Here is a 72089-nt window from a genome sequence, read left to right as displayed (position 1 = left end):
CTCTCAAGGTTTTTTCACAAATTCCTTGACGCCATGTTGCAGAGGATGGAGCATTACATGTCTTTTCCAGCCACCCATGCTGAACTGGTTCAAACCAAATCTGAATTCTACCAGATGGCTAGATTTCCCCATATCATCGGCTGCATTGATGGCACGCATATCCCCATTTGTCCCCCTACTGCCACGGAATACATCTACAGGAATAGGAAGTCCACACACACCATCAATGTCCAGGTGATCTGCAATGCAAAGTTTGTCATCACTGACCTTGTAGCGAAATTCCCTGGGAGTACCCACGACTCCTATATTTTCCAGAACAGCGGCATCTATGCACGGCTGTCTGCAGGGGAATTTGGCGAAGGATTCCTCTTAGGTAAGACAAAGTGTGCGACCCCACCCACACCTATTGCAGTAAGAATTACAAGTATGCATGTGAGTAATGTATTCCCATTTCCCTTTTAGGAGACAGTGCATATGCCCTACGTTCATTTATCCTCACTCCCTACCTCAACCCCTTCACACCCACCCAAAGGAGGTATAACCGGGCCCACAAAAGTACACGGAATGTGGTAGAACAGACCTTTGGCATCTGGAAGAGCAGATTTAGATGCCTTCTCAAGAGTGGAGATGCAAGGCAGTATACCCCCATCACCTGCTGCAAGATAATTGCTGCCTGTGCCATGTTGCACAACTTGGCTGTGAGGAAGGGTACTGAGGTGGAGTTGTCTGACTACGAGGATCATGACGACGACAATGCTGTGCCTGAAAGACAACCTGCTGGAGTGACAACACCAAGTGATGGCAGATACAGACGTGAGGAAATTACAAGCAACTATTTCTGAGTAAGTAATGAGACACAGAAAGGTAGTGTATGGCACCAAGTATGTTTATGTACCCACAACGTCAATCCACATAAGTGCAACAAATCAAAGTAAAGAAAAATGGGGACAACATGTCCTGGGTTACATCACCCACACCGGCCAAGTTATTTGCGCCCGCACTTTCTGTAGCCACAACGTAAATCCACATAAGAGCTACAAATCAAAGTAAAGAAAGATGGGGACAACATGTCCTGGGTTACATCACCCACATCGTTCAAGTTATTTGCGCCTGCGCTTCCCAGACCCACTGGGGTGTTGCTCACTGCTTCCCTCGTGACCTGCAGGCTCAGCTGGGCGCCTGCTGCTCCTACGTGGGTGAACCACAGCGCTTGACATGCTGCTGCGGCTGCTGCTATCATCTCCCTCAGCCACATCCAGGGCTGGATCCACTGCAGTGTTGGATATGATCATTGCCTTGAGGGCAGTGGTGATCCTAGCCATGCCCCTTGTGACCTCAGCCATGTTCTGAGTCAGGCTTTCCTGCATGTTAATGCCTCTGCGGCAGAGGAGTGATGTGGCAGTGGCTAGGCGATTCATTGCCCTATTGTTTACACGGGCGTCCCTGCGCCGTGTGTGGTCAAGGCTGTCCAATTTTGAGCACAGCGGGTTGATTGCAGTGCCCATTTGCTGCATTCCTGCAGCTAGGTCAGCATTGGTTTTCGATATCTCCTTGTTGCTTTCCACCATGTCTCTAATGCCCATCCCCATTTCTCCAATTTTTTCGTTTAGGACACGAAATTGGCGGTGGCAGGCCGGTATTGCTTTACCCTGCTGGCGTTGGATTTGCACCATACTCCCCTCCAGACCACGGAACACTGAGCCTTCTCCATGGACACCTGTACTGCTGGGCCTGCCTTGCTGTGACAGTGTTGGGGAGGTCTCAGGAGAGAATTGCAATGCAGGCGATTGCGAGAGGTGTGGGGAGTGGGGAAACTCGGGTGTGTGGAATGTGTCCTCATCCTGGGAGGTGACAGTTGTGTGTTCTTCCTCCAGCGAGGCATGGACTTGGCTTGGCCCTGGCACGTCACTCTGCTCCCTCGCTGGTGCAGTCCCTGCTGTAGCTGTGGCTTGACTGGCTGATGTTGCCCCTAGATATAAATAAGCGTATGTCAACTGAGAGCTACTGTGTCACAGTCAATTAAATAAATGCATTACACATTTTACTGTCATTATTCTGCATTACTTTCACTGCCTTGCTGATGTCTGGGCAGTTACACATGGTCTTATGTTAGCTGACTACATTTCCCATAATGCATTGCTCCTGTATGGTGCTAGCAGTACTGGACTGGGGTTGGCCTGTGCACAAAGGGTTAAGGGAGGCAAGTTGGTATGGGGTGTCATGCTGCGCATGCATCTTACCTTTTTTTTCCCAGCTCTAGCTGTGCTGTCCACATCTCCCAAGCCCACCACACTGTCTGGCTCGATGGTAGACGCCACCAACTCCGCCAGGTCAGTCAGGGGGGGGCGCTGGGTTCCTGCCTCCGCCAGTGACTCCAGCCTGCTTATGTAGCTCCGACATCTTTCTCTTGGTGAGACTCCTGATGTCGTAGAAGCGCTTTTTGAGGTCATCTAGGCTCCTGCTTGTCACTCCCACAGCGTTCACCCTTTCACCAATATCAAGCCACAGCTTGCGTTTTGCTGACTCAGCTACTGTGAGGGAGTGTCTGCCAAACAGTTGTTTGTGGTTTCTCACCACCTCCTCCACTAGTACTTGCAGCTCCATGTTGCTGAACTTTGATTTCCTTTTCCTTTCTGCCTTCTGGCTCTCACTGCTGCTGGCCATTTTCACTGTGGAAAAGTACAACTACTCACTCCCTGCAGCTTTGTGTCTGTGCTGTGCTCTGACTGCCTCTCCAGAACCTTCTAATTACTTGCAGCTGCCTGGTTAGCCACTTCCTGGTTGGGAGGGGGAGGGTGGTGGCACCTGATTGGCTGTTTTCATTAGTTTCACTTTTGCTTGCTTCCCGTTTCGGATTTTGCCGATTCGGTATTTACTGATTCGGTATTTACCGATTCAGTATTTACAATGCATTCCTAAGGGCCTTTCGGCCCATAGGGATGAATGGGAAATACCGATTTGGGAAATACCGATTTGGTAATTATCGAATCGGGAAATTCCGAAAGTCAGATACCGATTCGGTAAAAAATACCGATTTTTTACCTACATCTCATTTACTGATTTTTGAATACCGATTCAGTAGAATTCGGTATTTCAAAATCGGTAAATGACTTTTACCTACATCTGGCCCATTATTACATAGAACCTGGATGAACTAATCCCATTAAAAGCTCTTATAAATATGCCACCCGAGGGAAAAAAACTGGCTTTCACCAGAGTTGGGGCAACTAAAAAAAGAATGCAAAAAATGTGAAAGGAAATGGAGAGTTATATATGATGATATGAGCAAATAGACCTGCAAAGCATTGCTGGAAAAATATCATAAAGGCATCAGGAGAGCCCTTACATATGATCTTACAGAGAGGATTAAGCAATTGGCTAACTCTTCAAAAGAGATCTACAATATAGTGAATTCCTTTCAAAATCTTGACAGACCTAAAACCAGGCCTATTGCATCAATAGAATGATGTGAATCTCTAGCTAACCACTTTCTCTGTAAAGTGGAAGACATCTATGATACCCTATCAGGCTCACCGGATTATAGGTATAATATAGATAACAGGGAATGAGGCATCAACATTGAAATACCACTCGCTACTTTCAGGCAATTAACCATAGAGGATGTCACGGCTGGGGCAATCTCAATTAAATCGGGCTCTCCACTTGACCAAGCTGCAATTGACAACCTATTAAAGGGGGCACTCAAGAATTTTGTTCAGTGGAACATAAATGTGTGCAACAATGTGCACACACCTGAAATTGGGGACCTTAAAGTGATTGCTTGCACCAAGGGCTGCAAGTAGATATGTTTCTATTTTCAACGCCTGCATTGGTAATGCAATGATTTTGGAGACCACACACGTGATTTTTTTGGATATAATAATGAAACAGTGAACCATGAAACCTTTAGACTTTGATCTCACAGAGAAAACTTCCTGCCATTCCCATCCATGTTCTAAGCAGTTATGGAATACCTTATGATCCACTGCGTCAAATATGTCTGGTGCATCAAGAAGCATCAGAACCTGAGGTTGGTTTGCATTGAGTTATATGAGGAGATGTCTGACAATGCTGAGTCAATGCTACTGCAATGTCTGAAATAATATTGGGCCCGATTCACAGAACTAACTTAAGACAAAATCCTAAACTTACTACTTTTGGTATTCACAGAAGTTAGGATTCTGTCTTAAGACAGACTTAAGACAGACGGTCACCACCTACCGACACCATAAGAATGCAATTTTCTAAATAGCTTATTTTGATTTGGCAAAAAATTAGTGATTCAACCAAATAAGTCTCTTTGGTGTTCTTTCAAAAATTTACTTTGTGACGTTCAAAATTGTAAATATTGATTTGTGTATGTATGGTATGTGTGAGAGTGTGAAATTTGAATGTAAATGTTGATCAACCACATATGAATGTTATTTCCCCACTAATGTGTACTTTTATGAAAATGTCATTTTTATGAAGATTGTATTTTGTATTGTTCATCCTTGATATTTGTTTTGAACGTTTGGTGAACTTTAACCAACAAATTATTCTGAAAACTTCCATGAAAAATAAAAGTGATTTATTCTGACAATTTGTCCAAACGTGCACTTAGTTTAACTCTTTGCGCGTAGAAACTCAAGTTGTTCTTCAAATAGAAGTCGCAGTACTGGCTTTTGTGTTGTTGTTTAGTGATAAAGAGGCTTGGCCTTACTGTGGGAAGCCCACACCCAGTGTTGTTTTCTCTTGGGGATAGAACTTAGCGTTGGTCTCTATCTTTCAGGTGGGAGTCTATTGTCCCATTTGTTTCTGCCTTGCTGATCTCTGAGCTGGTATGGATGTTACTTCTGGTTAGCAGCAATTGTGCATATTGGATCAAAATCATAGACTTACTAAGTGGCTGTTCATCGGTGATGACGTCCACGTGTGCATATTTATTCCCCTTCCAGAGACTTCTAACATGCCAACTGTGTGGGGCAGAGGTTGGATTCATGAGGTCAATTTTGCCCTGTCTTTTCACGAGACAAAATTGCATGCAGAAATCCAGTATTACTTGCAGTATTACCCATGATTTTCTGCCGAGATATGCTCCACGTATTATTCAAATTAATTTAATAATACGTATATGTTTTATATATCGAATGGATTTGACTCTTGAAATATTTGTGTCAGTTCATCTATACTGCTCGCTAAATTAGTTGCCTTTATGGCATGTCTTGTCTTAATAAATTATTCGGGGGATGTTTACAAGGGCATTGCGTCACTGGAGCGTAACTTTTTATGAAGCTCCGGTGCCGTAATGCCCTGCTCCATATTTACAATGCAACGCAAAGCCACTTTGCGTGGCTTAACGCTGCATTGTAAATATCGTACCATTTCTCACAGTTTTCAGAGTCAAAGGGGCATGCAATAGGTGTTGCTGTGGGTGTTCCACACCCATTGCTTTTTGATTCTGCTCCAGATTTACCAGGATCTATCAATCTGAGGCAACGCCAAACACTAACGCCATTTAAAAGCAGGTACCTTAGTGGCGCAAGGAGGTGAAATACTTGTATTTCTAATTGATTGTTTATGTTCAGGAAGGTGTTCCTTCCTGCACATAAACAATCATCCCTGCTCTACAAGCACCATTGCACCATGGCGCAAGGGTGCCTGCGTTGACGCTAGGTAGCTTTTTTAGTGCTGGCGCAAGGGGAAATACAGGACTGCACCGTATTCTTGTGAATACAGTGCATTCCTGCATCTTTGAAATGACGCAGCACTGCACTGCTAAATTGCACGCAGCGCTGCGCATTTCTTTATAAATATGCCCTCTTGTTTTTTTTTTTTTTGCAGACCACTGTTGGTTAACCCTGGTTCCTGCTTGAATCTTTAGGTACACCCATGTATTTGTGATGCACATTCACTTACCTTGAGCATGGACATCATCAGAACAAAGCTTTTTTTTAACTTTTATTTATGACTTTCAATCTGTACATGTGTAGAAGACAAAACTGAAATAGGAAACCAGCATCACATTATTACGTTTGAGAGCATGCAGTGATTACAAAAATTACCACAACACATTACATAGAGCATTTTATGAAAGTTAAAGTGACATCTTATAACATGAAAGTGTGCTGTAGTCAACATAAAGGGAGTCATTAGAATATCATGGCTGATGATGAAGATTGTGGGGTAAGTGCTGGGTGGTCCCCATATAGCTCTTTGGTGAGATTCAGAGCAGGTGGTTAAATCTTGTAGCCAATGAGAATTTCTAGGAATAACATTGCATCTCCAGTTCATGGAGAATCTCCTCTTACCCAACAGGAGGGACAATGCAATAAATTTACAAAGAGGTTTAGCAACATTCTTGACTTAGCCCGGTGGGTAATTAAAGATAGATTAGTGGATGTCATCAATTGATTCTCATTGCCAAGTCTAAGCAAATATACAAATATTTTTGGGGGACATGTCCAAGTGATGTGAAGGAAGATAGCGTCAATAGTGCCACATCTTCTGCAGTTTGATTCATTGATGATTCTGAATCAGACCATAGATACATGTATATAATAAACACTGAGTATGATTTTCAGTTGAATTAGCTTGAATTTACCATTGGGGGAGATAGTTTTAATCTGCCAATTGCACATCTGAAATGTCTTGGCTAAGTTCTAATTCCCACCCACTACGCGCCAGGATTCCGGCTCCGACCCCGGGCCTTTGGGGAAACGCTGGAGTTGATTGCGGGTACCTTGAGGGGTGAAAGGCATGCGCTGGGATACCCGACTCGGTGGTTCGGCTCAACCGGCCCACCTCGAATACCGGGAGCACCCAAGGAGGAGTCCTGCGGCAGAGGTGCGGTGTAAAGTGTGCACCTGTGGAGTTCCCCCACCGGGGCTGCGGGCGGAGTCCGGAGTGCACTGCTGTGGAACTGGGTGGAAGCATTAAAGCAGCGTTATACTGGAGATACTGCCACAACGGGCTCTAAGAGAGAAGTGGAACACTGGGACCGAGTCAGCGAAGAGGAGTCGGGACTATGCGCCAAGGCTTGACTGGAAGCAACAAAGATCCTGGTGCAGACAAACGAGGAGGCTCTGCCGGCCCTGTACCCTGAAAAGTACTCTGAAAAGTGACTCAGGAAGCTTCTTTGAACCTGGGCACCAATGAGCAGCCGTGAGGAAAACGGATGGACATTGCCACTACCGACCGTGAGGGGAACAGCCTGACAAAACTACATCTCCCAGCGGCCCCTGCTCTCCCGTGACATGATGCTGCCAGAGCGCGGTAAAATCACTGCGGCCCTCCTGCAGCGCGGCCAGTCGAGGCAGAGCAGGGCCATCCCTCTAAGGCTTGGGAAACTGTGACTGGGTGGTACCAGACCTGGATATTCTACGTCAGTGGATCTTCATGGTCAAGAGCAGATGGACCGAGAGTAGCTGTGATCAAATTACCTGTAACATTTGGTAAGTGGATTTAAGGAATATCACCAAAAGTTGAAAAAAGAAGACATCTGCAGACTCTTATCAATTGTTACCCGATGTACTCTGGTTGGACGCATCAGAATTCATTGCTCTCAATTTTGAAGTACAGAGGATTCACTTACGGGATCATTTGGATCTTATATCCTTTATTAAAGGATACGAGCTTTTTGCCACTCATGTTGCCATTTTTTCATCAACTTTGGGTAGTCATCATCTTTGAAGCTGTCATTTTTCAACATAAGCCCTGAAGAAGTCCCCTGTTCGGACGAAACGCGTCGGCTGTATGGTGCTCCATTTATGCTCTTGAAATAAAAGAATTCCCACCCACCATTCTTGTTCTCATTAGGAAGTGCATGGAATTTATAGTATAATTGTAGATATGGGCGATGAGTTTAGCTGAACCAGGATTGGTCAACATCATTGTTAAAGGAAGCTATTCATGAGGTTCATCTGGGAATCAGGTAAATAATTCCTTTGAAGAGCTGTGGAGTCTATCAATGGTAAATAATTCATGGGGTTGGCTGTGTCTGATCCCACAAAGTCCACAAAGGTTAGGAACTTATTGTTGATAAAATGGTTCAAGTGTGTGTGTGTAAAGTCTTTGAACTGAGCTGTTTAGTCACCTTCAGATCATTAGCCATTGTACATTTTGGGTGTTGAATTAATAGGAGATGGGGTGAGTACATATCCATGTGTTCAGTCAGGATGACAAGACTAGTCTTTGCCCATCTCATTCAGCTGAATGTGTGCATCTCAGGATGGAGAGTCTTTCAGTAGTATAGCACCAGAAAAAGGAGTAGGGAGATCAGGCCAGTCTCCAGGTTGCGGTGTGGTGATTGTCAAGTGCCATGCAGCCAATAATGGGCAAATTGTGCCCTGGCCACTAAATAGTGTAGATCAAAACTGGGGACAATGAAGAATCCCAAGGTATCTGGCACTTCCAATTTGGACCACACAATTCTCAGCTGCTGGACGGCCCATGCCAGCCAAATAAGAAGGAATTTAAGCTGTTCAAAAAATATTTGTGTAAGTGGTATAGGGATATTTTGAAAAAGATAGACAAGTCTGGGAAGAACAACCATTTTAATGATAGCTTCTCTACCAGCCACAGTCAATGGGAGTTCCATTCAATCCTCTGTCTGTTACTCAGTGGTAGTCTTACACTTCCCATAATTTTTCTGAAGCAGCATGGTCCCATCCCAATGGTTTCTAATATTCAGGTATGCTCCATCTGCCACTGAAGAGGAAATGTCAAACTAAGCTGTTTTGTAAATCTTGTTAAGGGCATTAGAAGTGATTTGCCCGGGTTGATCGGTAGGTTAGACCATTCACCAAGCATGATATAATAGGGGTAGGGTTGGATCTTAAACTATAAGCAGAATATCATCCGAATACATGGATAGTACTATCTTGTGTGTGCCGAATTGAATTCACCGTTTGTGGTGGTATTGCCTGAGTATGTAGGTCAGAGAATCCACTGCATGTGCAATAATGATGGACGATATGGGACATCCCTGTCTAGTTCTTCTGCCAATTGGTACCAAGGCGGATATTAGATTGTATAGTTTGATTTTGGCTAGTCGACCTAAAGCAATAAGACCCATCTCAGCAGAGCCCTGCCCATTCCCATCCTCTCCAGCACCATTTGGAGAAACCGCCATTCAATGGAGTCAAATGCTTTAGCCGCGTCTAAGAAGATGGCAACCTCAGCAAAGTCAGGATCAATCTGTTGTGTGATGGTGAATAAAGTACAGAGGTTGTCGGAGCTGGATCTAACTGGAATGAAACCTGGCAGATCTGGGCATACCAGAAAGGGTAGTATGAGGAGCAGTCTATTGGTTATGACTTTGGCTGATATTTTGTTGTCCACATTTAGGAGTTTTAATGGGTAGTAGCAGTTCTAGGCTCATGGCGGCTCTGGGCAGGGAGCATAGGAAGGGGCCCCCGGAAGAGGGCCAGTGAAGGGGAGAGGGTCAGGGTGTTTGGAAGTGGAACAGAGCCGGAGGCTGCCAAATCCCTGACAGGGGCCGCCACGTAAATATGTATCCATCCCGAGGATTATTATATTAAGGATATATATTGGTGTGGTGGCCCCTGGGGTTTGGTGGCCCTGTGCAGGTGCACAGCTTGCACATGCCTAAGGCCGCATGGTGGAAGGAGTCACAGAGGTGTACCAGTTTGCTTGGGTTAAGAAAAGCGACCACTATGATTTCCCTAAGTGTTGCAGGAAGTCTGCTATAGTCAAAAGCCTCATTGTAGACCTCAAATAAAAAGGATGCTAGCGCTGTGGAATACTCTTTATAACATTCTGAAACCCATTCCCACTGGAAGTCGATTTGTTCTTCATAGCCTTTATAGCCCCATTTAATTTTTGCAGCATTATGATGGGGGTGTGGTGGCAGGAATAGCAGGGGACAAAAGTTCCAAGCCAGCCCAGGGCACACAGTTGGGGAGAGACAAAGAAGCACAGTAGTGTCTGTCCTACTTTGGTGCCAGAACACACGTCATTTAACCTTAATAATAACAACAATCTAGTTAAGGACTTTTTAGCTTTCCTTTTCAAATTTCTTCGTTTCCGGTAAGGGAGTTTATTTTGGTTTTGAAAAAACTACCTGCTGAGAATGATGGCAAAATAAAATGTGTCTAATGGAGCTTTTATAATAGAAGGCACATGTATGAAAACGCCCAAATTTGAGAACATTAACTGCTCTCGATCAGAAACCTGAAAATAGATATTGTTTAGTTGTTGTTTAACATTTAGACAGGTACACAATGGAAGAAAACTTAGATTAACATTTGAAGCTGAATGCTGAGCATGTGGCCTGCCATTTGTCGTCCTTTGAGAGAGAGAACGTAGTTTACAGGCAAAGTCAAATATTTTTGAAACTAGAGACCTATGTTTCTCCTTGTTTTCCTACTTCATCTAACTGTTCGGTCCTACACAAAATACCTTGGGTCATTTAACCTTGGCAGGGCCTGCCTGGCCATCAGGTCAGTAGAGGCTTTCCCCTGCCTTAATTAGTGATCCCTGCCTTCTCGGTAGGATTTTCTCTACCAAAATGGCATATGTTTGCATGACAGATGCCCTTTCATCACATCAGGATGCAAAGTAAAACGCCAAGAAATGTTGCCCTGCTCAGCATTCCGCTTTCTTTTGGAAAGTCAAGCTCATAATAGCTGGGAATTATTTCTGAAAAAGAATGTGGTGGGAGAAACAAAGGTTTGTTGGAGAGGTTGTGGCGTAATGGCCAGAGCTGCACCTCCTGAGCTGGGGATCCAGGGGCATATTATCACGCCCCTTATGGCCGCGTCATCGGCACTTTTCTGCCGATAACGCGGCGATATTTGCATCGCCCTATTATCAAGGTAGCGTTAAGTCAATTAACGTGGCTTAAAGCCACGTTAATTGACTTAACGCTGCCTTGGTAATAGGGCCCCTTTCACGATAAACTCATCTAGAAACAGGACGTGCAGTGGGTGTTGCGGTGGGCATTCCACCGCAACACCCATTCACTTCGACGCTGCCACCTATTATCAAGAGAGGCGATAATAGGTGGCAGCGCTGAATTTAAGAACAGGAAAGACCTGTTCTTAAGGTGGCAAATTGAGGAGAAATGCTTAATTTCTCCTTGTTTTTGCTTTTTCCATGTGTGCTGCCTTGTGCAGCACACATGGAAAAAGCAAAATGCCAAGGTTTGTTCATGTACAGGAAGGTGTCCCTTCCTGTACATAAACAAACCTCTTTTTAAAAATGCCAATTTGTAACTTACATGTTTGCTGCATGAAGCAGCACACATGTAAGTTACAAAATGGCATTTAAGCTTTGTTTATGTGCAGGAAGGAACACCTTCCTGTACATAAAAAAACCTTCCCTGCCTGCGCTGGCGTTAAGTTGTAAAACATATCCCTGGTAATATGGTGCAGCCTAGCGTTTCCGAAGTGGCGAAGAGAGGCGTTAAGCCAAGTTGGCTAAACCCTCTCTTTGCCACTTTGTTGGTAATATGCCCCCAGGTTCGGTTTTCCGTATGCTGTGATTCTAGACAAATTACTTCATCTCCGTGTCCTCACCTTAAATGAATGTGTCCTTAACTAGTGCTCATGAAAAGCGCCGATGTTGATAATTAAATGCTGGTGCTGAGCACCGGAAAACACTGGCTCAAATGAAGCACTTGTTTGCTGGTTGAATAAGACGATGATTTCAAGCAAGCTTCTCGTTGTGCTAAACTCTAAGGGGCGTATTTATAAGAGAAGGTGCATCGCTCTTGCACTACGCAACATGGTGCAAGAACGAGGCAAGTCAAAAACATGATTAATGAAGTCACGCAAGGCCACCTTACGTGGCCTCAGAAATCAGGAGTAACCCAACGCAGCGTAAATTGCTGTGCTGCATTACTTTGCCCTGGGAAGGCATTCTGCGGGTGTTCTCTGGGAATTCCCATTGATTTTGATGCATTCACGGATTTATCGAAAGAGGTAGACCTAGGAATGTGCTGAAAAGATACGTCTTCCCAGGGGAGGTATAATGAGGATAAATATCTTTATTTCTCATTGTTACTTCCTCTTTCTATGTGTGCTGCATTTTGCAGCACCAGGGCCGGACTGGGAACCAAAACCGGCCCTGGCAAAGTGCTCGGCCGGCCCCCACTCCCCACTCGGGGGTTGGGGGTGCCGCAGAGCGCTTTGCTACAGCCGTTTTTTGGCCGATTTTGTTGCAGGGCCGATTTTGCAGCTATGCTGCAAAAACGGCCCTATAACAAAATCGGCCCCCAGGGGATCAAAACCGGCCACCACCCTTGCGGCACACCGGGGGATGGCCAGTCCGGGCCTGTGCAGCACACAGAAAGAGGAACATGCCTCTGGGCATTGTTTTTGTGTAGGAAAGTGTCCCTTCTGGCAAAAAAATAATCCTCCTTACAATGCGACGCTAGCGTGCCTGAGTAGGTGCTTGGCAATCAATACGGCTCCAGGTCAGGGACAAAAGCAGGAATACGCCTTATTCTTTTAAATATGGTACATTTCTGCCCTTATCCTGTCACGCATCGCAGTAAGGTGACTTGCGCTGCATGACTTTCTAGTTAATATGGCCCCAAAATCCCTGGGGGCAGATTTATAAGCCCCTTGCGCCTCCGTTGCGTCACTTTTGTGATGCAGCAGCGGCGCAAAAGATGCGCCATGGTGCGGGGTATTAACAAGGTGATGCATCTGGGAGATGCGGCACGTTGTAAAGCCCTGCGCCATAAAGAGGCGTTTCGGGCGCAGGGGGGGCGTTCCGGCGCAGGAACGCCTCCGAAAAAGTGGCTGAGTGAAATCTACAAGATTTCCCTCAGTCACTTTTAGGCCAATGCTCCGTCAAAACCCTGCGCCTGCTTGAAGCGGGCGTAAGGCTTGAGGTAGCATTGAAAGAATAGGCCCTCCCAGAGCATTGCTGGAGCTGCATCGTGCTTGCGCTTCTACGGCACAGATGCGTGACGCATCTGTGCCGTTTTGGCCCCATGGTGCGCCGCATTGTAAATGTTGCAAAAAACACAGTTGATGGACAGAATGTAGAACAATGTCATACATTCACTACAGTACAAGGATCTGGGCCTAAATCCATCGTTTTTTTGCATTGTAAATGTGGCGCATCATGGGTGGCGGAGTTGCGGCGCACAATTACTAGCGCATCCCTGCTGATTTGCAGGGATGCGCCAGTAATTGTAAATCTGCCCCAGGGTGTGTGTCCTCGTGGCGCAGTTCCCATCTGTGCCATGATTTTTGGAGTTCTTAGAGGTGATTCAGTTTGCAGGGTGCGTTGCGCATGAAAATCTATTAACCACCGACCTCTATTAAACTTTTAACTACGCATCAAAAAGCAGCGGCTATGGGCTATAATGAAGACGTTTGCATCATTGCACTGGCCCGGGACTGGTTTCTTGGCCTTGACCTGCACTACATGACTATCTGCTTTTGGATACTTTGGCGCCGTGTATAGGAACAGCTTTTTCATGATCCCAGACGCCCCCGGCCCTTCTCAAGGCTGGTTGCTTCCCCGTGCCGGAGGGCGTGTAAGGACGATGCTGGAGACGTCAGGCTCGCTCCTGTCCTCGTGTGGAGAGCCAAACTCTGCGTCTGTAAAATCAAGACACTTACTTGCAGACAGCTGCAGGGGCGGCCGTTCTCACAGCCTAATTATCTGCAGCTGCAAAAAACAAAAACACCATGTCCCTGCAATTAGCAGACAGAACAAGTGACCTAAAAGGCTTTCCAATTAAAAAATAAGAAAGACGAGACAAACGCGACATTTAGCAAAAATAAAAGAGAGGAAGAAAATCAGGCCCTTCACATCCAGTGGGCAGCGATGAAAAAGATGGTGCTGACGTAACGTTGAAGGATTGTATAATGGACCCCAGCTGGGGGCCATTATATCATTGGTCGAGCCATGGTCACGTGACTAGCACATTTGTGCCTGCTAGGATACTGCGGCCCACGACAAGAGCTTTAACCTTAGGGAAAGTAAGGGAAAGTACCAGGAATAAGTCTGTTGACCTCCAGTCCTTCTAACCCACTGTCAAAGAACCATGGGGCATATTACCGAGGTGTGTTGCAAAATGCACAGCGCACATCACCGTATCGCCGGCTAAAGCCGGATTTCATCGTCTAATTAGCGCGCAATTATCAATGCGCATCAGGCAGGCGATTAGAAATCCGGCGATAGTCGGCGATATGGCACATTAGCGCATGAAAACAAATGTTGTTTTCATGCGCTAATGTGGGCCTTGATAATATGGGGGGGTGGATTCAGCTTTATGATCCACACCCCCATGTTAACAATGCCTAACACCTGGTCGGAGCAGGCGTTTGGAGACCTGCAATAAATTAGTTTATCGCAGGTTTTTGTCTCCCAACGCCTGCCTTGGTAATAGGGTGTTCCCACCTCCAACCACATTTTACATGTGGTTGGACGTGGGAACGCCCACTTTGCATGTCATTAGCGATGTTTATCGCCGACATGCAAAGTGGGCTCGGCCCAGGCTTTAAAGTGCCCTTGGTAATAGGGCTCTAGCTGTATCGCCGCTTTCTCGGCACAATTCGCCGAGAAAGCGGCGATACTAGCCCTTGGTAATATGCCCCCATTTTTTTTTTACTGTCTTTCGAATGGTCCTGTAGCTTTATATTTTAATGAATATTGTTGAAGGCTGAAGAGATTGGCAAGTGGGCACATGAGAAGCTGCAAGAAAGACACACTGTCGCTCTAATCTGGACTTGGCCGCAAACGGTCCCACATTGGTTTATTTCACTGTTTAATTTGAGCCGGTGGTTTCCGGTGCTCCGCACTGGCACTTAATTATCAACACCGTTTGCTACCGTCTGCCACAAGATGGTGCTGTCTGGCCAATTTAGAGATGATCGCAACAACAGTCAGTAATGTTTAATGTATATTGATTAAATAACTATTACCTGCCCTCCAGGACATTCTTATATCTTTGGGGGCCTGAAAAGTCAGATTGTCACACTCGCAGGAGTGTGATAGTTAGTAGTTATATTATTACTGTCATTGGCAGCATAGTAGGGACAATGTGTGCTGCAATCTGTAGTGGCCTCCTGACGAGAGCCCTGGCACTTATGTATTTACAAATTAAGCACTGGTTTAATTATACCTCTGGCCATGCCTGACCTCAGGGTGCATACTGCATAACCTCGTCCTGAAAAGCAAGCCAAAGGGCTCAGCACATCTGTCCCCATTTTGTATTGTCCTTACACCATTTTTGATGTTCTTCCTTGGGTTTGAGGACATGGTGTGACCATAAATAATCACGCCGTCTCTGACGGGGGTTTTGGTCTCAGCTCACGGTGATGCTGTGCTGAGGGTTCCTTGACCCCTGAATGAGGTGGTCAATTCTCCGACAGCTATCTTGGTACCTTGCTTGGATGTTCTGTCAGGTGTGTCAGTGTGGGTTGCTGCTGGTGTTGGAGATGAGCACTCCATCATCCTCCACCACTCACCCCACCAAGTTTTCCCCCATTCTTCCAATGTCCTCTGGCGACTCATGAGAGACAGCTATAGTGTACTGGACCTTATTGAACCAAGAACGTTTAGGGTCAACACCTCTGTTCCTCACTTGGCTGTGACCATCTTAGTTTTCACTGCTCCTACCAACCATGAGCCTCCTTCATAACATAGTTCTACCCTGTTCAATGGCAATGTAGAATTTCACAACAACTTCAGAGGCCTTGTGCTGTATAACGTTTCCGAAGGTGCCTGTTATGGGCAGTGGTGTGGGGCCTCCATAAGTATAGATCTTTGTCTTGTGGGACATAATTTGGGACAGGGTTTCTGAGTTCAAAATTGTATATGGTACATTGGTACACCATAGTCACAAATGCTACAGTGTCCTTCAATCATAGCATTTATCTTAGAATTTATAGAGCGCCCTAAATACCCGTGAGTGTCTTAAGGCGCTGGGGGGGTGGGCGCTACTACTGTTCGAAGAGCCAGGTTTTGAGAAGTCTCCTGAAGGTTAGAAGGTTGATGCGAATGCCTAGCAATTCTATGTCGCATCTGGAATGAGGATGTCTTGAACCCACTCTTTTGCCGGCACATGATATTGGGAAGATGTCTTCTTCATCCTCTCCTGATTCACATTCACCTATATTATGTTTGTGTTTGGTGATTGTTTTTGTCTATAACCTTTCGCACCTGGCAAATGGCAGCATTTGTTCTGAGGTTTCTTCGCCCTCACCCAGCTCCTGCACACTTACATAATACTGTTCTTCATTTGATGTTGCTGAGTCAACTGAACATCAAAATGTGTCAGTTTCCATCTAATCGCTGCTGGGGTGGAGTTATGTATGGCCCACCCAAACATTAAAACAGCATGAGTGGACCCTATGATAATTAACCCCATAGCTGCGGCGGCGATTTCGCTGCAGTGCGGCAGTTCCGCGAAATGGGCGGGACCGTGTCGGCCGTTGGACGTTCTCAGCACCAGCGAGGTAGTGCTCGCGACGCCCAATGGACGACGGCAGCAGGGAAGGGCTTAACATGTGGCATGTTCCTGTATGCTCTCTGGAACTCATAGTGGGCCCACTCTGTGTCTTCTCTTGGGTCAACCCCAATCCTGAGGGCTTTGTTGATTGTCTGCATGAAATGCTCTGTTTTTCCATCTGTCGGTGACCATCAGAGTATTATATTAAAAAGGAAGGACATTGAGTTGTTGATTGTACTCTTGAAAGCCATTACCCTGAAAGGTAGGTCCATTGCCAGTTCTCTTTTTTAGGGGTGGTCCATAAGCAGCATCCACTTTTTCTAGTTTTGGCTTTGCATGTTCAAAAGTCCTGGAAGTCACTAGTGCCCTTCCAGGAAATTTGGAATGGGCGTCGATAATAGCTAGGGAGTGTATCCCATCCAGGAAACTCTCCAAGTCTGCACTAACATTGGTCCACAGGTGCAGAATGGGGTCTTCTTTTACAATGGGGACCAGGGCCTGACTTGCCGTAGCGGGTACTGGGCTTTTGCCTGGGCCGCCAGGGTGGGGGCCGGTTTTGGGCCCATGGGGGCCGTTTTTGGTGCAGGGGGCTGGCAATATCGGCCCCCTGTAGCCAAATCATCCAAAACTGGCCCTAGAAACAGCTCAGCCGCACCCCCTCCCTCCCCTCCGGGAGGCCGTCCGAGCAGTTTGTCAGGGCCGGTTTCGGTAACCAGTCTGGCACTGATGGGGACAGGGTGTTCTGCCTCAGTGCTTAGCTGACAGTGGTCATTATGGTTTGGTCCATCTCTTGGGACATAGTTTTTCACTAAGTCGTGCTTTGGTCTTGGTGTTCCCTGGTGCCCTTGATGAGCACGGGCCACCACATCACCCTGCACTGTTCTCTGTATCCCTATTTGGCGGTCACAGAGGACGCGTCTGTCCTAGGTCGTGCTCAGCTCATCTCGGGCTCTCCAGGGCTGGTGCTGGGTCTCTCGGGTTGTCAAACATCTTCAGGTGACGGGAAAATGTCTTCCAGGTGTGTAATGTTGTCTGCATCTTTTGCAAGCATGCATCTGTATGGGTTTCCTGGTCAAACAATTTCCTTGATTCCAAGGGCTTTCAAGCAGTCTGCACAGGTAAACATCTCCTAGTATTCCTCTGTAGCTTATGACAGTTGTGTGGATACATTCCCTGCTTGCCGCAGGTGCTGTGACAGAAAATCAGCAGAGTTATCAGTGCTGGGACGATACTTCACCTGTAGAGCGCATTGTTCTCGATTCTTAGGGGTTGGTGTCTCAGGTCATGAAAACTGTGACCTACTGTCTGGCTATTATCAGGTGTCTGCGGAAGATCCTTCCTCTGCTTCCATCTCATGCCCGGGCTTTGAGAGTAGATAGTACTATTCTTAGTAGACTTGATTATTGTAATGCTCTGTTTCTTGAGTCTCCTAAATTCTTGTTGGACAGGCAGCAGAGGATTCAGTCTACAGCCGCCAAATTGGCTTTGGGTTGGCCCAGAAGATCTGCCTCTTCAGTAGCTATGGCAGAACTGCACTGGCTTCTGCTTAGACAAAGAGTCCAGTTCAAGTCTCTCTGCATAGTGTTTAAAGACTTGCATAGGCTGGGGCCTGTGTCTATGCAGAGAAAGTTTGAGTGGTATGCTCCTGTGAGATGCCTTCGCTTTTCTTTAGCAAGACTTGTGATAATACCCAGATTTAGGAAAGTCAGGGCAGGTGGTTGAACCTTTGGGTACACAGCTGCCAAACTTTGGAATCAACTCCCTCTGGAGCTAAGACAAGTTAGTGATCTGTGTGTCTTTAGAAGGAGACCCAAAACCTGGTTGTTTCCTAAAACCTAGTTGGATGTCGGCTCCGGTTCATCTTCTTGTCCTTTCTTATCTTGAGTCAACAGCGCCAGGATGCCTTTTTGGTGATAGTGCCCTTTATAAGATAAATAAATAAATAATGGTGTTGTGATGCACCTTGAAAGAAATTTACAAGTGGCTTATGGTCTGTGATAACTTTAACGTTCCTATCAAATATGTAGTGGTAAAAGTGAACCCCCCCAGATAACGGTGAAAGCTTCTTTTTCATTTTGGGCAAAGTAGGTTTCTATATCAGTCAATTCTCTACTCACAAATACTACAGGTGCCAATTGGTCTTCTTATTGTTCTTGGACTAGAACCGTTCCAGGCCCTACTGGGCTGGCGTCTACAATTAGTTCAGTCTTTTCTGTTGGGTTAAGGTAGGCCATGGACTTTTTCTATACAGCAGCGCGTCCTTGATTTTATGGATGGATTGCTCATGGGACTTTCCCATTTCCAGCTTGAGTGCGCCTTTGTGAGGGCTTGTAATGGCTCTGTCAGTGTAGTCAGGTGTGGTCTAAGCCGAGAGGAGTGATTGGCCATGCGGAGAAAGCTTCTGACTTCGATGGCTGGCTAGTCTTCATGATGCCTTATGACTTCTTCGGGTCTGTCTTCACTCTATCCTTTGGGGAGTTGGAGCTCAAGAACTCCACCTTGTTCAAAAAGAATTTGTGCTTCTCCCAAAGTAGCAGGAGGCAGTAGTCTGAGAGGCACTAGAGCATGGCTCAATCATGTTGATGATCTTCAATGGCTTTGGAGTACATCAAAATGTTGTTGCTTATTTTTACCACGCCCTCTAATCTGCAAAGATTTTTCTCACACGTTCTGAAAGACTTCCATTGCAGAAGAAACGATGAAGTATAGTTATTGGAAATGGGGGTCTCTAATTGACCGAGTTATGCACCTTTGTCCAAGTAGGGACCCTTTCACTGCATTCTGAAAGACCTTCACTGCAGAAGAGATATGAAGCACAGTTCTTTGTATCTTCAGAGTCTTAGGTGAGTAGAGAACATAGTAATAGATCAGTGGCCCAGGTCAAGGAGTAGTTGATGATAAACTGCATTAAAATCAACCTTTGAGAACCACTGGGCTCCTATGAGGTTTGCAAATATATTATCCATTGTTTTAGCGATATGACATTCTTGCTTGATTGCTCGATTGGGTAGCCTCATGTCTATACGTACGCTTATTGGTCTGGCTGTTTTGGTTTGGGGGAAACAACCATGGGTAAGATCCTCTTTGCTGGCCAAGAGACTTTCTCAATCAAGCCAATCACTTCTAGATGCTACAGCTCTTGTTCCACTTGGTGATGGAGGTGAAACTAACTCCTGCTGCTGGTGTTATTTTATTTATATGCAGTTGGACAGTGTGGCACTCTAAACACCCAAACCATGGAATAGGTTTTCAAAGTCTCTGAGAATCTATTATGTGTGACCCTCGTGTATTTGGCACACAAATAACTAAAATCCCCTGTCTTCTGTTGTGTGGCAGCTCAGCAAGGTTCTGCCCCATTCAACAGTAATGTAAAATTTCACAAGTTCAGAGGCCTTGTGCCATATCAAGTTCCAAAGGTGCCTGTTAGGGGCAGTGGTGAGGTGCCTTCATAAGCATAGATCTTTGTTTTGTGGAGCATAATTTGGGACAAAGTTTCTTGGTTTGAATTGTTTATAGTCCATGATGTTCACTGATCCCTCAGTGTCATTGAGTGCATTGATGCTAATGCCGAGCAATTCTATTTTGCATCTGGATTGAGGTTGCCTGAAAACCACTCTTTTGCCAGGCACAGGAAGTAAGGAGGATGCCTTCATCCTCTCCTGATTCACATTCACCAATATTCTCTATGTGTGTTTGTGTTTGGCAATCAGTATTGTCTATAACTGTTCACAAATTACAGCATTTGTTCTGGGATTTCTTCGATCTCACCCCCCCCCGCTCCTGCACACTCACACAAAGTGGTTTCATTTGTTGCATTTGGAAAAGGTATTCCTGTGTGTTGAGCAATTTGGTGCTCAATGTGACTCATACCCAAAATTTGAGCAGATGTAGGGTGTGGTGTGCTGTATGGGTAACTCCTTTGCTAGACTTTTCTTCTGAAATGCCGCTACAATTTCTTCCATGATCTTTGTGGACGAGTTGGGTTTTCTTTCATGGCCACTCTTGCGAGTTCTACTTCTATCTGTTCGGCTCTGCTATTGGATCATTTGCATGAGCAAGCGATCACCAGTATATCTTCTAGCTGCACGCCAGGTTCTCACAGGATAAGCCATCATAGCATTGATGAGCCTCATCCTTGGTTGATGTCGCCCCATACTTTGTTTTTGGATGGTTGCTGGTGTACGTCGTGGCCATTTTGTGCAACTGCACATATAAACATTCAATGGTTTTTTCCTCTTTCTCCTTTGCTTGCCATAGTTTCAATCTCTCATAGCCTGGTTTTATTACTTGCAGGTCAAGATGAGCATTGAAAGCTGCAACTGCTGCATTATAGTCATTGTCACTTCCGGTGTCAGAGAGATTTTCTAATAACTTAAATACCTCTTCCTGCACGCAGTGTAGCGGGGGGACCTCTTCACATGGTATCTGCTTCATGCATGGCTTGAAATGGGGTATACAGCCCGCGGACCCATCTTTTAATCTAGGAGTTGCTGTGTCAGGATCCACTAGTTCGCAAGAATGGAGCTAGAGGGCCGCCAAGTGAGTGTGCTGCCCCCCGTGGTTGTCCCAGTGTATCCATTGGCAGTTTCTTTGCTGTCAGTCCCTGCGGATCTGGTGCAGGCCATTTGCCTGCTGTTGATAATCTGCAATTGCTCTAAATATCTTGCCAATGTATGCACAGGGATGGCATCACTATCTGGCTTTCTAGGCTTTCGTTGTGCTTTGCAAATAGGTTCCTCTGATTTGCACTACATACTGTGCGTGAGCTGCTACACTCACTGGGTGTGGCAGGGCAGTGGACTCCTAGTTCCCGCCACAGGAGTAATTGTCAAGGCCACCACTGCAGCCTTTTATGGTATGTGGATGGGATACCTCTGTGTTGCATGTTTTATTAGAAAATCTTCGCACAGGTTCCCCAGCTGCCCAAGATAGTGCAGTGCCGCTTGATGTCCACCAGTAGGCGCTATGCACTTCATTTCATCAGACAGGCTAGTCAGCTGAGGGCTGAGTACCCCCTTGCGGCCATACAAGATGCTTGAGTGTGCATTGAACACACTGGGTTCCACTGCAGATAGGGCCATCTAAAGTGACACTGACACTCACAGGATTTTATGGAGCAGTGTGGATTTGGGAAGTAGGGTTAGGATGTTGTGCAAGTTAGAGTGTGCCCACTCACCTCTGTGCTGAAGTCCTTGAAGCATTGGGTGGCGCTAACACACGCGTGTGCCCTGAATCTTCATCATCTATGTAGAGATCCGACCAGAAGCCTAGCAGGTGCACACATGGGTGGTCAATAGTAAGACATACTCATACTGTAGCACTCGTTCAAACTGGGCCACAAGCTGTTGCGCATCCATTTATATATACCTTTGGCCACGCCCGGCCTCAGAGTGCAGGCTGTGTGATGCATCCTCCATAGGGAGCTGGGTGGATTAGTACAACAGATACATAGACACTGAAAAGCAAAAGAAACGCATGGACTTAGGAGTTGCCAGGGGCCACAGCTGCGACCCCTTATCTGACCCTTGTAACCACTGGCACTGCCCTTGTGACCCCTAGCCTCAGAGGTGGCAAAATCAGTGCCTGGAACACACAGGCAGATTGTCCTTATGGACGTCCCTTGGTTGGGGCTCCGTTTTCCTTGTTTTCTTACATTTGTTTACATCACTGATAATAAATAATGCTACGTTATTTACTATTAGTGTTATAAAAATGGAGTAAAATTAGCTGTACCTTGAACCCCCCCTCCCCAGTAGCTGGGGTAAGTTATAAATGCGTTTAAATGTATCTTATGTGAGTGCTTGTGGGTGAGTGTGTTTATGTGAGAGGGTTTGTATGTGCGAATGTGTGTGCGTTAGTGAAAGTAAAGGTCAACTGTGATGTCACTTCTGCTACCCCTGGCATTTTACAAAATTTTGTTCATCACCACCCCCTTTTCTGAATCATTGTTGTCCACCATAAGCGTGGAAGGGTATACTCAGATGTGATTCAAGCAAGCCGGGCCGAAGACGGCTGAAATGCCAGAAACCGGTCCCCGGAAGCTTGTTTCCTTCCCAGTATAAGAATTGGCTTGGTAGTTTGGTCTGCCCTGTTCCCATGATGCACTGGGCCAGGGTCAGACTAATTTGCATATAGCCAAGTTCTGAGCTGGGATGGTGCAGTGAGCTAAAAAACGGTGATGGATCAAGCCCTGATCTTTGGACTGGGTAAGAGTGGTCTGCTTAATTCAGACACTCTGTTCATCACCACCCCCTTTTCTGAATCATTTTTGTCCACCATAAGCGTGGAAGGGTATACTCAGATGTGAGTCCCTTGCTCATTGCACCATCAGGATTCAAGCAAGCCGGGCCGAAGACGGCTGAAATGCCAGAAACCGGTCCCCGGAAGCTTGTTTCCTTCCCAGTATAAGAATTGGCTTGGTAGTTTGGTCTGCCCTGTTCCCATGATGCACTGGGCCAGGGTCAGACTAATTTGCATATAGCCAAGTTCTGAGCTGGGATGGTGCAGTGAGCTAAAAAACGGTGATGGATCAAGCCCTGATCTTTGGACTGGGTAAGAGTGGTCTGCTTAATTCAGACACTCTGTTCATCACCACCCCCTTTTCTGAATCACTTCTGCTACCCCTGGCATTTTACAAAATTGCCTTTCATGAAACATATGAGTGATTTCGTAGTAACTCAGGCACATACAAATATTTATAGTTCAGTCTCTAAAACAACCACGCCAAATTAAAATGAATTAATACAACATAGGCCTGGTATAGGAACCAGTGCTCTAAAAAGGCGTCTTGTTTTTAAACCGAGTTTCATACGAAACTATTGTGGTTTCTAAGTTTTGTGAGACATGACTAATGCTCAGATGATTGGACTCAATGCACAGACCAGGAAAAGAATGGAAGGCTGAGTCTGCCTTGCCTGGATTCGAACTCATGACATTCAGATCTAGAGCTTCAGACCACCACATATCAGCAGCTAGCAGTCATCTCGCTGAGTCATCCTACTGACTGCTGTTATTGTTGTTGCAAGTGATGTAGTCATGGTAATTGTATAATAGTAGTTGCTGTACTGGAGCCGGTCTCGTGGGTCAGTGGACTATGACGTCCACCACATGGGCCAGTGTTTAATCTCATGGTCAAATCCGGGCAGGCCCACTCAGCCTTTCATCTATCTGAGATCGATAAAATAAGTACCATTACGTTGGATAACAGTAAACATCTGTTATTCAGCGCCAAGGTACCTATGGGTGAACATGCTTTACAAATACCTTAAGTTAGTAGTAGCAGTATAACAATATTACAAACATAATATTAATTGTTTACAAATCCAACAAAAATAAAGTGATTGAAATGACAATTTAAAAGGACCAGCTATGACCTCATTAGCCGGCATTACCAGCCACTTCCAAGTAATACGTTGTGTCGAACACTGCATGTAGGGGCAATGCCACTTGGAGATTTCACCTACTACAAGCATAGGTTCTGTGCGCTACACAGTCAGTCCAATTCCTACGTCATTCCCTAGAATCCCATAATACCCTTTAGTTCCCCTGGCCATTTGTAATGTGGGGCTAGTCTTTTAAAATTCAGCCAGATCTGTGAATCACAGTAAATATGAAACAAACGTTTTCAAAATCACAGGTCTTTTCCTATAAGTATGTCGTGAAAATAATGAACAACTGGGAACCCCAACATTTTTTAAGTATCATTGTTTATCTAGGTTCTTCAAGATATGCCACATTTCTGTACACAATTAGGTACGGGCATATCATACACTGTTCTACAAACCCTTAAGTAAAAAATCTAAATAGATTACTCCGTGATTTCCTACTTACACGCCCAAATAAGGACTCAAGCTTCTAAAAATCAACAACCAGAAATCTTAATTTCTTTAAAACAAAGTTAGCGCTCGGAATTTGAGTTTTAATCATAATTTGCATATCAATGCATTACCACATCGAACACTGTGAATATATATTAGCATTGTCTGGAGCACTGGGCGTTGAACTATCTCATAGGTGCTCATGGGTTAGTGAGAGCTATAGGCCCCAGTGAGGTTTGGTCACTGAGCAGAGAGGACTGTGATATTTCACTTGCCACTGATGCCTGTGCGCCACCTGCCTTGGCCTCCCTGTGTCTGAATCTAGGCGCTATACTAGCACTACCTCTATAGTGCTAATGATTCCTTGAAGAACATATTCCCTTTACACTTTAGTAATGTGTTTATTTTAACCAGGGATTTTATGTCACTTTCTCAGAAACTTGCCTGAGTGTAAGCCGCCCTTAACCTTTTAATACTCGATAATACGTGACACTGATGTTTAAACTGCGCTTGGGACAACCTATACTAGTCCTGCAACAGAATTGCTAATGTGTTGTTGTATAAAAAAAGAAATAAAACATGTTGAAATTAAAATACATATACTATGTAATGTAGTATGGAGATATCATGCTAACCAGGATGACACATTAAACAAAGACCTACACGGTGCCTCCATTTTTACCCAGTGACATGTACTAGCACTAATACATTATTGCAAACATCATCTATTCTGGTTGTAAATCATTTTTTGTTTATTTAACGTTCGCTGCCAACTAAAATACACAGGCCAAAACCTCTGATTGGCCCAAATCTATTTACATGTTTCCTTTTTCTCTACTAATGAATTTGGCACTGATAGTAACCATGCGCAGTGTAAATTCCCAGCAACTACACCACACACTTAATTTAATGGCAATACGGTGTATGGGTGGTATCTAAACGATGGGATCCCCGACCAAATGATTTGCACACAGCAGTTCGATGGCAAATGCACTATTTGACCCGAAACATGTTCCCTCTGAAGCATTTTCTGTGACCCGATTATGAAGCATGACACCACTAGGGTGTGTGAGGGTAACTAATAAGAACTAGTTTCCCTCCCTTAACAAACACGGTCATGATTAGCATGATCATCATACCCTAGGTAAGAAAGTGCGTAATCCATTCCACTACAGACATCTTTTACTTTAGAGTACACACTATTTGGCAACACGCCATATTATAGTGTGATTGGAGTATCTTTTGTGAAAATATATCTTTAGGGAGGACATACTCCGGTTTTCCTTCCTCTCTGAACCCCCTGACCCCTGGCGAACGTCCCAGTAGGTCTTTTGTGATGACAACAGATTATCTCTGCAATTTTTCCACACCCACTCTTCCTTGTTGTTCGGACAGGGGTTGTAACTGTAAAAAGGGCATTTCATAGCCTATGACCTTTGTCATGCCCATACATAACCATCTCTCGGTTCCACCTGGCCAGGCTCTTACCGTAAGAGGCAAACAAGGGGCAGACTCCATCACCTCAATGCTGGTCAAACAGTGGGAGTCTGGCAGTTCACCTAGGCCACTAATAACCTCAGTTTAAGGAAAGAACAGGGGAACCCTACTCACAGTGGAACCAGGGTACTGAATATATATAGGAAAACAATGGTTCCTGTGGGGAAATAGAAATTATATTAGAAATAAATGCGCACAATCGCAATAGAAAAGGACCTTGTAATGTCAGAGGGCAAGAAAACCTTCAACACAGTTTGCTCAGTATATTATATTTTATGAACAACATTTAATCATATGTACACTTCTTTCAGTCAAAAGCGCAAATATTTGTGCATTGTGTCCCCAAGTGAAAAATGGAACCATTAAGTGACTATACAATGTGAATAATTATGTACACAGTTTCCATACATTGTATACTGTTTAGGAGGTTCATTTCACAGGGATTGTATGATAGGACAAGCACAAAAGAACAGACCATTACCCAGCCTGTATCATTGTGTACTGACGCTGTGGAAATACTGTACATGAATGGTCGTTTTTTACAATTTATAATTTATGGAAACCGTGTACATAATTTATTCACCTATTTGGGCTACCACTGGAAGTACTTCAACGAAGGCTTTGATCAGGGCTACCTTCATCAACCTGAAATGTGTTGCCTTCGCCCCCCCTCCCCCCACCCACACACACCTTTCTCCTCTCTCTTAACTGGCTCACTTACTCCTTTGCCTTGGCACCAGTCCCAGCCACGGCTTCCAGTGATGACAGGTTCTTCAGCTCTGGCTGGCACTGGAACAGTTTGCATCTTTCATACAGACACATAAACAGACAAATCCCTGTGAAATGAACCTCCTAACCAGTAGACAAAAGCTGCAGTTTTTTTGTCCATACAAAATAGCACTGGAGAACTAAGTAGCTTTACTCCTGGAGAAACAGTCACTCCCATGCAGGCACTTAAATGACAATCCTCAAAAGGGTGACACGCGTATTCCTTGACTTTTTGGTCGACCCACCTGTCTATTTGTCTCTCTTTGAATCTGTTTGCAGTTGCTCTCACGTGCTATTTTAAGATGCCTGCAGACACCATTGTGCAATGACGTTTTATGCCACTGTTTTGAGTTAACACCTGTTCACTTGTGTTTTGCAACCAATTAACAGCATTACAAGTGGCAAACATGTTGAGAAAATGTTTCTTTAAACTAAGCCTTGGCAGTAACCCTTCAGACTTTTTATTTCATTTTCTCAGTCATATCCTCGTTACCTTTCTGGTTGTATTCCTCCAAATTCCCCTCACCATTATCCCTTTCTATGACCTCTCTAAACACGATTCTCCTTCTTCTCTGGTCCCCTTGAATGTCTAATTTTCTCCTTGGTTATTCTATAGTGTAAAAATTCATCTTGGGACTTCCTCCATCCAGCTGTCCCCTCACATCTCCCTCACTCCTGCTCTTCATCTGTTTCTCACTCTCCTGTTGTTTTACCCTCAACGTGGAACACCTATCCTTTTTGGTTGTAGAACGGAAGCACGTATTCCCTAACCACGCATGCCTTAACAACGTGGTCTTAACAACAACCGCGTCTTAACCATGCAGGCCATTACCTCGCATTCCTTAACAACAAATTTAGTTGTGATAGGATAATTAATTAAAATCATATGCATGTTTAAGATTATACCCTGGCCCCTGCACTGAGTTCTAAAAACCAAACACCTGCCCAGAGTTTTACCCCGACCAAAGACCTAAAATAACCTAATCCCATGCCCTAATTCCTAAAAGCAGACCGCAACCCTAAAGTCAAATCCCACCCCAGCCCTAAAAACACCCTAGCCCCCCTGTGCCCTAAGCCCCAGAACCCGGCAGAAGCCCAGCCCTAAAAGTAGCCCAAACCGCTACCCTAACTCCTAAAAAGGGACCCCAGCCCTAAAAACAAATCCCAACCTAGCCCTATAAACACCCCAGCCCCCCACCGTGAGCCCTAAAACCGTCACCTCTGCCATGAAAAATGACTCAGAGCCTCCACTGTCCTAAACCCTAAAACCTTGACCCCACATTTAAGAAACATCCTGAGCACTAAATCCGCCACCCCAGCCTTTAAATCGACCCCGACCCTCCCTGCCCTGAGCGCTAAAACCTTAACCCCAGACTTAAAAGACATCCCTGCCCCCCGCCCTGAGCCCTAAAACCATCAACCTAGCCTTTAAGTCGACCTGACCCCCCCTGCACTGAGCCCTAAAACCGTCCACCTTCACAAAAAAGTACCCTCACCAGATAAAATAAAATAAAAAAATAATTTAAAAATCGCACTCACCATGCCATTCCGCAGGAAGTGACCTCAGACCATCCGCCCACTCTGCAACACCCTCTGCTCAGAGTCTAGACCGCTAACGTCTAAACCATGCATATGCATGGTAATGGCATATTCGTTGTTTAGACGTGCATAGTACCGCCTGCGTGGTTCAGCCATGTGTTGTTTAAGAGTCGTGGTTAAGGCTGTTTCCCATCCTTTAGTCCTCTACTTTCTTTATCAGTCCCTCACTACTTTATCTATCACAGCTCTTTTCAAACTCTCCTTCGCCTGTCTATCCTCTCTCTTTCCTTCCCTCTCTTGTTTTATGAAATTATTCTCACATCTCATTATTTTACTCAGTAATTCAATGCCACTCTCAGTCATGAACAGAGGTCTAGCATTAATGAGTACATAACTGGAATGGGTTTTGGTGCATATTCATTTACTTTGATACAGACAAAACAGCCCTGTTATGTCTAGCATGTTGAGAGAAGCCCATGTACCTCTCTCTATGTCCCCCAATGTTTTTCAACTATCTCAGGGCTTCCTCAACTCTTATAGCCCAAGATCTTAACCAACCTATGTCAATCCATGTCATGACACCAGACATCATAGGTCAGAGGGGTCAAACTACACCACAGATGGTAATGCCCAGTTTGGCAAACACCATCACCAATTTACAGATGATCCTAGCATATTTAACAATGTTTTCTTAATCCCAGAAACCAAGAAGTGCTAGTCATGGTGACTACTTCACAAGGTGTCAGCATCCTGGAGACCGTCCCAAATACGTTTTGCTTCTTCTACCTGAGAATGGTTCTGGATATGACCGGAACCCGCATGAGAACCTCGTGAGCCTCCTTTATAGTTACAAGCTGTGGGACTGATCCCAAATTTCCTTTTGAGTAAGTATTCGTAGTGGAGGCAGATGCCACTTTAGCTCCCTATCACTTAACCCACACATATCTAGTCACGTCTCAAATCTTCCATACTACTGGTGACTTTGCAACAAAGAATGTTATTTACTGAACTAAATTGTAGTATGACATTCAGATTAGATATTGATTGATCTCTTCTTTCCTAAAAAGTGAAAGGGTGGCTTCTTCAAGTGTTAGTTGCACACATAATGGCCATATCTTGCATACTCGAAAGCAGATCCACTCAGATTTGATTAGCTCTGCTTATATAAACATACCCATCTTTAGAAACCCCTTTACACTTCTATTGCACAGGATGACCAGACAGACATAAATAAAGGGAAAGAACATTGCCACCTTTTTAATCATGGCAAACACAAGGAGATGATAGATTGAGCACTGAAACTTTTCAGACACTCACCCCCAGTCACAGATCTGGGTTGAATCCATCCTCTTCCTTTAGCTCACTTTGCCACCCCAGTTCAGACCCAGCTATGTGCAAATCAGGCTTGGCCCTGTGCCTCATGGGAACAGGCCAGCCTGATCTACCAAGCCAGGTCTTCCATGGACCGGAAACAAGCATTCTGGGACCGGTTTTGGTGTAACACCCCTCATCGGCCAGGTTAGCTTGAATCCAGTGGCAAAGTGAGCAAGGGACCCACGTCTGGGCATGACATGCCCACAACTCACAAAATAAAAAATACCGCTGGGCTTTTACACAATGGGCGTTAGAGGACTGTTCCTATGTGACCAAGCAATTACTGACTGGCAGATTATGAGATTATTTATTTATTTTTCACAACTGTTGGTTGCACCACCAAACCATGTATTCAAAAATAAATGATTAAATGTCCATCCAATGTTGGAAATATTTGAAAATGTCTTTATTCATCCTTTATTTCATTCAAAGTACAGCACCAGGCAGCCATCGCGTTTCGTTCTTTTAGACAAGAACTTCATCAGGGCTATCAGACTGTTTGTGCTTATATTGAAAAAGGGCAAAATTTGCCAGGCTGGCGCAAATAGGAACTCCGAGCCGGACGTCACCCTCCTTTTCCAAGGACCAAGGAAAATTAAGTTACTGTTGTACCTATCAATCTTGTTGCTGGCTGAAGGACTATTAAATGGCTGTTGTGCCAGAGCACGTCATCTTGGACCGCAAAATATATGTGAAGCTGAGCGCTCAGATTCAAGTATATTTCAGCCAGTCTGATAGCCCTGACAAAGTTCTTGTCTAAAAGAACGAAACGCGTTGGCTGCCTGGCGCTCTACTTTGAATGAAATAAAAGAAGAATACAGACATTTTCAAATATTTCCAACATTGGATGGACATTTAATAATTTCTTTTTGGACACATGGCTTGATGGTGCAGCCCACAGTTGTAAAAAATGTATTTTGGTCATTCTGACTGCCCCTTGGAAACGGCAGGAGCAGTGGTGCTGCACACCTTGGGAGCATAGTGCTCAATCTTTGTTTGACTCTTTTATGGTATGAGAATAGAGAATACTTTCTTCTAAATAGAGGGAGGTGTGTCACATACACTCTTTAGTGTCTGAATGGTTTTGCTGTTTCCATTTTTTTGTACAGATTATGAGATTACTTTAATAAATATTATATGTTCTTACTTAGAGGTTACTCCTGTAATAAATAATAGACAACAAGCATAATAAAACTCCTGTTTTTCAGATGACAACCTCAAAATTAAAATGCAAGATCATAGATCACAGACACCCTGTCCTAAAATGCTAAATTGCCTTCCAGTGGAGAACAGGACAAAGTTATTTGTACTGTGATTGAGACATTCTAGATCAAGAACTTGTATTACTAGCAAAGGTTCTTGGCATGCCAACCAAATGCCTGCAGGACACCTTGAGTACTGCAATGCCTTTCCAATCTGTCAATTGAAGTTGTAGATGTCAAAACCAAGGAGCATAAACCACAAAGCAATGTCACTCTGCCTCTGGAATATTCTTGACACATCCTTTAAAGCTACTTGGCCTTTATGAATCAATAAAAACTGCCCTCGGTATATTTGTCTTTGACCGACATTACCCCGAGAGATCTCTGTTGCTGAGTAACACTATATGTATTAATATGTCCCACGTTTGTAACATCTGAGTCACACAGCTGGACTTACAAACAAATTCAATCTGACATATCTTGCTACTTTTCAAAATCTGTTCTGCTAAAACAGAGAATATTATAACAAAATTCACTGCAACTGTAACAAGTCAACCAATTGTAAGCTTTAAAAAAGCCACAGGCTTTCCATGCAGCGTGAAATACGTGCTGGCTGTAGTAAGCACATATTGCACATTAAACAAACGTACTAATAATCTACCAGATAGACAATAAACTGCAATGGTGCAATTGACAACAACTACAGAAAACTAGCAAGAAGAAAACACAAACAAGGATTTCAGACTATTTGATAATATATCAAGGACATGATTTTGGTTTGCATGACAATGTTATGTTATGTTATGTTATGTTATTTTTATTTGTACCGCGCACAGCTGCCCCAGCAAAGGGGCGTCCTGGCGCTTGATAAATGATAAATGTCTTTAGAAAACTACATGAGCACTATATTTTTGCAAACAAATAAATTATATAAATGATTGACTCATGATCAAATTTCTGTTTCTATCTATAAGGGTTGGGTGAACCTGGTTGGAATTATATGCTATAGTGAAATACACTAAATTAATATCATCGAATCAATTAGTTTACAGACTCTAGCTTTGACATCTTGACAGCTGAAGGTAGAGAGCGTACCTGTTTTGTTTCACTGGAGATTTTGGCTGTTTTGAGCAGCAGGTAAACCTTTGGTAAAAATTAAGAATTAACAAAGGAATTAACTCCAGAATACAGGTCCCCCCACCCCCGTAACTTCTCAGTTATAAGAGATCTGCTGGGTTAAGCTTGTAATCTCCTAGTGTCAGTACCCATGTTATTGGTAACTCAGAGGTGACAAAGTTACATTGAGGATTACCAGGGCACTCATAAGGAGGTATAGAATACACGGGAAACATCCATTACGCTGCAGTCATTACAACGCACTACCTTTACAACGCAGCTGTTACAACGCAACTGCCTTTACATCGCAAACCATTATGACACAGCCATTACAACGCATGTCATTACAATGCATGCCATTACAACACAGACCAGTACATCACATGCCATTACAACGCATTATAAAGTAAGTAATGGGGATTTTTTACGTTTTAGGGTGGGTATGGGTTTTGGGGTACATGGGAATAATAATTTTATACCCCTACACTATCCAACACTTTCCCTACTGTTGCACTCACTGGAGAGAAAATAGTCATTTTTAACCCTACACTATCCAACACTTACCCTTCTGTTGCACTCACTGGAGTTAGGGATAGTAATTCATACCCCCACACTATCCAACACTTACCCTGCTGTTGCCCTAAAAGTATTATGTGTTGTAATGGTATGCATTGTAAATGTAGTTTCTAATAATTTGTTGTAATGGCATGCGTTGTAAAATCATGCGTTGTAATGGTAGCTGTGATTTAAAAACCGCATTGTAAAAGCATGCGTTGTAAATGTTTGCCTTGTAATGTCATATAGTCAGAATAAACACATGCTCTTAAAATTCAGGGGTTGCACACATCCTGTAAATTGCAAATCTTTAAAAGTATCTTCTGGAAATAAATGTTGAAAAAATCAGTATTTGTTCAAATCCAGGACACTTCGTGGTCTGTGCAAATGTTAGAACATTCACAGTGTGTATAAAACCTGGAGAAGTCACGGTGCGCAAAATATATTTTAACGATTGCATGCGCAGAAATACTGGAGGGCCCCGGCAGAAGTGAAGACGCAGTCTAGTCTTTCCCCGGGGTCTTTTGCGCGGGGAAGGGCCAGGCTGTGGTGGGGGGCATGGTTGAGGGGTGGGTATAAGAATGCAGGGGGGGGAAGGCGACTTCCTCTTCCTGTATTCTGGCATTGCTGGGTGGGATAGTTTTTCTGTGGGAGAAGTTAGGTTTTAGGGCGTGCTGGTGACTGTAAGCGGCGGTGGTTTTTCCTGGAACGGCGGTTTGCGTTCAGGGCAGGTACCGGGCATTGTCGAGGGCCATCTGGTCGTTGGCTGGGTTTTTTGTTGGCGGCAGTGTTTCCTTTGCGAGGTATGGCGGGGGATGCTGAGGCGGTGTGGGAGGCGTTGTTGGGGAGGGCCGGGAGGACTGACCTGTTGCGGCCGGGCGTACTGGAGCAGGCCTGGGTGGGCTTTCCGCGCCCTACGTGGGCGGCTGCTGGGGGGTTAGCACTGCGGTGCTTGCCTGCCAGGAGGATGCGGCTCTGGCAGGCAAGACGGTGTCGGGCCGGGGGCTGGGCACGGGCGTGAGAGGAGCACAGCGCGGGGGTCGGCGTAAGAGCCTGCCTCCGCGCTCAAAACCAACAAGGAGCGGGGGCCCGGTGGGGGGGGGGGGGCCAGGATCAGTTTATTGAGGCGATTGACGGGTGTGAGGTGCAGGGCATCTCGGGGGGGGCACATGTCGCCCCCTCGGGACCTGGCTTGGCGGTAGGCACGGGAAGGGGGCTCGGGGGGCATTCAAGGAGCATGGTTCCTGAGCTGCCTGCTGGTGGGCCTGGGCTGGGCGACCTGGGAGGCGTGGGGCAATGGAGACCTGTGGTGGAGGCTCTGGAAAGGGAGGGGGTAGTGAGGGTGAGGAGGCAGCATGTGAGGTGCTGGGGGGGGTCGACAGAGTGTGGCCCCCTGGACCTGTCTGTAGGTTTCAGGGCCAGCACCCCGGTTCTGCGGGGAGTTGGTGGGGCGTCCACTGGGCGGGTGGCTTTGGAGATGAGGCCTGGAGGGACTGGGGGCCCTGGGGAGGTGCTGCCTTGGAGGTCTATGCAGGGGGTGGGTCACAGGGGCTACTGCCCTCCGTTGCTGGGCAGGTGGGATGCCATGGATGTGGAGTCCAAGATTAGGGAGCAGAGGTTGCTGGTGCAGGACGTGGACGCCAGGTGGTTGGCACTAGAGGGTATGAGGGCAGGGGCTGCCTGGGGGGGTGACCTGGAGGGCCCGCCTACGCCCACGTTGGAAGAGGAATTTTGGGCGGAACAGGAGGAGGCTGAGAGGAGGGGTAGGGCTTGGGGGCCACAAAGGGGGCAAGAGTGACAGGCAGGGGCGTTTAGGGAGGGCCAGGATGGCAGCGAGGCCCAGCAATGCCAGAGCTCGCCCGGGTTGGAGCGGCCCGGGGGGTAAAGGGGATCCCAGCTGGCGGAGGTCAGCAGAGGGGTGGGTGGTTCGGCGGAGCGCAAGACGGCTCCTGGACTCCACCATGAAGCAGTAGGGGAGTCGGCGGCGGTTTTCCCTCCATAGCGGGACCGGGCCTCAGTGCGTGTTGTGGAGAAGGAATCGGGGAGCAATGTGCCAGTTCAGAAGGGAGTGAAGCGTGGGGTACGTGAGGTGGAGTGGAAGCCGGTGGATGATGAATGGTAGTTGGAGTTGGATTACGGTGCTGAGAGCGAGGAGCTGGAAGAAGGTGAATTGCGAGATGAAGCGGACAGGACGGCTGACGGGGCGATGGGCAACAGTGGTTTTGATGTCTTGCAGGCCCCTAAGAAGAAGACCGGGAAGACGAAGGGGCCGAAAGTGAAGCCCAGCAGCACGGACCCTCAGCCGGGACTGTCGCAAGCCACACTGACAGGTGAGGGTGCCTGGTGGGCTGCTTGGGAGGAGGGACAGAAAGGTGGCAGAAAGAAGGCGCGCAGGTCTGTTGGCGTTGGGGAGGGGTCTGTGCAGGATGACGGGACTAAAGGGGCTAAGGTGGGGGCGCTTGCGTTGACAGGTAAGCGGGAAGTGACTACAGGGGTGCAGACGGACAAGCCGGGGTTAGAGGACAAGTCAGAAGGGAAGGAGGACAAGGAAGAGAAAGGGGGGGATAAGCACCAGAAGAAGCTGCCCTATATGGGTTTGGCAATGCCTTTGGGCTCTCATTAGTCGGAGAAGATTAAGAGTAGGATTTGGAAACACGAATATGTCGATGTTTTCAAGCTGTTACACAGGGAGGTACAGGCCAAGGAAGGCTCTAGGGAGAAGGAGTGGGAATTGACTAGGAGGCCAGGGGTCCCTGTCAATATGAAGAATTGGACGTCAGCGTTTTTGATATACGCCAGCATCTATTGCGAGAAGCATGTGGATAGGGCTATCTCCTTGTTCAAGTACATGGACATTATCAGGAAGGCTCAGTTACAGTTTGGAGGCTTCGCATGGCTGAGCTATTACAAAGAATTTAGGGCACGGGTTAGTGTGAATCCTGACATGCCATGGGGGGAGATTGATCACGAGCTTTGGATGCAGTGGATGGCGTGGACGCACTCGTCCACCTCGACGTACGCGGCTAGTGGTTTGCCGGTACCTTATCGGTCTTTTCCAGCGTGGCCCACCCAATCTGGAGCGGGAGGGGTGGTTACCCCGGCAGGACACACTGCCCCAGGGGCTAAACCAGGCACTGCCACCACCGGTGCCTGCTGGAATTACAACAAGGGTTATTGCTCCCGATACCCTTGTAAGTTCAAACATGAGTGCTCCAAGTGTGGCGGCGGTCACACGGTCACTCAATGTCTCACCCTAGCCACGCCTTCGGAGCAGTGGTGAAACTCCAATGCAAAGGGTAGGGTACATCCTGGCACGAAGGGCGCCTACTCCGGATAGGGTCAAGGCAATGGCCCACTGGTTGGCGTGTTACCCTGACAGGGCGGCTGCGTTAAAAATGCATTGGGGGTTCATGGAGGGTTTTAGAGTGGGCTACCAAGGACCGAGAGTACGTAGATGGGCAGATAACCTTAATTCAGCAAACCAATTGCCGGAGGTAGTGGCGGCTAAACTACAGAAAGAAGTGTCGGAAGGCAGAGTGGCGGGCCCCTTTGTGGAATGTGGTGCCGAAGAAAGAGGAAGGGGAGTTTAGGATGATACATCACTTGTCCTGGCCGGAAGACCTGTCTGTTAACGATTTCAAAGCGGACGTAGACTCCCGAGTCCTTTATGCGCCGGTGGATGATGCTATTCGCCTGGTGCGAAGGAGCGGGCGGGGGCGGAAATGGCTAAGTGTGATATCAAATCAGCCTTCCGCCTTCTGCCGATTCATCTGGCGGATTTTTCTTTGTTGGGCATGCAGTTTGCAGGGGCCATCTACGTGGACAAGGTCTTGCCCATGGGGTGTGCCATATCCTGTGCGCTTTTTGAGGTATTCAGTACATTTTTGCAGTGGGCTTTTACTCAGATTAGCGGGCATCAGGCTGTGACTCACTACTTGGACGATTTCCTTTTCATTGAAAGGGAGCAGGCAGGGCCCTGTCACATTTCCAAGACATGGCGCAGAGTTTTGGGTTCCTTTTGGTGCCTGAGAAGACGGCTGGGCCTAGCTCTTGCTTGACGTTCTTGGGATGGAGCTGGACTCCGTTTAGTGGAGGGCTTGCCTTCCCCAGGCGAAGGTCTCTGAGATCCAGGCATGTCTGCTATGGGTCATTGGAGAAAAAAGGATTGCGTAGCGCGCGGTACAACAGCTCTTGGGGTTCTTTAACTTTGCATTCCGTGTGGTGAGAGCAGGGAGGACTTTTTGCAGGAGACTTGGCATGGGCATGTCGGGGGCAGTGTTACCACATCACAGAGTCCGGATCTCCATTTGGGAGCTGGCTGACCTGCGGGTTTGGTGGACTTTTCTTTCTGACTTCAATGGTGTGTCTCTGAATTTTGTGGAGGAAAGGACGGTGTGGCAGATTCAGATTTTTTCAGATGCAGCGGGAGCGGCAGGTTTTGGCCTTTTCTGGGACGGCAGGTGGTGTGCGGAGGAGTGTCCGGCACACTGGTTACAGCAAGGGCGGAGCATTGCTTTCTTGGAATTTTTTCCTCTGTTGGTGGCACTGGAAGTGTGGGGTGCGGAGTTTCAGAACAGGTCAGTGTTGTTTCATGTGGACAACATGCCGGTGGTCCAGTTGGTCAATCGACAAGGGGCAAGAGACTTGAGAGTGTTGCGGCTGCTGAGGGGGTTTATGTTACGTTGCTTGAAGTTGAATGGGATCTTTCGAGCCAAACATGTCCCTGGGGCGAATAACGACATTGCGGATGCTTTGTCTCGTTCGCAGTGGCAGCGTTTCAGGAGGTTGGCACCTGGAGCAGACCAGCACAAGACCGGGCTGCCGGCCGGCGTCTGGGCCTTGGGGGAGTGAGAGTTTTAGGACTGGCTGAGAGCTCTGTGGCAGAATCAACGAGAAGGATGTACAGGCTGGCATGGGATGAGTTTGTTTCTTTTATGGGGTGGCGTCTGGAGGCTGATGGGGGAGTTCGCTCGGTGATTGAGCAGGGAGTCTTGCAGTTTGTTTTGCACTGTATTGGAAAAGGTTTGTCGGCTGCAACAATTTCAGGAAAATTGGCTGGATTGTCTTTCTATGCTAGTCTGTTTTTTGGTTTTGACCCCACAAAAGATGTAGTCATTGGTAGGATGCTGCGGGGTTGGGGCAGAGAGAATAAAAGGGGAGGGGTGTTGAGGGAGGCGGTGACATTTGAGTTGCTGGCTTGCATTGTTGATGTGTTACCATTATGTTGTTACAATGGGTCTGAGGTTCGGCTGTTCAGGTTGTGCATGGTGTGGATGTTTTTTGGAGCCTTTAGGGTCTCGGAGTTGTTGGGAACGAGGTCTGGTGGGGGTATGCGGTTTGAAAAAGTTCGTGTGGAAGCAGGACAGCTAGGTATTTGGTTGAGCCAGTCTAAAACCGATCAGTTGGGGAGATGAAAGTGGGTTTGGCTGTGTGAGAGCGGCTGGGACGGGGTGTGCCCGGTGACTGAGTGGAGGTCGTTTGTGGAGCAGGTGCGGTTGCTGGTCGGTGAGATATTTTGTCACGAGTCTGGAGCCAGGGTCATGGCGGTGAAGCTGTTGGCGGTCTTGCGTAAGGCAGGGGGCCGATTCGGGCTGAATCCGGTGGGGTTTGGGACACACTCCTTTGGAATAGTGGCGGCAACTGCAGCAGCGGCGCTTGGAGTGGTCTTGGGATAGGATACTCCGGATTGGTAGATGGAAGTCACGCTGTTTTGAGCGGTATGTTCGGAAGTAGGTGGTTGGATTGGGGGTGGTTTGGTGAGAAGTTTGAGCGTCATTATTACAAGGATGTGTATTAATACCTTTTTCTTTCGTAGGTTGCATGGGCGGACCAGGGGCCAAGGCGGTCACATGGATCGTGGGGCATTCCTTTGTGCACTGGGCATCGAAATATGCAGAGCAGCAGGTGTACGGCCGTAACCTGGGACTCAATGGACTCCAACATGAGGTGCACTGGTGGGGAAAAGGGGGGATGCGATGGGGGGCACTTATGCCCTGGCTCGCTCAGATGGTTCCACAGAGGGGATGCCCGGACTTCTTGATCATTCGCCTGGGGGAAAATGACTTGATCCAGCTGTTGGGTTTGGCGCTCTTACAGCTGATGCAGCGGGATCTGGAGGTTATGAAGCTTAGGTTATCTGGGGCTTGCATTGCTTGGACTGAATTCATCCCCAGGAGAGTTTGGAGGGGTGTGAATAAGCATGGGGCAGTGAAGAAAGCCCAGAGGAAATTGAACAGGGCGATGAGGGTTTTCTGTGAGGCAAAGGACATTAAGGTGATTTCCCATCCAGGACTTCGACTTGAGGAAAGGTTGATCTTTAGGGACGACGGAGTGCATCTTTCGACGCTGGGGAATGCGTATTACATGATGGAAGTGCGTGACGTAGTGAGCAAGTTGTGGAATGTAGCGATCTGGTGCCACAGGGATGTGTGAGTGAGTGGGGCGAAAGATGCACAGTGACACCCGGGTGGGGGGGCAGGTAACCGCCCTACAGGGGGTTCCCTGGTTGGCGGTATTTGGGAGGGGTGGGGGAGTCACTAGCAGGCGCACCCACCTCTCGTGGGGGGGGAGTGAATGATAGAAGGGGCGACTGGAGGCAGGAGAGTAGTGCCAGGATGCGAAGAGAGATTGGAGGTAAGGTTGAAGAACGGAAGGTGGAATGAAAGGAGAATATGAGGATGGAGTTGTGGAGTTAGGGGGGAGATTTAGTTATTTGTAGATTATTGTTGTGGTTTATGTTGTGCAGCCGGGTCCTAATAAATGGCCTTTGGCGCTTAACAACAGTGTGGCCTGATTATTGCGCGATGGAGGAAAAACCGAGGGAAGCGAATACGCAGTCTAGTCTTCCCCCGGGGTCTTTCGCGCGGGGAAGGGCCAGGCTGGGTTGGGGGGCATGGTTGGGGGGTGGGTATAAGAATGCAGGGGGAAAAAGGCGACTTCCTCTTCCTGCATTCTGTCATTGCTGGGTGGGATAGTTTTTCTGTGGCCACCCACCCACCCTTCAATTTTTAGGGTTTGGGGGTAGGACTGGCGGAGCATGCCAGTTTAGGACGGGCTGCAGGGTTTTGACGGTATTTGGGAGGGGTGGGGGAGTCACTAGCGGGCGCACCCACCTCTCGTGGGGGGGAGGAGTGAATGATGGAAGGGGCGACTGGTGGCAGGAGAGTAGTGCCAGGATACGAAGAGAGATTGGAGGTAAGGTTGAAGAACGGAAGGAGGAATGAAAGGAGAGTATGAGGATGGAGTTGTGGAGTTGGGGGGTAGATTTAGTTATTTGTTGATTATTGTCGTGGTTTATGTTGTGCAGCCTGGTCCTAATAAATGGCCTTTTACGCTAAACAACAGTGTGACCTGATTATTGCGCGATGGTTCATGGTTATCATGCCCACATGTGTGGTTACTTTGTATGTACAAGGTCTTGCAAATTTATTTTACATTCTAAGGTAACATTCAGGAATAATTTGCCTAATTGACGAGAGAGACAGACATGTGCTAAATAGTCTATAAAACCCTTATACATGGATTATTTCTAATGTTATCTTGCTTCTTATAACTAAACGAGGGTCATATCGTAAAAATGACCTATGCATCTGGGGGCATATTATCAAGGGGGTTTATCTCCGCTTTTTTGGCTTTAAAAGCCAAGAAAGCGGAGATAAAATTATCTCCCTATTACCTAGCTGTCGCTAACACCAGTTAGCGACAGCTAGTAGGATATAGCAACCATCTTGGGCCCCACTTTGCATGTCAGTGATATTTATCACTAATGACATGCAAAGTGGGCGTGCCAAGATGTTAGAGACTGGAAACAGTCGCTAACATCGCTATCTCCTATTACCAACTTTTGGAGATATTCGCGCTAAGCGCGAATATCTCCAAAAGCTAACACCTGCCCTGAGCAGTTCTTAGCCATGTTATCCAATGTCCTATTACTTACGGTAATCTTCATTACTCCGGGTCCCGTAGTCCTCGACACCTTCCTTACAAAATGAGATTATCCTATCTCTGACAGAAAAAGAAAAAGAAGGAATGCTGGACCTACCCTCCCCCTCCCGCCGGGAGTACAAAAGGGTACATGTCCCAGCATTCCCTCTGAAATACCAAGCCAAAGGATGAAGGCCGGCAAACAGGGCGGGAGGGAGGGAAGCCAGGAAGGTGTCGAGGACTACGGGACCCGGAGTAATGAAGATTACCGTAAGTAATAGGACATTACCCCCAGGTCCCTACGTCCTCGACACCTTCCTTACAAAATGAGACATACCAAAGCAAAACCCCGGCATTCATCCCACAAAACACAACAAACAACCAGTACAGCAAAAACCAGGCATTTATTGAGCACAGAACATAAATCATGGGCGAACACAACCCAACACCCCCAAAGCAAAACCGCCCTCATCACCCAGCAAATTGAGGAGACGGTAATGCCTGATGAACGTATTAGAAGACGCCCAAGTGGCCGCCCTACAAATCTCCGAAAGAGGGACACCCCGGACCTCAGCCCAGGAGGCCGCCACCCCCCTTGTAGATCGACCCTGAACACCCACAGGAGGAGGGGACCCAGAAAGAGAATAAGCCAAGGAAATGACCTGCTTCAGCCATCGACCAATGGACACAGACGAAGCCTTACGTCCACGGCGAGCAGCCCCAAAAGATACAAACAGGGAGTCAGTCAACCTGACAGCCGCCGTGCGCTCAAGATAAATACGCAAAGCCCGGCACACATCCAACAAGGACCAACAAGGACCACCCGGGGAATCCTGAACAGAACTCAACTCAGGCAAGACCAACTCCTGGGACCGGTGAAATTGAGAAGCGACCTTGGGCACGAAGGAGGAATCAAGGCGGAGCACCACCCCGCCCTCCGAAAAGGACAGGAAAGGCTCCCGTGACATCAAGGCCCCCAACTCGCCCAGGCGTCGGGCAGACGTGATGGCCACCAAGAACACAACCTTCAAGGTCACAAATTTCAAATCCACCTCCGACAAAGGTTCAAACGGAGGACTAATCAAGGCCCGAAGGACCAAGGGCAAATCCCACAGGGGAAAGGAAGGCCGGGAAACCTTACGAGACAGAGAAAAACCACGGAGCAGTCTGGAGACCAAATCCTCATCATCAGACAGATTACCCCACGGGGAACGAAAAGCCCGGACAGCCGCCCACTGGGCACGCAAGGTGGACACAGCCAAACCCTTCTCAAAACCTTCCCACAAAAACTGAAGCACCGCCTGCAAAGAACAGTGCAAAGGGGAAAGGTCCAAGGCCGCACACCAACGACTGAAGTTACCCCAGTGGCGATCATAGGACAGGAGAGTGGAAGGCCTACGGGAACTCTGGATGGCAGCAGCTAAATGTTCCGGGAATCCGCGCCGCCGCCACCCCTGCCTCTCAACCTCCACACCGACAGCCGCAAGCGGAGAAGAGACAGTGGCGGTGAGGACCGCAGGGTAGACGGGGACAGAGGGAGGAACCACGGGCCCCGAACCGCCAGAAGACGCACTGTCGGAAACCAAGACCTCCGAGGCCAAAAGGGCAGAACCACCACCACCTCCCGATCCTCCAGACACAGTCGGGACAGAAACCTGGGGATCAGCGCCAGGGGGGGGAAGGCATAGAGCAGGCGGGACGGCCAGGGAACCGACAGGGCATCCACTCCCCAACAACCCTCCTGCCGAAACCTGGAGCAGAAGCGAGGAAGCTGCGCATTCAGCCGGGAGGCAAAGAGGTCCAGAAAGGGACGCCCAAACCTCCCGCACACAAGCCGAATCGCAACCCGGGTGAGAGACAACTCCAGAGGAGCCGGAAAGCAGCGACTCAGGACATCCGCCGCACAATTGTCCACCCCCTTGATATGAATCGCAGTCAGAGACAGCAGGTGACCCTCCGCCCAACAAAACAACGGAATCACCACTGCGTTCAAGGAAGCCGAACGAATCCCCCCTTGATGGTTGAGATAGGCCACCGACACCATATTGTCTGACCGCACCAGGACGTTCCTGCCCACCAAACACACCTGAAAACCCATCACGGCACGGGACACAGCAGTCAACTCCCGCCAGTTGGAAGACCTGCGACTCTCCAGCAGGGACCAGCGACCCTGAAGGGACTGAGAACCCAAGGTCGCCCCCCACCCCAAAGCGCTGGCATCCGTTGTCAACACCAGCGACGGAGAGGGCTGCAAGGGGAGCCCCTGAGACAGATGGCCCGGATCCGACCACCAAAGCAGTGCAGGCAGAACCACAGGAGACACCGGCACCAGACACTCCCAATCGCGGGACAACGGATCCCAGAGAGACAGAAGGTAACACCACAGGGGGCGGAGGTGAAACCGAGCCCAAGCCACCGTAAAGACAGTCGCCGCCATCAGACCCATAAGACGCAACCAGAGGCGCACCCGAAAGGAACCTCCCGCCTGGAATCTGCGAGCAAGGGACAACAGGGTCACCACCCGAGGCTCCGGTAGGAACACCCGGTTGAGGTCCGTGCGAAACCGAGCCCCAATGAACACCAGATCCTGCGAAGGGGTCAGGTGGCACTTCGGCAGATTGATCAGAAAACCGTGCCGCCTCAACTCCGAGCAAACCAACTCTCTCGCCTTCAACAGCAGGGCCCGAGAGGGAGCATGGATTAACCAATCGTCCAAATATGGATACACCATCACCCCCCGGAGATGAAGCCAGGCAACCAAGGGGGCGACAACCTTCGTAAAAACCCTTGGGGCAGAGCGAAGGCCGAAGGGCAGAACCTGGAACTGAAAGTGGCACCCCTGAACACAAAATCTCAGGAACCGACGGGACCTTGGATGCACCGGAACATGATAATAGGCGTCCTGCAGATCCAGGGTACACATGAAGTGACCCGGCAGAACCAACGGAATGATCCGCTGCAAGGTCTCCATGCGGAAGGGAATACGCAACACCCCTCGGTTCATGAGCCGCAAATCCAGGACCAGGCGAAAACCCCCGGTATTCTTGGGCACCAGAAAAATCAGGGAATAAAAGCCCGACCCCACCTCCGAAGGAGGAACCGCCTGAATGGCCCCTTTCCGAAGAAGATCCTCCACCCCCTGAACCAGGTGGTCCCTCCTGGACCGGCAAGCAGGCCAGGGTGTCGGGCGGAGGCCGGAATCGGGAGGGGGAACAGAAAACTCCACCTCGTAACCCTCCCGCAGAACATCCAACACCCAAGCGTCTGAACATGACTGAACCCAGGCATCTAGGAAGAAGCGCAGCCGCCCTCCTACCAACAACCCGGGAACCACAGCCAAAGAGTCAGGAGCGAGGCTTCGGGGGAGGGGGAGACCTAGCCTTACGGTCCCGACCCCCGCCAGAAGAGAACCTTCCACGGCCCTTCCCAAACTTTCCACGAAAGGAAGGCCGAAAGAAAGATCTAGACTTAGAGGGGGCAGAAGAAGCAGGAGCAGAAGCAGACCCTTTAAAAGAAGACAAATGTTTCTTTTCCTTAAACAGTTTGTGCAGTTTGGTCTCCAACTCCCCCCCAAACAGCATAGAACCCTGAAAAGGCAAACGCAAGGCACAAGCCTTCTGCGCAGAGTCAGTCTTCCAGTCTTTAAGAACAAGACTGCGCCGAGCCGCCACACAGGCCCCACCAGAAAGCGCAGCAGCTCGAACTACATCAAAAGACACATCGGACAGAAGTTCAACCTGCCGCTCAATGTGTTCAAGAAGCTCAGAACAGTCCGTGGCATCGTCCATTGACTGGTACAGAGACTTAATGTCAGACAGCAGCGACTGCGACAAATAAGTACCATAAACACCGGCCCTCAAGGCCAGATGAGATCCAGAATAAACCTTCCTCAGTGCTCCGTCAGCCTGCTTATCCACAGGGTCCTTCAGCACAGCGTCCTCAGATAAGGAAGTGCGACCCACCAAACTCGCAACAAACGAGTCAATGGGGATGGAATCAGGAAGATCCGTAGCCATATCCCGGATTGGGTAAAGACGGGCCATAAAACGCGGAACCATAATGCGATCCGGATCCGCCCACTCCTTTTTCAGGACATCCCTAATAAAGGGATGAACAGGAACATCCACCGCTGCAGAACTCTGGAATTGGCGGAGCAAAGAACCCCCAGAAGTACTGGGAACAGCGTCATCAGCAAAGCCCATATTCCGCTTCACGTGCATCAGGATACCTGGAAGTGCGTCCTTTTCAATATACTTCCCCTTCAGCTCAGAGTCACCAGCCCCAGCCGACTCGTCAGCTGAAGAAGCAGAATCACCGGAAGCCGCAGCAGGCACCTTGCGACCGGCACCACCAGAACCCATCTCAGTAAGGGTCTCCCTGATCAAGCGCTTCAAGCGCGCATCCCCACCCCCACCACGGCGTCTGGACCGGGCAGGAGAAGGAGAACGTGACCCACTGGCAGAAGAAGAAGAAGAGGAGGACCTCTCCCTATGACGCCTCTTCCTCGAACTCTTCCCCATCCTGAAGCAAGGAACAACCCAGGAGGCAGTAGCAATCAGCAAAAAATGCACAGGAAAGAAACACCGCTACGCGGTACTCACCAGCTGCCCCCGTTTAAATAATCAGGAAAAACGACCGGGCAGAAGCGCCTGACCCTGTCCCAAACCGGAAGTCAGGCATCGACGTCACAGGAAGGCATCATCCAACCAGCCAATACCAGACGCGAAGTCGGCCGCGCCCCCTAACAAGCCCGGCAGGAAGGAGGGGCGGCCATCGGGCAGACGCGAGGTCCACGCGTTCCCACAGCACAGCGCGACCCCCAGGAGCGCCAAAAGGAAGCCCGCGCCACTCCCCCCAAGCCCGGCAGGGAGGGAGAGGCCATCCACGCCGCCGAGGACACCGAAGCCCCAGCGGAAGGTAAGTTCGGCGCAGGAGCCGATTCCATGCTCCACGCACCACAGCAATCCCTGTCAGAATGACAGAAAAAATAAACAGAGGGAATGCTGGGACATGTACCCTTTTGTACTCCCGGCGGGAGGGGGAGGGTAGGTCCAGCATTCCTTCTTTTTCTTTTTCTGTCAGAGATAGGATAATCTCATTTTGTAAGGAAGGTGTCGAGGACGTAGGGACCTGGGGGTAATGGGAGGTGGATAACATGGCTAAGAGCATTAGCTCGGTAATGCATGAATATCGCTGACTTTTCAGCGATATTCATGCTTTGCGGCAATTTTTATCGCATTTGCGATAAACCTCCAAGGTTTATTTGCGGTAAAAATCGCCGCAGGTCGGCGATACATTTTTGTCTCTAACCAAGCAATAGCGATAATTATCGCTATTGCTTGGTAATATGCCCCCTGGTTTTTCCTGCGCGTAAAAGAAATTCTGCCCCATTTTGGGAACAAAATACTAGCAACTGTGTTTTCTTCCCTCCTTTGCAAAGGAATGAAGTCTGAACAGAGAACCAGTTTAAATCACGTCTTGACACCGTCACGCCTGCCGCCAGACTGTGTCCCAGGGACCCTTACATGTCTATTAACTGTTAATTAGCCATTTATTAGCCCCTCTTACCCGGCGGCCTTTGACGAGTGACAATATATAACAGCACAACTCGACGACTGTAAAATTCTTCGCTGCTCTCAGACCGCCTTGCATGAGGCCTTCCAGTGCCCGTCCATCAGTTTATGGCACTTAAAGGCGCACGCTTGGCTGGCTCTGTAAATGTGTTTGTACCATCACATCTATCTGTCACCGAGTCAGAACAAATGGCGCTTTTTTAGGCCCTCCAGCGGCCATCAACAGTGAAACAAGGCAGCACGGGAGGCAGATACATCCAATCACAAACAAGGCGTGGGCGCGTGCATTTATCTCTTTACTTCTTAGGTTTAAGCTTTGAGACAGTCTCGTAAACTATTGGTATTCTCAAAAATTCATAAGAGACATACCCAGACAGAGGGTCTTTTGGTCCGTGGGTTTCATCTATTGCTTCCCCCCACTTGCACCATATTGCATTGGGGCACTTGGTCAGCCCATTATACCCATTGGCTCCCTTCAATTTGGTTGACTACTCAAATCTTATATGCAGTGTTTACATGATGTGAACATCAGGGCTTTAAATGGGATGAAAAAACAGGGGGGGGGGTCTCACAAAGGGGCGTGGCCAGTGTACTTAGGGCGTGGCTTTAAAACGCGCTAAAAATTTGTGTTTAACATAGTGTTCCGCCCAACTTGTATTTTGCTGTTTCTGTCATTGCATCCAGATATTGATACAACAAGTAAAATCATACCTACAACAAGTAAGGACTATTGGCGTTGTCAATGGGTGTTAGTTGCAAAAGATAAATAAGCTGCAACTATGGCTTGTTACATATAATATTGAAAAAGCTTCCACTTAAAGCCCTGGTGACCCTACCACAATGTTGCCTCTCTTGCGTTTCAGAAAGAGAAGGGAAATCCAGAAAAAATGAGTCTTTAAGGTTTTCAGTTCCCCCACAACGCTCACCTGGCATGACGTCATGCCATAAATTCTCCACTAGTGAGAAGTGCATATCGATGTGCTTGTTGTCTCGAAACGATTCTCTATCGGGCTGTTTTGCGCCCTGGCACTTTTTTCTGGACTGCAGTGACAGCAAACTGCTGTCATTGCAGTCTGGAAAAAAAACAGACCGCCTGTGCCAGGGCTCAAAACAGAGCCCGATAGTGACCCATTTCGAGGCCCCCTTCAAAAAACTGCCGGTGCTCAAACCCCTTGAGACCTGGCCCACTTAAAGCCCTGGTGAACATGATGTAATTTACTTGAATTTATATATCTCTTCTTAGCCCTGACGCAGTATTGAAATGCTTTGTTGAGTAGCCCGCTACTCCAGAATCCAAGTCAAACAAGATAATGGACGGAATGTTGCACAATGGCAACACATTCCCCCCCCCCCAGTCACAGATCTGGGTTTAATCCATCGTTATTTTGCTCACCAAGCCACCTAGTTCAGACATGGCCATATGCAAATCAGTCTTGACCCTGTGCCTCATGGGAACAGTCCAAGGTTGGTGGTTGCTTGGCTAAGGATCGTTTGTCTTCCTTTTTCTATGAGAGTGAGAAAGTAGAAACTTGAATCCTCATTGACTTTAGTACCAATGCCTTGTTACAGATTCAGTGTCGTAACAACGGGGGTGGGGGGTCCGCACCGGCGTTACGAGTTTTGGGGCAGCAGCCTCCCCCCACTCAAACCTGCCATCTCGGGGCAGCAATCGCCAGTACCCCCTCCCTTCTTCGGCTGCGGCATGCGGCGAATGGAAGAATCTCACATCCCACCCCGCTCTTCAATATGGCCGCAGGGGGGCAAACATGGGGCCTACCAAGGGGCGGCCAAAGGGCTGGCCACGCCCAGGCACACAACGCCCATTGGGATCAAAGGACTTCAGCCTCCCCGTCGAGTGTGTCAGTCCGGGATGTGACAGTTTCCCAGGCACACACACAGCCACACCCGATACTTCACAGGTCTTTAAAAGACCCAGGGATTTAAGTGAAATTAAAAAACTGGGGGGCTCTCAAAGGGGAGTGGCCAGTGTAATTAAGGGCATGACTTCAAAACACGTAAGCAAAAAATCTGCACTTAGCATAGTGTGCGTCCGACTTTCTGTTGTTGATTCATGGTTCTTGTCTTTTCTCCCCTTTTCATTGATTATTACTGAAAGGTGGGAGTATGATAGTTCATTGTTGTTTGTTCCTATTGGTTATTATTCAGTAAACCAAAAATCAATTCTGTACCCGACAGAACCAACTCTCTCCACATTCAGGTGCATAGAGGGTCAAGGGCTTTCCAGTCCTTAAGCACCTTGGTTTTTGAGATGACTATCATCTACCGGTCAATGGCATTTAGACAACTGAGACTTTTGAGATTCCAATGTTCTTGATGTTTTTCAGCTTAAGAAGTATCTGTGTATTGTTCGCATAGCTATAGCAAGTGAAGCCCAAACTGGTAATTAGTTCTGGTGAGGATTGTATGTGAATGTTGAAAATAAGATTTGAGATGGTAGAGCCCTTAGAGACTCCTGCTTTTATAATGATAGTTTTCCATGAGAAAAGAGACATATGAATGACTTTTGTTCTATTATGTAGGTAGGAAGAGATTCAGGTGAGAGTTGTATCCCCCAATACCTACTTCTTTGAGCCTCTTTGAGAATTAAAGAATTGTGGTTGACAGTATCAAATATGATGAGATCCAAGAATAGTAATACTGCAACCCTATTTTTCTCCAGAGTGTTTCAATGTCATTCCAGATGGTAATTGGGGTTGATGTCATGCCTCTTGCCTCTTTCAAGGCAGAATCCAGGTTGGAAGTCAGAGAGTAGAGAAATATTTTCCATGAGATTTGAGATTTGGAGGAAACAGCTCTTTACATAAGTTTCCCAAGGCATGATCTATTTGCTCTTGGTCTATAACTGTTGAGATCCATATGATCCAGGTCTTTTTTTTAGTATTGGGCAAATGTAGAACATGTGTATGTTTTCGCAGAAAGAGCCTGTTGAAATTGTTTTTTTTTATTATGTTTTTGACTAGGATGGCTGCTGATGTTGATATAAGGATCAGAATCAGGACAGTCAATTGATCATCTAGCTTTCACTAGACCCTGGAATTTTTTCATTCACATTTCGTAAAAAGATAATAGAGATGGAGTAGTCCTTCCACATTGCTTATGCCAAACGTTTTGTGTTTTAAGTATGATATCAGCATGTATACCTTGGCTATGTGGTGAGTTGCTGATTTATTGCAAAACTCTTGAGTGTTAGGAGTAGTTCCTTGGAGGGTTTCCAGATTGTGCATTTCTGAAAATATTTTTAAAATACTCATTCTGGCATTTACCATTGTGCATTCTGCTGGAGTAGTAGCATTTTTTACATTTTTTAATTTGTGACTTGTATATTCTACTGAGTCTATGTAGGCACATATTGTCATGTAAGTTCTTGGGTTTGTGTTAGGTCTGTTGAAGCCTTGAAATTTGTTTTTTTAATCTTTTTTTACTTGAGCATCCATCCAACTAGATTGGTTTAATGTTTTCTGATGGATTAATGTATCAAAAGCTGTATGGAGCCATCCATAGATTTACTCTATTGAGATTATTGTTTCCAGATTTGTGTTACAGGTAAGCTTGGTTTCTAGAATCTGAGGTCCTTGGTCTTCCATGTGCAGAATTTGGTTGAAGTTTGTTGTGTAATCTTGAGTTGGAATGGCACTGTATGATGACAATTGAAGATGAATTGGGAAGTCCTTAGAAGGAAGACTAGTTGCAGGTTACAGAAGATGACATCTAAGGTGTGTCCTGAAATATGGGTGGAATGGAGAATATGTTGCCTATGCTGTGGTATTAAGGCCTGCAAGGATGATTCTGGGGTGTGGCGTATTAGGTTTGACAAACAAAATGTTCAGGTCATCAAAATTACAAGGCTTGGATACTTTGTAGTTAAGTACAGTGCTGTGTCTCAAAATGAGTCAGGAAATGTCCCATCTCTGGGAGGAGTCCTCTAAAGTAGGAGGAAGTTGAAAGAGAAGGTGGAGGTGTGATTGCATCTAACAAAGAGGATTTCTCAACATTGTATGGAAACACCCTTAGCTTTGAAGTGAGATTTTGCTTCCTTAAATATTATGGTCATGTAGCCACCTTTTTTGTTACCAATGTGATTCTGTGTAATTGTCTGATAACCAATTGGAATGGCTTAATGTAGTGCTGGTGCCAATTGTTCCCCAAGCCAAGAGTCAGTTGTGAAGTGTATGCCAGGTTCTGCCGTCGTCAGACGATGAAAGATGTTGTACCTATTTTTGCTTATTGATTGTACATTATTAGTAGACAGTTTAGGTGAGCTAGTCTGTTGCTGAGAATGGCAAGATTTAAGGCTGTAGAAGAGTAAATATGGCCTTTAAGGGCCATGGGTGATAGGTTATACTTGATTGACAGTTTCTTCGTGAGTACTGTATGGTGGATTAGTTTGAAGTATGATAGCCCTGACTGAGTTAATGCCCAGATTTTAGGTTTCGACTACACAGCGCTTGTGCTGTACTTCTAGAATCTATTGTCTTAAATATATCTTAAAATGGACTTCACTTCTTGTTGGTCTTGTGCTAGTCACTTTACTATTCCTCGTTTCTATTGGTTGTAGGAATTCTATTTCCGGCTCTTCCATATGTGGTTCTCTTGCCAGTTTCCCCTCGCCAAAGTACAGTTTTCATCTACTTTGGTGGAACTTATTTAACGTGTCTCAAGCAGCAAACGGGAAACTAAAATAAAAATAAGAGCTATACCCTTACTCTAAACTTACAACACTGCCTGATTGCAATGGGCTGAGTGAGCTGGGCTGGTCTCAGTGGAGACCTTGTGACCCCAGTTCAGGCACCGCACTCACCAATCTCCCCCAGGGCCGAATCAGGCTCTCACTCTAGTGCTCCTTTCTGTTGCAGAGGCCAGCACTTGTTGTTTACCTTCACAGTGTACAGGGCTGCATTAAGTATGTCCTGGGGGTGGTGGAACTCTCCACCAGGTTGCTCGAGACAATCCGCTACACTGCTGGAGACAATTCAGCCTGACTGCTCATGAGACTACCTAGAAGCAGCGGTGGCTCCTCCGCAATGGCAGAGGAGCATCACCCCACTGCCTCAGAGTCAGCAGCTGAAAAATAAAATGATATTTTATTATTGTTTTATTTTTCAGCTACTGGCTGAACCAGTGTATTTAGGGAGAGGTGGGTTTCGGCCATGGGAGGGATGAGGAATAAAGAGGTATGTTCACTTCTAAGTGTGCATGTTTGCTTGGTCGGCCATCTTTGGTCAGCCAGACATGATCAGTTAAGTTTCTCCAACCCAGCTGTATTACCCTCCGGGTAGGAGAAATAGCACAGACTTCCTGTGCCTGAACGACTGTTAAACCAGCCCACTCAAATCAATCCCTGTGCGTCTCTCATGCTATTGGTAATAGTGACATAGAGCAACAGGGAGTCTCTGATGCTGTTCCAATGTCTGCTGGGACCAGGAAGCAGAGGAAAATCCGAGGCGCGAAGCACCAGGTGGCCGACATCTTCAGGTAAGTTTTATTTTTTTTATTTTTACCCCCTCGCACTTCTCCTCCCAAGCTCCCCCTCCAGCGCCCCCCCCCCCGCGCCCCCCCCCCCCCCGGGCCAGTCCAACTTCCCCACCACTTTCTGTTTGTGTCAATCGCCGCTGCTTCAGTTGCTGCAACCCTAGCACCTACTGAATTCTTGGATGGAATCATTTCACTATTTCTGTGTGTTTTCTCACTCATTAACATAGGATGTCAGGGTGTGTGAACATTCCTGCCTCTCAGTACTGAAAAAGGGCTCACTCTTATAGCGCAATGAGGAGAGGTATTATAACCCCAAAGTTTCTGATCAACAAATGTTGGTAAATCCAAACTTAAACCTGAAGCAGCCCCTTCTTTAATTTATTGGCACGCTCAACCAGACCATTGGCAGATGACGAATATAACTCGACCTTGAGGTGCTTAACATCCATGCTATACAAGAAATTCCTTGTGTGTTCGGAAACAAAATGAGTGCCATTATCTGTGACCAGAAATATGGGTACCCCTCTTAGCACAGAGATATGTTCTAAAAGTTTTATGACCGCTTGTGTATCAGGAAATTCCACATATGTATGATACACCCACTTGGAGTGCTAATCAATGAGTAGAATGGTATACCTCATGTTTCCATGTAAGATTGACTAAGGACCTGAGAAATCAAACCTCTCAGGGAATAGAGTGAGACACAGTGGAGTCCGCATACTTCTCCAAGGCTTGTCAGACAAGAGACACTCAGGGCACTTATCAATCATAGGTTTTACTTGACTGTCCAATGCAGGCCCCTAATTATGTTGCTTTCTCTTCATGCACGTTTTGGTGCTGCCTAAATGCTCCTCATGAGTCTGAGAAATAATAATATTGCGCAGCCTGTAAGGTGGTTCAAAGAGGTCTCTCCTGAGAACAAATTTATTTTTAACAGAAAGCTCATCGGCGATCTGAACAAATGTTTTCAAATCATCTTCCAACTTCCTTGGCTCTTGTTATCCTTTCACAGTGTCCTCAATTACTTTGCTCAACACAACATCCTTTCAGAGGCACTGATCCAGTGCTGCTCATTTACAACAGAGTTATACTCAGATATCAACCATACAAATCTCTGTCCTTTCCTAAGCAAAATCCTGAGTAGCTCCACAGACTGGACATATCCAGGAACAAAGGGCCATAATATTCCACCAACCCAAGAAACAAGTGAAACTCATCTTTGTACACTGGAGCTTTGGCATCACTGATAGCTTTAATCATCAGAGATTCTTTGGTTTTAGCACCATCATGTGTAATAGTATGCCCCAATTTCAACTTATTGGTCGGAAGTTTGCATTTCTCCAATTTTACTGTCATACCTATCGGTTAGAGGATCAATAATAATTTTCTAATAATCCTGATATGTTCCTCTACATCCTTGGCATATATAAATATGTCATCCTGATATGCCTGCACACCAGCTCTGTTTCCAAATACACTATCCATGATTTTTTTCAACACGCTGGCGGCAGACGCCAGGCAAAATGGAAGCCTAAGGTATTTGAACAAACCATAGGGGGTCACAAATGTAGTCAGATCCTGTGAATCAGAAGACAAGGCAACTTGGTGACTGGCTGCACTAAGGTTGGTGATGGAAAACCAAAATGTTTCTCCTAGACTAACCTGTAGATCCTTAATTTTGGGTAGTGGGTGGCAATCCAAAATAATATTTTTGTTTAAAGCATTCAAGTCAGCACATGGCCTGATGTCACCAGTTTTCATGTGCACTACAATGATGGTTGCCAGCCACTGTGAAGAATCCATGGATTGCATGACTCCCTGAGTTCATAACTAATTGCAAGTGCTCTTTAGTTCCTCTCTCGCACTCAGAGGAACAGGGTGAACCTTCTGGGAAACAGGCTGAGAGTTTGGAAGTAATTAGATTTTTTTGCTCAAATCCTGTGACCTTACCACCATGTTTGGAAAACAGTGGTCTAAAATCAGACAAAATGCTGTTAATAGACTCCTAGGGATTATCAACAAATGAGATCGGCATCTCCCACTATCCCACTGGATCGATAGAAAATGGAATCAGCAGCAAACCCGTCCTTGCCAGGTCTTGCCACCCAACAATGTTCCTGCCCTTAACAGGAATGTATACTCCCTGCCAAGACATGGCACTTTACCTTTAAAATAACCCAGCATCTCAGTATCCTTTTCTCCAAAAGCTTTTGGATTAATATCAGTGGGACAGAGGGTATGATCAAGACCCCAATACTTATGATCTGTGGAGTCTCTTAAAATGGTTATGGGTGACCCAGAGTCTGCCAAGACCATTAACTTTACATCATCAATCTAAACCTTGCCTAAGGGGCTTTTAATGGGCAAATCATGATTAACGCAATCTAGGTTTAAAACTACATTATTAAGATAATCAGTACATGTCACACACTTCCTACTTTTGCGATATGTTTGACAATTCTTGGGGTACCTTGAAAGTGACTGAATTTTTTACTAATATACTTCTTGCCAATTGCAGTCAATTGCGCTGGAAGCAAAGATATATTTGAAGTTAAGTTTATTCTTGAGTATGAAGCCCACGACACAGAGCACATCCTGTCTGCTCGGATCCCAGCAGCTTAATCCTTCTAATAGGATCCCAGCAGACATCCTGAGCCGCACACATTGAACACGACTAAAAACAAAACAATGCTTTATTGAATACTAAACGAGCAGAGCGCGCCCGGTCAACTCGCGCATATCATTGATGACAAAACTCAATCCATTACAAGCTGTTTTTTCTCTTGATCCAGCGAAGCTCAGGCTTTTTCACTCATGTTCCCTGTGTTCTACTCCTCTCCCTGTGGTTTACATTTTACAAATGCCTGCAGTTCAGGCTATCCACTGTGCAGTAGTTCTCATATATTACCAAAAGGAAAGTACTTTGAACCGTCCGGCAACGGTGCGTGAAAAAACTGAGGGGCAGATTTACAAGCCCCGTTCGCCACATTTGCGCCGCCATTGCATCACTTCTGTGATGCAGCTGCGGCTAAACCATGCGTCACGTTGCACCCTATTTACAATGTGACGCATCTATGGAGATGTGTCACGTTGTAAAGCCCTGCATAAAACCTGCGTTAGGTTTCATGTGGGTGTTCCGGCACAGGGGGGGCATTCTGGCACAGGAATGCCTTGGAAAAGTGACTGAGTGAAATCTACAGTCACTTTTCCAACGCCGCTGCGTCAAAACCCTGCGCCTGCTTGAAGCAGGTGTGAGGTGTGACGCACCATGTTGAGGATAGGCCAGATTGGTACAGTGCTTGAGTTGTATTGCGCCCGCGACACAACTCCTGCACTGCGCCAACCTTTTGCCGGCAGATTCAACACGCATCTGTTTATTCTTGCGACCATGATGCGCTGCATTGCAAATGCGGCGCATCTCTGGTGGCACAAGGGTACATTTGAGTCATGCATCTTTCCTGCGCATCGATGCGCCAGGAAATGTAAATCTGCCCCTGAATTTTTACATCCACACAAGGAAGGCTGGTGCAAAAGTAGAATGTGAAACTGTGCTGCTTTTCCAAAAATCTTATTGTTGATAATTAGCTCACCATCAGAGCTGCAATGCCAGCTGTCTCCCGGCTAGCTTAGCATTATGAGGAGTTTCTCTTAAAATGGATACAATGTTAAACGAGCATTTGAGAGCACCCTTCGTACATTCCTATGCATACTTTACCATGGGTAATTACTCTGGGGTGCATTCTATCAGAACATTAGCCAAGATCTTTTTATCTGGCCCTGTTGATTTATTTGCCCACTCCTCACACTGTCCATTTTCACCATCCTGCTGTAGGTATTTACTACACCACAACTCCCTCATGCTCCTTGACCCCTAACCCACTGTTTTCAGACATTGGAAAGCAGTGTAAACTGCTATGCAATATGGTTGAAAGGGGAAAACGCGCTATGACATGATCCATGCTGACCGAGTCATATCGCTTTATCTTTTTACTGTCAAGCATGTTGCCTGGTAGCTGGTGCTGCTGTGCAACATGTAGAAAAACATTGACAAAGGCCATAGATTTTGCATAGATGAAACTCATTGGTTTTGCCAATGCTTGTTCTGTTTGTCACTATCCTGCTAAAAAGCCTTAGGAGAGATTTTGTGGGGTCTGTATAAGTGGGTGAGGAAGGCCATGGTTGCAACTGTAGGGATAGGGTGTTTGGCAGTCCTTGATTGGGAGACTGGTGGACCAAGGCTTTGGCATTGATGTGTGGTAGCAAAGGAGAGGCAAGTTTAGGGGGAGTGCTGTAGTTTGTCTTTTGTGTTAGTTAAAGGTGGAATAGACATGAGTGGCGGGTGAGGTGGAACTGGGGAACTTCCTTTTCAAGCTCTGATGCGGCAATACATTAAATACAGGTGAGTGAGAAGGGTTGCTGTGCCATTGGTTGGATTACAGTGCTTTGGTGGTATGAGAGGTGAGGTGTGAGGAGGTGAGTTATTAGTGTTATCCATAATTGTGGAGTCATTGTATTTTTGCACAGTGAATGTGGTATAGTCGTACAGATAGTTGTAGTTTCTGTGTAAAGGATTGTTTAGGAGGGTTTACAGTTTTCTTCTGAGGTTGGTTGATGTATTTGGTATGCCTGGGGGACTGAGGAGGATTGAGGTGGATTTGAGTGTTTATAAGAGGGGGCGAGGGGTTTGCATTTATTGCAGAAATTCAGCAAGTAGAGGATATAAGAGATTGGGTTCTGAGATGTAGAAGGTTGAGTAGGTGGAGAGGTGGGAAGTTTAAGGGTGACTGAAGGTGAATGACCATTTGCATGAGTTTAACAAGGAATGATGAGGAGGTGTGTCCTAAGTGAGGGAGGGATGGAGGGTTGAGTGGGCAGGTAAGCATTAATGGTAGAGAAGGAGAGAGGTGTAGGGCAGAGGACTTATGGTGAAGACGGGAGACGGTGTTTAGAGATGACAGGAAGCACCGATATAGGCAGTGAGCAGTATTAATAGGGTGAGTATCAATTTTGAGGTGTGAGGTAAGGCATAGAGGTGGGCTGTGTGGAGCAAGGGGAGGTCCCTGAGAGGGTACTGTATAGGGGCATGGGAATGAGTAGTGTCACATTAAGCGCTGGGATGCCCGTGGGTAGCCATGCGCTATAGAAATGTGTATGTTCATTCATTCACTGTTGAAGAGAGTTTGTAGGCGGTGAGCAAGAGAATTTGGGGTGAAGTCTGCGATGTTGGCAGAAGGAGAGGAATATTTTCCGGGAGGGACTCATATTACCTGCAATTGAAGGATCCTGTTTGTGTTGACTGGAAATACAATAGGGCTGGGACACCCTAAGAGGAAAGGCAATAGAGTTAGATGAGAGGAGCAAAGTGACCCAGTTTCATGCCCCTTGCACTGCCATACTAAAGATTGCTCAGCAACCAATCACAAACAAGTTCGCTTGAAAGTGTAGGGCGGGACTGAGTTGCAACCAGGAAACTTATGTCTGAGATGTCTGAAGGTAGGTTGAGAGGGGAAAGGACAGAGAAGATGGGGGCAGGGAGAAAGAAGAATCAAAAATGTCAGTGCACTCAAAAAAAGTTTAGTGGGGTACACACACTGGTGGATTGGTCTGCTTGTCTGCTCTTTGTCCACAGATGAACACTGTGTACGTCCCAAAATACCACTACTCTAAGGAAAGCCTGGAGCAAGTTATGAGGTAAAACAACACTGTCTAGGTTCTTAAATTGAAATGTACATCTAAGAGCGATAGCCAGAACTACTAACACAAATCAACTACCTAATTGCAACTCTGGGTTCAGATAGACAGAGGAGGTGCAGACTGTTGCCATAGGACTGCATGCAAATCCAACCAACAAGATAGCAGTAGGCCAAGGAAGGCGAATGGGGCAGAGGCAGAATTGGATTTTTTGTGAGGCCAGAGGTAGAAAAAGGTCTGTGATGGGCCTTGGTTGAATCTGAGGGTGAAAGAGTAAGAGAGAGAGAGGTGTGTAGAGGGAGTAGAGGGGCACCCCAAATTGGGGAACTAAACCCTGTCCTACCAAGAATGTTGAAACACGCCTGATCCCCTCGTCTCCCCTCACAATCTCTCTATCCCCATTCATCCATTCAGTATCTCTCCTTCTCTTTCCTCTCATTCCTCTCTGTTCGCTCCCAATTTCTTCATTTCCCCCTCCCTCCCTCTCTTTCTTTCTCTCTTGAAGTCTCCCTGTCCTTGCAGCAATTAACCTCAGGGAGTTGGGAAAAGTGACATTTGCACCAGTAGTGACTCTGGGGAAATGCCCGGTGGAATAGACGGCCTGTCTGGCCATCTGAAGCAGGGAGGAGCAGAAGACAGAGAGAAAACAACGAAAGGAGCACAGGTGCAGGTCAAAGAAGAGAGAGAACAGAAGTGGAGTGTGAAAGAGAAGGAACGATGTAGCGAGGCAGTGGAGAGGTGAAAGGAAAGATCAGAAGGCACGCAGGTGCAGCCAAAAAGAGAGAGAGAGAAGGCTGCAAATGAACTAGCAGAGAGGCAAGGTGCGAGGGAAGAAAAACATTGAGGTCTAGTGTACAATTTAGAATTGTATGAAAAACAGTAGTCTGACTTGCCTTTTTAAAAGCCAGACCTATAAATAGTTAATTTCTCTCCAATGACAGAACTGGTTCATAGTGTGCTTTATTTTATTTCGCTTTTACATTAACTTTAAATATCCTCTATTTTCTTGCCAGCACATTGAGTGCCAACTTAGATGATGATTCATTTTCCCTCTCTTTGTTAACAGTGTGCTGAAATAAACTTTTTCGTGGTTTGGTGGTGTTTTATTCTTGCTTCCTTCACAAACAATGATAAAGCGCATAGCCGAGCTCAAAGTCCTCGGTATTGCTAAAACTTCACTTTTAAAACAGTGTCTTCTATAAAGGTTTTTAATGTAAAATTTGTATTGCAAGTGTACAGCAGCTATGGTAGGGTGGATGAATGTATTTTATATTTTATTGTGTGGTATATGCTTGCGTTAAAAAAAACATAACCATTGCACGAGAGAAGGATAGACCTATTCGTTTTGCCAATCCTTGTTGCGGTTGCTTTAAAATTCCCAGAGCATGTAAACTCGATTTATAATGGCAAAGAAAGACACAATTAAAAATTGTGCCTTTTCACACTCTATTAGCATTAAAAAAAAACCAGGTATTGTCCAAAGAAAACCAACAGAAACCAGGGGCATATAATCTCAAGAGGAACAATGGTTCCCTGTGGCGTGCTCAATTTAAATATGAAAGTTAATACATATATAATTGTGAAACTTAGCATCCTTGGTGTGGTTTTTCTCCTAACTCTTTGCCTTCATTCCTACTATCTTGCTGACTGAGTGAAAAACTCCTACATTTATTTTTCGCTACTGCAAGGCATACCTCTCCCATTGGATAGCATTAGAGTTACTGCATTCAATAAGCATTAACTTCAAATTGGGAATAGGTGATGAGTTCATATTTGGTGTCTTTGGATTCGAAAATAAAAATCCTCTCTTACGGTAAAGTTGGATTTCAAATTACAATTCTGAAAATGCCACTTTTAGGATTTGGCATTTTCCTGACTTAGCCATTTAGTGCCTGCAGCATGTCTCTGGATTACTGAGTGGGTGTTGCGGACAGATGGGCTTTGTGTATTCCTCCTAGACAGTCACATCCAATAGAGAGGTTAGGTGTGCCTAGATGGGCCTCACTGACAGGATGGGAGGTAGGAGATGGGCACAGACCTACTGATATTCAAATAGGCTGTGTCCTGATTCCTCACAAAGGACTACATACCCACTGTACTTAGTCTGGTGCCAGGGAAGGGGAAGCAGGAAACCTGTGCACTTCAAAAGGAAACCTCTAGAAGTTTCTTCCACTTCAAAGGAAGACTCAGGTATAAATATTGGACTTCAGACACCAATTTTTCAGTACACTTTTGAACCTATGCAGACAATGCCAAGAAGAAAGACTGCTGCACTGCTGAAAGGACGGCCACTCTGCTGGACTGCTGCCTTGCTGAATTCCTGCCCTTCTGTCTCCTGCCTGAGTCAGAGTGATTTGGACCTGCACTTGAATCCAAATCTCCCTGAGTAACTCAAAGGGTTAGTCTGCTGACCTCCTGTTCAGAGTCTCGGGGACATACCAAGCTCACAAACACCTGAACCAGCACCCAGCTCCAGCTTGAGCAAGCCCCTAGCCCCAAACAGTGCCCCTCAGGTACTGAACCCTTAGTATGGCCTCAGAGAGGATGAATTAAAGGTTTAGGATTCTTCATGGCTGCGAATGGACCCGTTGGTGCCGAAACCTGGTCACTCGTACACCCCACCCACTCAAAGTTCTGCCCAACCCTTTATGCTACAACATAGACCTCTTGCAGGGAGCACCACAAGAAGCTCCAGCATGTCCACTCACAATGACAACAGGATGTTTGCATTACAGTTGCTACCAACCACAACACTTTCCAGCTCCTCACGGCCCCTTCCGCAGTAAACAGAACTCTTTGTGCTGGACTGAGAAGGTAACTTTTCAATGGGACTAACATGGTCCCTGTATCCGACACGAACTCCATCGCGGTCGGCTTGAACTTGTGACTTTCCTGCAGTCTCGTATGACCAGATATCTGTGAGTTGGACTTTGGGCTATTTAGAGGTATTATCACTTAAATCTTTAAAATTGCATATCTCCGGTTCTTCTGATTGGAATTTTGTCATTTAGGTATTGATTTATTTATTAACGTTTGCTCTATTTCTCTGAATTGGTGTGAGATTATTTATGTGTTGTGTTTTCACTTTATCACTGCTTGAAGAGCTGCATAAACACTTTACACTTTGCCTCTAAGATAAGCCTGACTGCTCTGTGCCAAGCTACCAGAAGGTTGAGAAGAGGTTAATCTGAGGTTTGCTTGTGCCTCACCCTGATAAGGATTGTGGTTGCTACTTGAGTATTGCTTCACCCCCCCTCAACCAGTAACCTGATTTCTCACTGTAATAATCCAATTCATAAGAGGTGTTAAGGGTTCAATATAACTATAAACAAGGAGAAGATGAAGAATACCATTTATAGACTTTTCACACATGTATTAACAACACAATAACTAGTGCCCAGTTCTCCAGTGATCACACAGTTAGTGAACAACATAGTGAGAGTTGCAGAATCATATAAGCAAAAGGAATTGCGCGAACACTAAGTCCAGTAAACTACAATATTGGTTACTGGTGCAGCATATGAATGCTGCTAAGCTCACTTTTTGCAGTTGCTGCAGACACAGGTTCAGTATGGTATACCCGTGTATGTTAATAAAACCAAAGTCACTGATGTTATGCTTCATAGTAATTTTCTCTCCTTTGTCACTCCATTTATGAGCACTAAGTACTAAATTGCCTAGGTTGTTACATTTCATGTGTTATTTATCCCTGACCTAGGAATTACCATATCCATATTTTCAGGGGGTCCTTGTTACCTATAAATAAAAATAACCGTGTGTGGTGGCATACTGATGCCACTCTAAAAGAAACAAGGCACAAGTGAGCAGAGGCAATAGGAGTTGATGTAAAAAAGACTCCTAAACCAAGTGTGACAAATGTAAATAATTCTATAATATTGTCAAACATATTATTAATAATAAAAATATAGAAGATTAAAAAAGGGCGGACAGAACTGGTCTACAAAACAATTGTAAATATTAATAGTCATTTTGAAAATGTGAAGAGAAAACAACCCTGGCGTTTCGAATTAAACGTGGCCCCTTGCATTCAGTGTAGGTCACTACATATTGAGACTGCAAAGTGTGAAGAGAAAACTGCAATGGGCAAAAATCTGTACCTTGGTGATTGTTTCAATAAACAGAATGGTTTACGTTCTTCATTGTACGCATGGTCTACATGTGAAGAAAAATGGGGGAAATCAAAAAGATTTAAAAAGTGCAATTCACAGGTTTAAGAAAAACAGTACAAAGGGACACATTTGAAGAATAAAAAACAATGTTAAGAATAAAAATTCAAAGAAAATCTGAAAAAAATGAAAGTAGGAAGTTCTAATATTTAGAATGCAGTATTTGGTCACGAGAAACATTCTGCTGATAGTGGTAGATTCTGATGAGGTCTCATTGTGGCGTTGAAACACATTGGCCCTCATTCTGATGCCGGTCAGACGAGGGTCCAACCGGCATCATGCCGGGAACGGGACGACTCAACAAGGAGTTGGCGGCCCGCTCCCAAATTACGATGTGACTGCCTTCTCGGTGGTTGTAAAGTGTATGTTTCCTATTGCTGCTTGTGCTGCGGGCCGCAACACAAGCCACAATAGGAAAAATACACTTTTTAAACATCCATGAACTGTGTTGCAAGCACTGGTGCCTGGCTCACGATGCATGGATGTTTGGGGAGGCACCAGAGGTTGGACCACTATAGAAAGGCTGTCTGAAAGGGACTACGTAATCCCTATGGCTGTGCTTGAGCATGCACTGCCCCATTGTAGTGAATTACTTTCTGACGGAGAGTAGGACGAGTTCCTTGAGCCCATCAGAATCGTCGGGCGGTCCCTCCACATGCTGCCTCCGACTACCGGTCGGACAGCATCACTAGATATTGGTCGAACCACAATCGACAGGCCGTCGGTTGCTGTCTGACCGTCAATATAATGAGGGCCATTGTCTGCACATCCGTTCATCAGGGTGGCAGAGGTCATTACTTCTGCTGTCCTGACCGACTACATCCATCAAATTTAGAGATGAACGCTGGTCCAACAATCATCTCTATACACTGAAAGGAACCGCTGTAACGGTGGTTCCTTTCAATGCACAAAAACGTTGGAGGACAGCTGCTGTCGGTTTTGACAGCCATTCACCAAAATTTTCAAAACTTTTTTTGTTTTTCAAAAACAAACTCCAAATTAGGAACATGTTTGAGAAAAGCAAAACAATGAATGACTCCAACTTCATAGGAGCTTCACTCAGGGTGTGGAGGGGTCATTATTTTTTCTGTCCTGAACACCTGTCATTTTTTGATTGTGACCGATAGATTAAAAAATATGTTACACCCTAAATAAGATAGGCAGTGCAATAGCCTGCCACTTACAGCATCTACTGCATCGGGCCATTGGAGGACTTTTTTCATCAACAGTGCAATGGGTACTCTGTCAACAGAAAACTTAAGGTTTGCTCATCTCTATATGAGGTGGGCGGGCTGAGCATTGAGTGGACAAGTTACACAGTTGTATTTGTGACTGAATACTGTGTCCACCAACCTTTGGCTTGGGCCCCAAATCTTGATCTCTACTTTGACCCTTTCACTCCATATTCAGCAGCAGTTCTCTAATTGTCTCATAGCCATCAGACACTAAAGCCCTCATTACGATGGCAGTCGGTCAAACCGCTCATTGCCATCGTGTCGGGCAAGAGATCGTCCGACAATAAGTTGGTGGTCCATCCTTCCCTATTACAATATGACTGCCAGCACGGCAGTCATAAAGTGCTTTTTTGTACTCCAGCTTGTGCTCAGGCCCAGGAAAAGGGGTACAGCACAAGCCGCAGTACAAAAAAGCACTTTGAGCACATCCATGCAGGGTGTGACCCCCAGGCCACTTAGCAGTGGCCCACGGGGGATGTAGGCCCTGCTTGGGGCCTCTAAAGTCTGTTACTTTCTGCCTTTTATGGTGGTCGGAACACCATGAAAAGGCAGTCAGAAAGGGACATCCTGATCCCTACGGCAGTGGCCTGCACAAGCACCCCCACCATTTAAGGTATAGGATTCCTACCAATGCCCCGATGGGATCCTTGATCCTGTCGGAGGCGGCGATCTTTCTCTCAGACTGCTGCGGTCCGACCATCTGCAGAGGAATGCGACAGTTGGACCGATGGCCTTGATGTCGTTGGGTAAAAGCAAAAACAATTGATGGACAGAATGCAGAACAATGTCATACATTCACCCCAGTACAGAGATCTGGGCCTAAATCCATCGGTTTTTGCACTCCACACCATTCCAGTTCAGACATGGCCATATGCAAATCAGCCTTGACCCTGTGCCTCATGGGAACAGTCCAGCCCGAACTGCCAAGCCATGTCTTTCCTGGACCGGAATCAAGCATCCTAGGACCAGTTTCAGGCTATCAGCCGTCTTCAGCCAGGATAGCTTTACTCCAGCGGTGTGGAGTGCATGGGACTCACGTCTGAGCATACCCATCCCACTCGGGGTGACAAATGCAAAAACAACAATTGATGGACAGAATGCAGAACAATGTCATACATTCACCCCAGTACAGAGATCTGGGCCTAAATCCATTGTTTGTTTGCACTCCACACCACCCCAGTTCAGACATGGACATATGCAAATCAGCCTTATCTCTGGTTGTCCTGGATTCAAAAGCCTCCTCACCCTGGTGCTACTGTTGACAATCTGGTCCTGGTCCCCTGGCCAGATACCTCAGTACCTGACCAAACTTATCCTGATTTCTTAATCCTCTTAGCTCTAGTACTGTCCTCCTGGCTCTGGTCATACTGATACCTTGGTACCGGTCTCCCAGGTCATCCTACTCCCTTTCTTCCTTGTGCTGGTGTTGTGGTCTTAAATCTTCCTCATGCTTCTGCTTTCCTAGTCCTCTTCATCTCCCTCGATCTGGTCCTGATTCTCCTGGACCGGCATGACCTCCTAGGACTCCTGCTTCTTGTCTTTGTGGTTCCGCACCAACTGGCCCTAGCCCTCCTTTTCTGGTTCTTATGGGCCTAGCCATCACATTTCCCTTCATCCTGTCTATCATGTCTGTAGCTTTTAGACATATTTATTTAATTATTGTACTTATAAAGCACAACACTCATCCCCTGAGAGATATCACTGTGCTCTATCAACTGCTACATTGCATCCTGCCTCACAACTAGTTATAAGGGGAATAGCAAGGTCTTTAATCTCTTCTGAAATTTAAGGAGGTCCAAGGACAGGCGAAGATCAATGTGCATTGACTTCAAATGAATGGCAGCTAGATGAGCGAAAGAACGGGCAGACATTCTGGCTTTTCTGATACACTTTGAGAGAGCCAGCGCCAAGTTTGCTAATTGAAGAGCTGATGTGGGCTTATAAAAAATAAAAAAGCCACTCGGCCACACAGAATAGCAGGCCCAGTATCATATAATGCTTTATGAACATAGCACAGCAGCCTAAATTACTCTCTCTTGCATACAGGCAACCAATTAAATGCATTTAAACAGAGTGAGGTTGAACTATTTCGCGCACTGTTACAAATGAGTCTGGCTGATGCATTTGACTGGCCTTAATATAAGAAAACAAAAAAATCTGGCATTCCCAGGTATAGAGCATTGTCATAATCTAGGCTGGATGGTTATCCTTCGTCATTCCACCGGAATCCAATGAAAAAGTGTACAGGAATCTGATTAGACCAAAGCATTTGCCACCGGTCTGGTATGGAGAGGGATTTATCTATTAAGAATTTAATATTCTTATCTACTCACCTTGGTCCTGGTACTGTACCCAGGGACATCAACCAGCAAAAATCATCCCAAATGGTGCGAGCTCCACCAAAGAGTAACATCTCGGTCTTCTCTGCAATAAGTTTCAAATAATGCACTTGCATCCCGGTAGCTACTCTGACAGCCAGCCAGTGAGATTATCATGGGTCTCCATATGACTCACAACTATGGAAATAATAAGCTGAGTATCATCTGCATAGGAGCAGGTCTCAAAGCGCCAAGCTTTGATGATACCCGCCAAGGAGGAGACATAGACACTGAACAATGCAGGTCTAGGAGGGGAAGTCTGAGGAACCCAACATTTGGACATTAGACGGGTATACCTAAACATACCCATTTGAAATGACTGAGATCTTTCATTCAGAAATGATCCAAACCTCTGCAAAGCTTTCAAATGCACACCAGTTTAATATAGTCTCTTTATTAACAGGCTATGAGAGACCGGGTTGAAAGCTGTAGACAGATCCAACAGGATCAAAACCGCAGCCTACAAAATGGATTTAGTACTTTTTCTGGTTCTAAAGTCTGTTTGAGTCAAGTCAAGTAGATTTTTTTTTCTTCAAGAAGTGTGTTAACTGGGCATTAACTAGCCTTTCAAATACCTTTGACATATGCTAATTAAAAAATTGGCAAGCATGTGGGGAGGGTATGGCTAACCCTCCACTCCCTAGCTGCACTGCGTGTTTGTGGATACTAATTCCATTCGTTTATCTTTCGTTAATCCAATTTTTCAACATTTGAAATGCCCGAAATGCATTGGGTTTTTAAATAAACAACTGCTGCTTTGAACCATCTGTTGTACTGAAATCGTATTTGCGAAAAGAAGAGGCCTGGATGGGCACCCGCTTGTGCAAGAAGTTTTTCTGTTACAAATTGTTGAAATGTGGACATGTCAAAGGAGAGGAAAATAATCATTAGCGATATGGTCAAGATTGAAGTAAATGTTGAAAAATTGGATTAACGAAAAATAAACGAATGGAATTAGTATCCACAAACACGCAGTGCAGCTAGGGAGTGGAGGGTTAGCCATACCCTCCCCACATGCTTGTACGTTGAGTCGGTGCATCCGGGCATTGCACTACCCTGGCTGGCACGCACACAGGACACTTGAAGATTAAACTGGAAAGTATAAAAAACTGAAAAAAAACGGTGTGCACGCCACCCCTTTCGATTGAATTAAAAAATTGGGTCATATCCAGATAGGATAGGAACATCCATTCCTGCTTCCTTTGCCAAAGGTAGAAACAAGGCCTACTTTTAACTAGCAGGATATTCAGCATTGATCACAGACAAATTCAAAATCTGGTCAGGAAAGGATTTAGGGCAGATTACGAGTTTGGAGGTATGGAAGCGAGCCGTCATGCCACCGCCCCTCTCTCACACCGCCAAGAAGGACTGCCGCAGGCCCGCCAGATTACAAGAATTATCGTGGTCTGACTGGTGGGCGTCGTTGCAGTACTGCAACCGTGCACTTTAAAGGCCTAAATGTGAGCCTTAAACAGCACCAACGAGAGATCGCCAGTGCATGTTCTTGGGCTGCATGGACTGTGAAGTCCAGGCCATGCAGTTATGGGGTGCATGCACACAGAGGGAAACAACATGTGCCCCCGAGCATTGCACCGGTGGGCACAGGACCAAGAAGAGCCCTTGTAGGGCCCACTTTCTTTCCTCACCGCCAGCAGTTTCACGCAGGTGAGTGAAGTCATAATATGCTTGGCAGGGCCACAAGGCACCACCAAGCATATTGTGGCTCCCAGACTGCTGCGCTACCGCCAGGTATCTCGGATCCCTGGCACTTGTAATCCGGTGGACAGGCCGCCATAACTGAACTACCGCGATTTTGGGGGTCCTTGGACCACCAAACTCATATTTAGGACCTTAGTATAGATGCCAAACATGAGAAGGTGAGATGGGGCATGAATCTAAGGGAGATCCAGGTTTCACCTCCAACCTGACCTTTTCAACTTGTCCTGAAATACAAGTCGCAAAGTTGGGTAAATGGGCCACAGCTTTTTCATGAGGGTCAAAATGCTCAACCTACCCCAGATAGGGTATACTGACAAAATAACAAAACTACAACTATCATGGGACGTAAATATTGTGCCAAAAATATTGGGTACAAAAATATAAATATCCTGTATTCACAAAGCAAACAACAAAATTATCGGAATAAAAATATTGTTATTCACTAATATTGAACACAAAAATATGTTTTTATAATACAAAGATAGTTAAACATAGTAAACATTAAATATATCAACGTTAAAACCGTAATATGACGTAAATGAAATATATTTAAGTAATTTAGAATGGTATATAAATGTTATATATATATATATATTTTAAATTCATATGGGTATATTTATTTAAACAGTTATCATTTAAAACAATTATTAAAAAAATATTAATCATTTATGTTACAATTTACACATTTTGTAAACTTTACACAAAACAAATTATATAAATATATATATATATATATATATATATATATATATATATATATATATATATATATATATATATATATATATATATATATATATATATATATATATATATATGTTGCCGTGGCTAGTACAGTGGGGCATCACAAGGTGTTCGGGGACCTAATCACTGTATTGAGGACCCTGCAGCGGCTCTTACATAACCCGGAGTGGAACTCTTGAGAATCAAGGGGAATAGTACCCAAGATCGGGAATTTGAGGCGGCTGCCTCAGATTGCCTGGCCCGCTTCCGCCTAAGAGGGTATGATGAGCCATTACTGCAGAACACACTGAGGAGAGTTAAGAGGATCCCCAGGGAGGAGCTGCTCAAAACCAGAAAAAAGAAACCAGGTGGGACCAACACCAATGAGCAGGGCATGTTTAGAATGATAACACCTTACTCCATGGGGGCCGGCAACCTCAAAGCAATGATGCGCAAGAACTGGCACGTCTTGCTAACTGATGAGGTGCTGAGAGAAAATCTGCCACCACATCCCCTAGTGACCTTTAGCAAGGCTAGATCTCTGGGAGATATGTTGGTGCATAGCCATTTGGAGGTCCCTATCACTCAGCCCAAAACCCTAAAGGAAATGAGTGGGTTCTTTCCCTGTGGAAAGTGCAAAGCGTGTGCCAACAGCCGGAGGGTGCTTCACTATGACATCCCGGATGCAGGCAGAACCAACAAGATCCTCAAATTCATTACGTGCAGCACTGTCTATGCTGTGTACTGTCTAGTGTGCCCATGTGGCTTACGCTACATTGGCAGCACTATCAACCAACGTAAGCTAAGAGTGCTAGAGCATCTTAGAGCAATAGACAGAGTAGACCCCTCCTACCCAGTAACCCAGCACTGTAGAAAAAGGTACAGGCAGAAGACCTTTTCCGCAGTTGCCCGGCGTTAACCGCCTCTATACCCATGCAAGTTACCAAACAAAGAGACAGGCGCTGGAGGCTGGAAGGCAGGAAACAAGGGTTTATTCTCTCCGGAGGAGAACACATCAGTTCGGACAGCAAGTATCGTCACGAGGTGCTCTAACTGCATCTCTGAGGCCTGGCCTCTTATACACAGGTTTATTACTTTATTGCATAAAACACATCTCTGTCAACCCTTTGATGTACGGAAAGACATCCTCGGAATCCCCGTTTCAGGCCCGTTCCCACACACATTTACAGTTGAAGTCCCCACCCTGGTCACAACAGGTGATGATTATCGCGCAGCTGGACATTCCGCCGATTCACGGAATGTGTGAGGTTGATCGGATCGCATGGGGTGGGGGCTTTGATCAGCTCAAGGATCCTTTGATGGGGGGGGGTTTCCTACTGTACAGGAGGAAGGGGGCAATGACAGTATCCGCAGGGCCAGGTGGCGGCTTGGGAACGAGTGAGACAAATGGGCACAAAGGAAAGGGGGTGTTATCAAGGGATCCGGGATCATGAAAGGAATGGAGGGAGGGGTCGCGCTGGGAACAGGATGGGGTTCCGAGGCAGAGCTGCGTGGATGGAGAGGGTTTATGGCCCATGCATGAGAGAGCAGGGGTGACCAGTGCGTGGGGAGGTGCTTGTGAGGGCAAAGAGCCGTGCTGGGGGTCAGCGGCGTGCAGAGGGTGGTTCTGACCAAGGCACCTAAAATGGCGGGTGTGCACGACAAAAAGTGTGGCATCGGGGGAAAAGGCGAGATGGCGCAGATAATGTTTACAAAACCGTATTAATTTTCCACAGTCCTCCCTTTAACATTCACAAGACATCTTGCCGGCCTATTTCCTATCCATGTCTACTGTGGCAGTCATAAGTAAAGAAGTAGGAACCCAGGCGAAGGAGCTGTGCATAAACATTACATTTAAAATCTTTCATTTTAGGAGGCGGGCCCATCGTTAAGCTTGTTGCAGTAAAGTCATAGTAATGCAATATCGGACAAAAAATGATTCTGTAGTGATAGCGTTTGGTACATGTCATAGATGCTTATAGTCATTCGGAATATGAACTGATAGGTTATTACATATTTAAGTTCATTTCATACTCGGTTGGAGCATAATCAATACAATGGTGGCTGGGAGAGAAATGAGACGTAGTAAAAACGATAATCAGGGGTGTCACTGTTCGAAGAGGAGGGGTGTTGCTTTTTTTTTTTTTTGTGTCTTATTGTCGTGGACCATTATTAGTGAGTTCTCAGCATTCTTTGTCGTCTTCTGTTGGCACTGTTGAGCACCGGCGGTGGAGCTATGCGTCCAGCTCTATTCCAGGTCCTGCGTTGCAGGGCATGACCTTTTCCTCGTTTTTCTGGTCAAAAAGGTCCTTTTTCGCCCTGTGTCCTAACTGTTCTTTCATGGGTACCTTAGACAGGGCACCCAAGTTTCATTTTAGTTTGCAACAAAACCCTATTCAATCTGACTGCAGTTTTTCTTTTTCGAGTCGATTGTCAAAAGAGTTCAGGTGGAAGAAGGGGGTGTGTGGGTAGTCCTTATGGTAGGTCGGGGGGAAGAGGGGATGGAGCAGGGCCAGATCAGGAACAGACCAGGGGGACGGAAAATTTCAGGTAAGTGGGCCCATGACCGGGCTCAGAGGGCGGGGACTTTTCGGCACATGTTGATCATCGAGCAGGGGCATCAGGTCAGCCCTTTCCTTTCATTTCGTCGGAAACGGTGCCTCGTCCTGCGACTCCTTACTGTTGCGGTCCCGCCTTGGTCAATGTCGCAGGTGTGTTGCACGATCTGCAGTCAGGCCGCGTGCTCCCACATCCGGTCTCTCTCTCCTCCGACAGTGGTACCCTTAAATGAGTTTGAAAAAAACAGTCTTTAGAGAACTGGCAGAGGAAGGTAATCACATAAGTCTATTTCTCTCCCAACTCCAAGCAACTGGGGAAACATCCGTTACATTGGGGTTTACGACCAACGTATAAATAATTGATGATAGGTTTGCTGGATTCCCTACAACTTTCCATCGTAACTATTTCTTGGGCGTTTGTTGGTATTACATTCATTGTCGTGGTACGAGGTCTGATACCTATTTATTGCATTTGTTTATTACAGTCATGTCAGTTCTTCTGGCAGAGACCCACTTTTCTAGTGCGAGTCTTACAAAGCTATACCGTTCTTCAGGGCTTTGTATTTTACGAAAAAGTGCAACGTGCTATCACCATGGCCTGATAGATATCTTTCTGAGGAATGAACATAGGCTAAACAATTTTCCATTATATCGATGCATCCTATCTTTCAGCTAAACATTTTACTTTCAACAGGGATTACTGCAACAATTTCTTCATTTCGATCTAATCTTAACTTCGCAAACATCATTCCAATTTCTACATAGTCTCTTACAACCTAGCTACTTCATTAAAGAACGGGGGGGTTTGCGATCGATAACTATTCAGCTCATCCTTGGGGTGACCGGGGTCTTATGGAAAACAACTAGGAACATAGCAGACTGGGGTGTGGGACTATCGTCTAGCTTTGTGTCATAAGGGCGTTATCTAGCAGAAGGCTACAGTTCAGTTGGTAAGCGTTCAGGGACATTTCTCGAATTTCTAAACTTCGTAGCTTGTTCATCAACAAATCATTTCTAGGAACAACGGCTGGTCTGTGTCAGTTGTAAGTCAACCCATCTCTTACAACCGGGGGGGTGTGCCACATTTTTCAAACTCTCGTCCGGGGCAGCTGATACAAAACTGGGGGCGTTCTGGGAAGACGGGGACGCTTCGATCACTCTTACTGTTTGGGCATTGAGACAATTCGGGACGGAGAGAGTCGCGTTACCTGAGGCATTTTTATCATAAAAGCCACTGACATGTAGTTCCCTTATTACGGGTCAGATTAGGGAACCTCAGTCGTCTTACCCGTCCTTTCCCTTTTGGCCAATCTAGTTTTCATCAATATTTAGCAGAAAGGAGAGGTAGTAACATGGCATCAATGTGATTTTATTTAAGACAAATTTGTGCAAATACTTGCGGTATTTGGAGCCAATTGGGTGGTGCACCATGGATGGTGGTTCGCCAATTAGGTGCCAGTCGTTAGGAAGAGTGAGAGTGTGGAGAGTGTGGAGGAGAGAGAGAGAGAGAGAGAGAGAGAGAGAGAGAGAGAGAGAGAGAGAGAGAGAGAGATGTGCAACAATAGGCTAAACAGTACACGTGAGACAGGGAGAGTGGCCGTGTACTAGGATAGGCTATTCAGCGCATTTCACAACATGAGACATTACGGGTCTGTGTTAGAATTTAGAAAGCATGCAGTTTGGGACAGACGGGCATTAGGCCGGGTACAAAGGGACATGCATTGAGTAAAAGGCACCCTTGTGTCGCACTTCTCGCACTCTCGGTCCTTTGCCTAGTTAAGTCAACGCTTCAGTCGCATAGAAAGCATTTTCTCATAGTTTCAGACATACGTGACATGTGCTCATTCACGCAACACGGGTTAGGGGTGATCGCGTCCCATCATATCATACAACTATTGGCTCTTTCGTTACAAGAGTAGTTCGTGGGTGTCCTTAGGTGCCACCTTGCAGCGTTAGTCCGCTTCATGTATCAGACATGGCGTGGCTTCAGATCTTCACTATACCCCAGTCGTGATTCCAATGTAACCTGTAGGGGGAGAAAAAGAGGGGAAGGGAGGGGGGACAGCATTCGAGCATATCAAATGTACGGGCACGAAAGTCCTTTACTTACCACATACTCGTCTTATCTCCTCGGGATGTAATCCCTGGGGTCTTGGTTTCTGAAACTAGGGGGGCGGGCAGTATGGTAAGGATGGCGAGCGATAGGTTGTTCACGAGGGAGACGGTCCGAATGTGGCATTATAGGCCGTGTGTAGGGAAACGTTAGAAATCAGAGGCGCTTAGTGCGAGGTACCTAGTTTGTAGATGTATCTAGCTATCGGGAT

The sequence above is a fragment of the Lissotriton vulgaris genome, chromosome 7 (genome assembly GCF_964263255.1).
Source record: "Lissotriton vulgaris chromosome 7, aLisVul1.2, whole genome shotgun sequence".
Lineage (NCBI taxonomy): Eukaryota > Metazoa > Chordata > Amphibia > Caudata > Salamandridae > Lissotriton > Lissotriton vulgaris.
This window is presented reverse-complemented; position numbering follows the sequence as displayed.